Source organism: Xenopus laevis, chromosome 3S (assembly GCF_017654675.1).
Source record: "Xenopus laevis strain J_2021 chromosome 3S, Xenopus_laevis_v10.1, whole genome shotgun sequence".
Taxonomy (NCBI): domain Eukaryota; kingdom Metazoa; phylum Chordata; class Amphibia; order Anura; family Pipidae; genus Xenopus; species Xenopus laevis.
In genome coordinates, this window is record NC_054376.1 from 85298494 (window position 1) to 85370582 (window position 72089).

The 72089-nt window shown below is 37.6% G+C and overlaps 1 protein-coding gene across 2 annotated transcripts; it reads left to right on the forward strand.

Moving 5' to 3' along the window:
• Positions 1 to 4526: 4526 nt before the first annotated feature.
• Positions 4527 to 55667, forward strand: usp15.S (ubiquitin specific peptidase 15 S homeolog). 2 transcript variants are annotated; one of them, XM_018255920.2, is made up of 23 exons: positions 4527 to 4681; positions 13005 to 13132; positions 13999 to 14129; positions 15035 to 15161; positions 16814 to 16959; positions 18659 to 18717; positions 23131 to 23217; positions 29807 to 29951; positions 31340 to 31513; positions 31767 to 31925; positions 32656 to 32880; positions 36579 to 36662; positions 36761 to 36855; positions 37589 to 37780; positions 38934 to 39049; positions 40206 to 40481; positions 42793 to 42863; positions 45930 to 46045; positions 46655 to 46804; positions 49236 to 49339; positions 52438 to 52526; positions 53511 to 53679; positions 54285 to 55667. In XM_018255920.2, exons 1-23 carry the CDS (start codon positions 4593 to 4595, stop codon positions 54305 to 54307), a joined length of 2955 nt encoding a protein of 984 aa, XP_018111409.1. In that variant the 5' UTR covers positions 4527 to 4592; the 3' UTR covers positions 54308 to 55667. The 2 variants fall into 2 exon arrangements, with proteins under 2 accessions (XP_018111409.1, XP_018111411.1); XM_018255922.2 differs by lacking the exon at positions 23131 to 23217.
• Positions 55668 to 72089: the final 16422 nt, after the last annotated feature.

Here is a 72089-nt window from a genome sequence, read left to right on the forward strand (position 1 = left end):
CTCAGTAGGTTTTAGGTGGCGAAGTACGGGGTCGAAGTTCTTTTTAAAGAGACAGTACTTCGACTATCGAATGGTCGAATAGTCGAACGATTTTTAGTTCTAATCATTCGATTCGAAGTCGTAGTCGAAGGTCGAAGTAGCCAATTTGATGGTTGAAGTAGCCAAAAAAACATTCGAAATTCAAAGTTTTTTTATTCTATTCCTTCACTCGAACTAAGTAAATGGGCCCCCATGAGTAGGAAAATGTCCTTCATCAAATGGAGCTTCTAAAAGATCCAGGCTGGAAGTGTACTTCTCTGGCACCACGTTTTCTGTCAGTATAAGCCTTGCATTTGGCTTGGTGACGTTTCACAATGTCAGCAGTAGACGATTTTGTAGGCATAGTATTTTGTGGAAGTTTGATGTCTGCAACATGTAACTTAGTGTGCATCTGTCTGCCATGTAATTATTCAGCTGGAGATGATTGGGTTGTTGCGTGGTGCGTTGCTCTGTAGTTATTTAGGAACTCTGTTGTAAATACTTTCCAAGCTTTCCCAGTAAGATTTGCTGTCTGTAGTGCTTCTTTCAGACTTCTGTTGAATCGCTCAATTTCTCCATTTGCTTGTGGGCAATACACTGAAGATTTCCTATGCACAATATTCCTCTCTCTCAGTCTCTTTAAACTCATATGAGACAAACTGTGGTCCGTTGTCTGATATTAACTCCTTTGGATTACCTTCTCTGCTGAAGACTGTAGACAGAAATGGTATTACTGTAGCTGATGTTATATGAGGAACAAATGCAATTTCAGGCCATTTACTGTAATAGTCTATCAAGGTTATAGCAAATCTACAGTCTATAGGAGCATCTGTAAAAGGACCGACAATATCAATAGCAAGTTTTTTCCATGCTGAATCAGGGAATCGTACTGGTTTTACATCTGGTCTCAACTTAACTTTGTGTACAAAGTTCTTTGCTCAACCCAGTGAAGTGTTGCTTTGTGGCTGTGTGGCAGGCACTGGTGCTGTAGTAATGAGACTGTCAACTAATTGTAGGTTTAATGCAGCAAAGAGATCCCTTCCAAGTATAGCAGTACCCTCCTTCACAATGTAAAAGTCTGATTTTGCAGTATTTGATTCAAATTGTACAGTCACTGGCAAGCAATCCAGCACAGGGATTGGATCCTTTAAGTAACTGACTAGTTTCAGGGCAGGTGCAACAAGCGGATCTTTTACAAAGTATTTCAAGAAAATATCCTTTGGTAGTATAGAAACAGCTGAACCTGTATCAAGCATCAGGTTAATGGAGTGTCCCCTGTCAGCAGATGCAGTATTGACACTGACAGTGCATATAAACTTGTCTGGAGTAAATGTACCAGCTTTATCCACACTTAATACTGTAACATTTGTAGTAGTGACTTCATGAACCTTTTTTAGCAGAAATACGGCAGATCTTAGCAAAATGTCCTACTTTTGTGCATTTGCGGCACCGTTCAGCTTTTGCAGGACATGTAACATGATTTGCAGTGTGTTGTGTTGAACCACAGCGAAAGCAGTATTTCTATTTGTATTTGCTATATGGTTTTGCAGTGTAGGTGAATCCCTTTCCTTAGCACTGTATTTTGCCTGTGACTGTGCATTATTAGGCCACAGTGCTGAATTCACAGTCTGTACATTCCCAGCAGTTCCCTGACTGAGAGTTTTAGCCTCTGCCACTGCTGTTTCAATTTGGCTAGAAACTGTAATAGCCTTTGCAAGGGTTAAATCCTGCTCTAGAAGCAGTCTCTGTCTAATGCGAGGTGAGTTTGTTTTTTCATCTATTTGGTCTCTTAGCATTTCATCTGTTAGTTTCCCAAAGTCACAGTTAACAACCAGTTCTCTCAAAGCTGCTACAAACTGTTCTGTGGATTCAGCATTACGTTGTCCACGTTGTTGGAATTTATATCTTTCAGCAACCACAGTTACTCTTGGCACAAAAAAGTTCTTTATAGCAGCAAGAGCAGTTTCATAAGTATCATCAGGTAATGGTAATGTATAGAATATACGCTGTCCCTCTGCTCCCAGGCAGTGAATAAGTAAACCACGCTTTCTAGCAGCAGAAATCTCCCCTTGGTCAGCAGCAATAATGCAATTTTCAAGCATATGGATCCAAGCAGTAAAAGGTATGGTAGGCTCACCAGGGTTTGGAAGAAAAGGTGCAGGCTACTGCAGAGGTAGAACAGCCATCTCGTTGTCAATTGTTATGTTTTGGGTAGCCGAGGATGAGGAGAGTATAACAATGCTTTATTAGCAGGCTCTCATGCAGCCATTACACAACAGTATTAAAACATTTGGTTTGATATGCGCTTCCGTTTACAAAATAAAATACACCAACTTTTGTGTCCCCCAAATGTCTCAAAGATTCCCTGTATTCTACTGGGATCCGGAGCCAAAGGATTTGTCCCAATATTACGTTCACAGCCAGCGATCGTTTCTTATCTTTAAAACAAAAGAAAAGAAAAAAGCACACCAATGTGAAATATCGTAGAAGCCGGTATCAGGGCCCTGCTTAGTTAGTACTTACAGGATTTCCCGGACACGGCTACAAGTAGATATAGATCCGCAGTGTGGTAAGGCTCAACCCGTCCTTCTAAGCGGTGTCGCTGCTCTCTTCACGATTTCACAGTATGCTGCGCTCGCTATCTTTGCGATCTTGCTCCTGGACACATTAGTTGCCACGTGTCCCACAGTCTCGGCGTCTCCTCATCCACTTCCTAGTTCAACCAGGGTCAGGTCCTCACGGGGTCAGTTAGCGGATAAAAGATGCCTTGTACTGGGGAATTGTACAAGCAACAGAGGGAAACTCAAATATTTGAATGTTTTTTATTTTTAAAACATAGTAATCACTTACACTTCAGAATGCTCTGCCTAACGCGTTTCGTGAGTCAATCACTTCCTCAAAGATAGCGAGCGCAGCATACTGTGAAATCGTGAAGAGAGCAGTGACACCGCTTAGAAGGACGGGTTGAGCCTTACCACACTGCAGATCTATATCTACTTGTAGCCGTGTCCGGGAAATCCTGTAAGTACTAACTAAGCAGGGCCCTGATACCGGCTTCTACGATATTTCACATTGGTGTGCCTTTTTTCTTTTCTTTTGTTTTAAAGATAAGAAACAATCGCTGGCTGTGAACGTAATATTGGGACAAATCTTTTGGCTCCGGATCCCAGTAGAATACAGGGAATCTTTGAGACATTTGGGGGACACAAAAGTTGGTGTATTTTATTTTGTAAACGGAAGCGCATACCAAACCAAATGTTTTAATATTATTTTAGGGGCGGAATCCCTTTGTACTTTGCGCATCCAGTGTTTTATTTTTGCGCAAGATTTATACTGCTATATTACACAACAGTAACTTTCACTTTCACTTTTAAGATACCAGGAAGTATGCACAGTATAATCTGGACACAGTGACATCTACAGGCCATTTCTATAAACACCACACTGTCTGTTCAAAACGGTCCCATTCAAAACATTGCGAAAACTGAACAGAAATCCAGCCAGTTGCAAATAAGTGATGCAATAACCCTGACCTGGCATCATAACTCCATGACATCATCTTTGATGTCATCATGCCCACCTGAAGATCACTGCTCCACCCCCTAATGCTAACTGCCCCCCCCCTCTGTTCGAGTTTAGCCAAAGGTGGCAACCCTATCTCTGGGGGTAATACATTTCTGTAATTATATAGGTGAGTTGTTGTCGAAGCCATATATATATATATATAATACACAAAAGCCATGAATGTCTTGTAAATTATATCCTTCTGTCACATGACTCACTGAAACGTGTGTATTATAATAAATAAGTAGCCCCAGTTGCAAAATATGAGGATATTAGAAGTTACCTAGGAGTTCCATGACCTGTATAACAACACTCGGCCTTCAGCCTTGTGTTTTTATATGGTCATGAAACTCCTCGGTAACTTATAATATCCTTATATTTTACAAAAGGGGGTACTTTATTCACTATATAATGAATAAAGTATCCCCTCTTCTAAAATATAAGGATATTATAAGTTACCGAGAAGTTTCATTACCATATAAAAACACAAGGCTGACAACAACCCACCTATATAATTACAGAAATGTTTTATAATACAAAAATTTCAGTGAGTCATGTGACAGAAATGACATCAGAACTCACCATTTATATGGATATCATTTACAAGATATTCATAGCTTTTGTGTATCATATGAGTATTATTATGAGCTTAAGGAGGGGGATAGGGTAAGCTGACCACATTTTGGATGGAAAAGGCAGTTTTACCACAAAATATCTCTGCTATCTGTATATGATTTACTCGAAGAAATTTGGAAAATAATAGAAGGCAAGTGATTCATAGAGGATTATCATCCATATGTAAATCCATATGTAACGCTTTCTTGGCTACACATATATAAAAAAGATATTTGTAATGTATTGTACATTTTATAATATAACTTGGTTTTTACAGTCTCCAGCACGTCAGCACAGCAGCTGCACTTGCCACACAGCCGGCAACGCGCTTTTTCCCTACTTCGCCCACGTGACGTCACTCCCACAATGCAGCTGGTAGCTGTCAGTGGAGTAAGATGGCGGAGGGCGGAGTGGTGGATCTGGAGACTCAGCGATCCGAAGTGTCAGCCCTGCTGAAAACCCCTCTCCGAAGAGGAGACACCTGGTAAGCACGGGCGAGTGAAGTGGGGAGATGTGGAAGGGGGCGCGTTCTCACTTAATCGACGTTGTGAGGAGAATATGCAGGTTCCAGGCAGCGAGAGGGTGTTAAGAAGGAGCTTGACAGGGAAAACATCTGTATTATGCACAGCAGCAGCGCAGTGTGTGGGGACACAGTAGCGGGATCTGTCACCTGTTCATTGTCACTCAAGTGCTGAGAGGTCGCTGAGGGCAGTTCGCCTTATTCCTAAGCATCTGCGGCCACACGGGCTGGAAGTCTTGTACTTGTGTAGTTCAGGGGCCTTGGGAAGCCTGTCACTTATCCCACAAACCCTCTGCCTGGGAGACACAGCAGATCTCCACTTGCAAACCCAACCGACTTCAACATCGACTAGAGAAGCTGAGGGCCAAGAGCCAGTTGCTGATGTCTGTTTCATTTACATGTCAATGTTACTGCTAAATATTGCCCTTACCATGTAAACCCCAAAATAGATGTTTGCCTAATTAAAAAAAAAACTAACATTCTAAGCAAATTTAAACGAAACAAATGATAAGTTAGACTGCAACAAAACCAGTGTTTGTGTGTGTATCACATGCCAAGGGAAAGAATCTGCATTCTTTTTCTACACACCAATTGTTGCAGCATGAAAAATAAAATAAAAATCGAATCTAAATCAAAGACGAACTGTGGTCACAGGTGTAACTACAAAGGAAGCAGTCCCCAGGAGAATAGTGGGCCCAGTGAGGCCCTAATTAATAGGCAATTTTAATATGTCTGGGGAGAACAGGCCACCGTATCAATATTTTGGGGCCCTAAATTGAATTTGCTGTGGGGCCCAGTGACATATAGTTACGTCACTGACTGTGGTTACCATTCCATAAAATGTACTGCGAATAAATCTGCTAAAATTGTGACCTGAGAATATATTCCGTCATTATTTAGCAATTGAAACAATGTGAAATATTTTGTTAGCGATTTGTAAATTAGCCTCATAGGCTTTTTAAAGTCTAAATAAAATGAATGCAGTGCTTGTTTTTACTCTGACGACTTTGCATATTGGTTCTTTGGTAGAACTGCGGTATATATGCCGTAGAAAACGGTGAATCAATCCGAAAACGGTTGAAGAACACTTTCTGATAACAAATAACCAGCTGAGGAAAGCATGAAATGCTTTGATAAGTGAGCAGATCTATCAAGCATAAAAACATGTATGTAAACCCCAAAGTAGATTTTTTGCCTAATTAAAAAAACAAAAAACATTCTAAGCAAATTTAAACTAAACAAATGATAAGTTAGACTGCAACAAAACCAGTGTTTGTGTGTGCCTTTCTGTGTGTATCACATGCCAAGGGAAAGAATCTGCATTCTTTTTCTACACAGGAACAAATTGTTCCAGCATGAAAAATAAAATAGAAATCGAATCTAAATTAAGGACGAACTGTGGTGGTTACCGTTCCGTAAAATGTACTGCGCATAAATCTGCTACAATTGTGACTCGAGAATATATTCCATCATTATTTAGCAATTGAAACCATGTGAAAAAGATTTTAGCGATTTGTAAATAAGCCTCATAGACTTTTTCAAGTCTAATTAAAATGAATGCAGTGCTTGTTTTTACTCTGACGACTATGCATATTGGTTCCCTGATAGAACTGTAGTATATATGCCATAGAAAACGGTGTAATTAATCCGAAGAAAGCTGAAGAACACTTTTCCTCCAGTTGCTCCATGCTTTGATAAGTGAGCAAACCAATCAAGCAAAAAAACTGAATGTCAGGGAAAGGTTACTAAATGTGATAAAATTCAAACTGGGAAAATGCCAGGAATCCTATATAAACTATAATAACCCCCCCCCACCAGGTCCGGACTGAGAATTAAAATAGGCCCTGACATTTCAGGTACACAGAGGCCCAATCTGCCCACACAGCCCCCACCAGCCCACTAAATAGTGAATTTCTATGGCACCTTATAGCAGCCCCTCTGGCATTTGCCAGAACCCACAGATTACCAGTCCGGGCCTGCCCCCCACTCACACACACACTCAAATGTTATCCAGAACAATCTGATTATGATTTGGTTTGGTATAGTATGATTCTGGCTCAATGTCTTCAGTGTTAGTCTCTAGTAATGAACAAATCTGTCCTGCTTAGCAAAACTGTGAAAATTTGCATTAAAGTCAATGGGTGTTTTTTCCGTGATGACCACACAACTATTTTTCAGTGGCAACTTTTTTTTTTTGCACAATCAATAGGAATCTATGGGCAAAACTTGGTGAGAAACCAGTCACTGTTATGTTAACTGTGCAAATAACAAGTCATTTTTCCTCTGCACATTCTTATTTTTAGCTTCCTGGAATTTGGAATTTCTGATGCTAAAAGTGTAAAACAGGTGATGTCGTTTAGTAGTTTGACAAATCTCTGCCATATGGCTACAGATGGTGTGCCGGGTCATTGTGTTAGATATCATGTATCCTTATCAGTGTTTCTAAAAAAGTAATTACCCCATTTTATCTACACCTTCACATTTACGAATCAGCTAATCGTATTAGATCAAATTTTAGTATACTACAGTATTGGTCCACACTGGTTTACCAGTGCAAAAATCACATACCCAGTCCTATCAGTGTACTCACATGGAAATCTGATTAGTTCCTGCTGCTGGTCCAGTTTTATAGTGGAACAAATGTTTCCTTAAAAACTGGTGTTGCATTGCCTATCATTCCCTTTTTTTGTTAAATTGAGTCACATTGGCTTACTAGAGTTTCATACCCAGTCATATCAGTGTACTTACATGGAAATCTGATTAGTTCATGCTGCTGGTCCAGTTTTATATTGGAATATACATTTTTCAGTCCTTCTGTGGTTTAAATATTTAGTATTTCATAATCTTCATTTTGTACCTTATATTTTTTTTAATACATTGAAGGAGTACTTTATTTATAAATATTCTAGAGACGTAGAGTACTCTATTCCATCAATTTAAAGATAAGATAAGTCCTCCCATTGATTTATTTTTTGTATAGTTTTACTAACCCCATGGCTCCCTTTTGAAACACATCACTTACAGCTGCCAGCACTTAACTGTGCCCCCATATTCGAGAATTGAAGAAATGGAAAGTTGTGTTGGAGCTACCTTGAACCATATCAGTTCTATTCTTTGCTTGAATCTCTTTGTGTTGTGCAGTTGCATGCACACTGACTGGTCACCTGTCACAGAGATCCATACAGAAAATGAGTCAACCATAAGCACACAGTGCACAGCTCTGTACTTATCTCTGTGCTAGAGGGAGCATTATTAGTAATGTGCATGTATTAGTAATGTGGATTGGAACAGAGTTCTGAGGGTAAATGTAATGGTGCTACATTTTATATAAAGTGGGGGGGGACTACTTGGTTCCTTTTACGTAAATTGAATTGGGTAGTCTTGCTATTTGTGTTCTAGATTTCATATTCATTTTATATTTACCAACATGATATATCTGTCTTTAATGGAGAATAAAATGCATATTTAATTTGGGGTGCCAAAAGTTATACACAATATATATATAGTGAGTAATGTACCCCCTGTTGTAAAATATAAGGATATTGTAAGTCACCTCAGCGTTTCTTGACCATATAAAAGCACAATGCTGAAGGCTAATGGAAGGTCATGTATCTCTGATGTGAATCATAATACACACTTCATTTCTTTGAATCATTTGACAGAAATTACATCACTAAGCGCAGATTATAACTGATGATTCATAACTGATGAGGTGACTTAATGTCTTTATAGATTTTAGCAGGGGGTACATTATTCATTATAATCTACAGTTAAATGTATATAGGTAAGTTGAGAGCTTTTTCTCTTTCCTGCAGAAAAATGGCTTGTACAAATATGGCAAAGGACATGATTTTCCAGTGTTTTTAACAAAATAATTGCTTATGTTAGGCTTTTAGACAAGTGACAGGCATTGTGCAAGGGATAAACAGCCCAGAAGGCACATTGCAAATACTATCTCAATTAGTCAAGCAAGAGATTCAAGTTGGAAAACCGAAGAGAAGAGGTAGATGTATGGAGAATGTTCAGAATGTCATAACTTTATTGCCTTTGGACTGCTGCACATGCAAGTCAAGCCCATCTATGGAACATGTTAACAGTATGGAGCTAATTATTAGTGAGGTTAATATGTGGCTACTCTACCTTCAATACAAACCCTTCCATACTTTTTTAAAATTCTTTAATCATTTTGAATACTTACAAAAATTTCTAATTCTCATTAGGGTTGAAACCCTTTGCTTTAGAGGGCTTAAACCACAGGTTCACAAATTGTGTGGCAGTCTTTTCAATAAGGGGAAGCCTTGGCTGTGAAGGAAAAGGCCCTGGTGAAGGCACATTAAAGTGTGATTTAGATACAATGCTTATTTTCTGTCCTAGATCTTCTTATAGCTACTGTAATATGCCTCATACAACACTGTTGTACAAAAATCTGTAATGAGAAGATGATAGCAGTCTCTTGTGAGAAAAGATCTTTGCATTATGGACCTGCACTCCATCTCTGCTATTCTGCTGTTTTAGAAGCTGTATAAACACTAACTCAGGGGTCAGCAACCTTTACTATTAAAATAGCCATTTTGCCCCCTCTTCCACTAAAGAAAAATAGTCTGGAGCCGCAAAACATAAAACAGATTATAAACTTTTAAAAGTTTTAACCTTTTTTCAATTTTAACTGTTACAACAACAGAATACAACAAACAGAAGTTCAGTGCGCATGTGTAGGCCTACTTTGAAATAAATTAAACACTGAATAGCCCAATTAAATGCTAATGTTTAAATGCTAATCTGTTTAATGTAAATTCTGTTTGTGAAGTTCAAAGCTGATCTTCCCCCTATTGTCTTGAGTTTGTGACCGGGGTAAGGACCATGATGAATCATCTTGCTGCGGCTCGGTCTTGCCTGTCACTCCTGGGGCGTTTATACAGCCCTCGCACCTGCTGGCGGCTTCCTGAGTGTGCGACTGCGGTAAGCTAACCGTTAACTTACCCCGGTCAGACACTCAAGCAGCCGCCAGCAGGTGCGAGGGCTGTATAGCCGACCTGATAGGCAAAGCTGCAAGACCGAGCCGCAGCAAGCGGGATGAAGAGCCGCATGAGGCTCCGGAGCCTCAGGTTGCCTACCCCTGCACTAACTGTAGTGTCTCTGACCATATAGCAGATCTTACATGTAAATCAATATCTTAGGAATATACCGATTCGCAGAGCACTTCAGCAAAAAAAAAAGCACAGCTCTGCAAATTAGAGTGTCATACTGTACGCTGCCTCTAATGTTTTGCAATTACAATTTTAAATATTGGAACGTCAAAGTCTGTGCATGAATTTTTAGCTGCAAGTACGCTGCTTCTATTGACTCAGGCCACTGCGAGATCAGTTGCAGTAGCTCCATGGTTCTCCAGTGCCAGTAAGTGCACTGCAAGCAATTGGCACATCATGACAAAATGAAGAAACATTTTTAGGTGCAAGTACCTGTAATGATTTGTACATCTATTATATGCATCGTTCCACAACCACAATTGTGATTGTGCTTTGTAAGCGAGGTCTTCTGAGATCCAAGGTCAAGGGGCATTAGTGCTGGACATCAAACCCATCTCTGCTTAATCACAATTCATTGCATTGCACTTCAGTATATAACAGTGCCACAAATTGCCAATATATATTGGAAAGTTACTTAACAGTATGTTTTAATATTGCAAAGAGAAAAAAACAGTGAGTGAATAGGAACTTGGGCTGTATGCTTCACTAGTGCAGGGTGGGATGTAAATGAGGAATAATCTCTATGAAGGGCTGTGTAACTGTGTCAGTGCAATATAAATAAAGATAGGACTCTCTTGTACTTCACTGGTACTTCACCCATGTCGCACAATTAATTTAGAGGGGTCTTGAAGTCTGTTTCTTCTGTTTAATGTCCAAAATACCTTATAACATACGTTATAACATATATATTCTGCATACATGCAGAAAAAATGCTTCTGCATTGCATTCATATTTAAAGGAGTAGTTCACCTTTAAGTTAACTTTTAATACGATACAGACAGTGATATCGTAATACAGTCTGCAAATAGGTTTTATTAATTATTTTTGTGGTTTGTTACTTATTATTTGTTAGCTTTTTGCACAGCAGTTCTCCTGTTTGAGATTTAAGTGGCTAAATGGTTTCTAGGTCTTATTTATCCCCTCTAAATAAATGCCCCACCATTCATTGTAAAACATGGTAAATTCACTATCCATGGCACCAAATGCTAATGTTTGGGTATTATGCAGTAATAATTGCATTATGGTCCATCAATATGGTGAAACAAATGCTTCTCCAGTAGTGATGTGCAGGTCTAGAAAAATTCAATCTGCTTCTCCAGTAGTGATGTGCAGGTCTAGGAAAATTCGACCCGCGCCTTGCCATGACCCGCATGCCCCTGATCCACTCCCACCCGCACCCGACTTCCAGATTATTTTTATAGACACGCGCCAGTGAGTTCATAAAAGGGGCGGGGTGGGCAAGCCTATAAAACTGGAAGTCAGATTCCGGCAATATGAAGTTGCGAACGGGGAGAGCAGGCAGAACAACGACCCACAAATGGGGCCCGAATCTGACCGACCCACGGTCCCGTGGGTAATGGGCCAGCCCACACAACACTATTCTCTCGCTCATCAAAAGTCTTTTGGAATTATTTACAACCTGGAAGGCAGGGTGCAAAATGCACACTTTGCACCTTGCCTTCCCATCTAGATGAATTGCCACAAGTCTGTGCACTCCATTTCATGATGGAGACCTGAAGCCACCACAATTAAAGGAGAACTATACCCCCCAATAAGAAAAGCCCCATCTACTACCCTAGATCGTCCCCTTCCCTGCTTCCTACCTGCATAGTGCATTGTTTCCAAAAGGGACCCTGGACATCACGCTCACTTATTTCTATGCAGAGTAGTGCAGTGGAGCTCATGGGCTCCATCTTCCAGGTCTTCTGTCTTCTTCTGTAAGGGAAAAGCATATTTGGTGCATGTGCAGTTGGAGCAGTCCAGTATTCATACCAAATGTGCATGTGCCCAAAAGTTCAGTGAATTGCCGAAGGGAAGGAAGAGGATCTGAAGAAGACCACAGACCCAGAAGATGGCAGCCATGAGCTCCGCTGCTCTACTCTGCATAAATAAGTGAGCATGCTGTCCAGGGACACTGTCTGGGATAATCAAAGTAAACGTTATTGTCATCTCGGCAGTATACGAATACACAGTGAGATGAGATGCACTCTTTGGGTAGGAATCAGAGGGGGGCTAACTGGGGTAGCAAATTAGGCTTTTCATATCGGGGGGTAGTTTTCCTAAGTTTAATACAGTGCTGCTTGTTGGAGGAGATATGTAGGTGCCCCATCCCCTGACTTGTCTGTCATCACACAAGTTATGGAATTATGGCAGTGGTAAAGAAAAGGTTGACCTGCTCTTGTTGATGCTTCTCTCTGCACCTCACACCATGAGGTGCAGAGAGATGTTGCCACCTCTGCACAACAAGACCGTGGACAGAAGGGCTCTCTGCATTAGCATGAAATGGGTTGTTCATCTTCCAAACACTTTTCAGTTCTGTTGTTTTCAGACTGTTCGCCATAAACAGATCTTTTTCAATTACTTTGCATCTTTTATTTTTTACTGCTTTCATAAAATGTAAGTCTCAGTGTAGCAGCTCAGTGATCCAGGAGTTTTCTGAACTTTTGCAATTTGCTACATTAAGTTGATAAAATTGATACATTTCTCAGCAGTATATGTGGAATATTAGCAACTATTGTATCAATTCTAACAGCTACTTTTAAGGAAACTCATGGATTCTGCTCAGCAGGGACAAAGATAACAAATATATCAACTAAATGTATCAATTTAAAACAGTTAAAGAGTTGGCGACCCCCCTTCCCAGAGCTGGTTTAGAAGGTGAAAAATTAAACTACACTTCAGTATTAGAAAAATGGTCACAAATAAAAAATAGAAAGTAATTGGAAAAAAAATTCTGGGGAACAATTGAACTGAAAAAAGTGTGTGAACAACCCCTTTAAGGTATATGCCCTAACAATCCTTAGTACTTTTGCACCTTTTTCCAGCCCAGGTTCTTTGTAAATGATCCCTATTTCCTAGTCCATACGTGTGTGAGTCTCAACACTCTTATAAGGTGAGTTTAGGTGAGATGCATAGATACGATGAATTTTGGGAAAGTGGTATGTAGTAAGAAATTTAATATTCATCTTAAAATTTGTGTTTCAAGCTTTAAAGCCTAACTGTATCCATTCTGATTTTCACACTACTTTCTTCACTCTTAGGTACCTGATTGATAGTCGTTGGTTTAAGCAGTGGAAAAAGTATGCAGGGTTTGACAGCTGGGACAAATACCAGATGGGAGATCAGAATGTGTATCCAGGCCCCATTGATAACGCTGGACTCCTCAAAGGTAATATCCTAATATTTTAATTATTTGAATGCATGAGGTTTCTTTTGTTTGTTTTAAATCGAGAAAGTCCATATAAAATGTACAAACTTGGATTTACTCTTATGTCACATGGGCTGAAGCTTGGGTTATATATAAGTATAGGTACTACTGAGACATACATCCAGCGTTGGCATTTTAAGCTCTGACCTCTCTGCCACTATCTAACCTTTAAACGCTGTTATATAATACAGGAGTATATCAACCCTAGTGAATCCAGAAACTGCATTCTGCATGTGCTTGTACATAAACATGCACTTAATTACACATATACTTATGCTGGCAAAATCAACCAGGGGATCTATTGCAAAAATGTGAATTTAATGAGTTTCTTCTATTGTAAAGAAGAAACGTTTTAAATAGTAATAGTTAATAGTAAAAATAGTTACAACGTTTGTACCCTTCCTATAATAATTACGTTTCTCTTCACTGTTCCCATTTTAGTGGAAGGAGCATTTTTCTGGTGTGAAAGTGGTGTTAAAACTGGTTTTTATACAACCTCCATATTCATAAGCATAAATTCACCAAAATACAGTCTCTGTGCCACTTTTTACTTTTTTGGTAAAAGAAAGGACATTTTACAGACACTTTTGTGAATATGTCACTAAAACGACAAAAACTGAGAATGAAAACAACATTTTCAATGATATTTTCTACCAACGTTTTTAAAATTGAGTGTATCTCAGTGTAGCTTTTCCCCTTTTGTCAGCTCTGCATTGTTTCCTTCCGTGTCCATTCACCCCACTTTTAGGTGCATATATATGTTCATAGATTGTCCAGAAATTATATGCACAGTAATAAACTATATTTTGTCATTCTCTCTGTTGCAGATACTGAAACGCAGTCTCTTAAGGAGCATCTTATCGATGAGCTTGACTACATTTTGTTGCCCACTGAAGGGTGGAACAAGCTTGTTAGCTGGTATTCTGTGGTAGAAAGCCAGCAGCCTATATCACGCAAGGTATTTCAATAATTGTATCTAGTTTTGCAATTCTATTTACATTGTCTTTAATTTATATGTTTTATGTTGATTATGATGCAGGTGCCATTGGAACACTTCGTGGATCTTGGGAAAAAACTAAAATTAATATGAATGCATTCATAATTGAGCCAGAAGTTTGAGAATACACCTCCCATTGACTTGTACAGCAGCCCCCAAGGTTCCAGATGCTAATTTTTTAAATTTGAGTAGAAATTTTGTCCCTGCAAAAAAAACTTGGATTACTATAAGGCATTTTCAAATCTTAATAAATGAGCTCCTTAGTGCTAAATTATAAAATGACCTACTGCACCGGCCAATCTGCTAGATACAAATTTTATCACATCTTTTTGGATAATTGACTATCCGAATATTATGTAATGGACTATCCTTAGCAAATTCGCAGCTGGTCTTCATTTATTTATGCATCAGTACTTTCCTTAGTCTGTACTTAAAATAATTTGAGTTACGATTGTACTTGTCAGTAGCAGCCAATTAGCAATTACATTCGCTGAATGGATGTTATATACTGAAAGCAAATATATGTTAGTTGCTATGAGAAATACCACTGGTACCACTTCTATGTTTGTTTACATATGTGTTTTAATTTTATCGGTTAAGTATGAAAACACAGAGCCCGCAAAGTAATTTGAGATCATCTCCTGTTGGTGGAATTGTTGCCCATTTTGTTATCATAAAATGCTACAATATCACCTTTGTTGATTATATATACAGATTGTGCAAATTATTCTTTGGAAAATTCTTTTTGGAAAATGTCTTAGATAAATGTATATGATAATGTAAAGCTTTGCACTGGCCAACACAAATGTTAGATTTCTGATGCAATATACTATATCCTTAGCCTCATTCTGTGTCTTCTTTTACAGGTGGTTGAACAGGGTATGTTTGTTAAGCACTGCAAAGTAGAAGTTTATTTAACAGAATTAAAACTTTGTGAAAATGGAAATATGAACAACGTTGTCATAAGACGATTCAGCAAAGCAGATACAATCGGTAAGTCATTTTACATTTTGTCTGTATTAAAAGAACACTTCTGTTTGCACTTCTTTATTTTTGAATTTGCAAGTTCTGTATCCTAGTGGAGCAGGCAGTAAGGAAAGGGCTGGCTTGCACCTGTTGTCTCTGTACTTTGCACCTCGCAATGGATTTTTTTGTTCAGTGTAAGGTCCAAAGCACATTCAGAACCTGGGCAGAAGTGTTCTCTACATGAGCAGAAAGGTTCACTTTAGTGATTTTGCACTTCTGCCCTGGGTCTATGTAAATGGCCACCTTTTGTTAAATAAAGGAGAAAGAAAGGTTAAGACTAAGTAAGCCTTATCAAAAAGGTCCACCTAAATATACCAATAAACCCTCAAAGAAGTGCTGCTCTGAGTCCTCTGTCAAAAGAAACACTGCATTTCTTTCCTTCTATTATTTACACATGGGCTTCTGTATCAGACTTCCTGCATTCAGTTTAAACCTCCTTGCCCCGGGTATGAGCATGCTCACTTTGCTCCTTCCCCATTCCCCCTTCTTCTGTAATCTGAGCCCAGAGCTATAAGTGAGCAGGGAGAGAGTCAGGCAGGAAGTAATGTCACACCAAGCTAATACTGCCGCTGCTATCCTAAACAAACAGAGAGCTTCTAGAGCTTTTTACTCAGGTATGGTAAAACATTCTACAGAATAAATATAGCATTCTAGCTTGCACTATTGCAGCTGATCTATTTGCAATAAATGCCTCTGTAGCTTTCCTTCTGATTTAAAGGGGAAATGTAAGAGAAAAGACCATTTAGAGGAAAAAATGGGGAGATTTTCAGCTCAACTAAGATGCCCTGCAATCAAACACAGCCTGTTTTTTTCTGCAAGTGAACAGCAACCACCATTAATCAATCTGCGTAGGAATTTCAGACCACTGTACCAAAGTTGGGTGGTTTGATAGCTGGGTTCACTGGAGAGTGTTGTAAGCATTCCAGTATCCAACCTGGGGTGCCTTACTTTTAATTTTAAAATCTCTGGCTATTGGTTAGCTTGAATCATTAATTACCTTGGCATAATTAGGGGTGACACTAAATTGAACTCTTTATAAAAGGTTGTGTGACTTGTATTAAACTAGTTATTTAGATATATGACTCCTCAGTGTTCCGTTATGCAGGTAGGTTGAGAATCTCTTAAACATAAAGTTTACTCCCTACATATTATGTGTAGTGCCTGAACTAAAGGTAAAAAAGGTAGCTGGCCTGCTGGGCTGCCTAATGTGCCTGGACTGCTAATGTGCCCTAAAAGTTTTCATTGGTTATGAAGTAATGCCATCAATAACTTCCTCAATAGTTTCCGTCCAAAAAGGTCTCCTCACTGTACATACACTTTGTTTGTCTTTGTTTGCATAAGGACAGAAATGTAATTTTAATTTAAAATTCTTTTTTGAAATTGAGTATTAGCCTAATTAGAAATAATTTTCAGTAGTCTACCTTTGCTGCACTAATGAAAGCTAATTGATGATTACTTGCAGTGGGGTTATTGCACTGGGGAAAAAATGCTAGATTGTGTTGTTTCCAACAGTAATTTTGTTAGAGCACAAATTAGCATACAAACATGATGTCTATGGAAAACTGATGTAGTAGCTATTCCTGTGTATAGTATGTGTTTTTATACTTTTGCTCTTTTAGACATGATTGAAAAAGAAATGAGAACAATCTTCAGTATTCCAGATGAAAAAGAGACCAGACTGTGGAATAAATACATGAGCAATACATTTGAACCTTTGAATAAACCTGAAAGCACTATACAGGATGCTGGCCTATATCAAGGACAGGTATCTTACAGCATGTCTTATCGTTTCTGAGAAATTAGAGTTGTCAAGTTGCATTCCCTATTCCCTCTTTTCCTACAAGTTATAACGGAATGTTGTTATAGGTATTGCCTATGTGAATTTTTCCAACATAGTCCAGTATGTTTATGAATTCTTCCATTTAGATAGTATTTTAAAAACTATGTTGGTAACTTTTATATGGTATAAAAATGGATCTCCTGGGGAAGGCACATTTTCTATTTAAATAATTCTGGCACAAAATTAATGCAGCTAAAGTATTTCCCATTTTTAGCACAATATAGGCGTAAAGGTGCTGACAGATTGTCGGCAGTGTTTGGGGCCCTCCTACAGACTTCCTCGAAGGGGCAGGTTTATTAAGGGTCGAATTGAAAATTCAAATTTTTTTTATGGTCAAAACTCTCAAATTCGAATTGTGAATTATACAAATTCATTTCGAGTTCGAATTTCAAGATTTTTCATACTCTGGACTTTTAAGAACTTTAATTCAACTACAGTATTTGCTACCTAAAGTTCATGTATAAGTCAGTGGGAGAGGTCTAGGAACCAATTTGGACATGTTAGTAGACTTCCTAACATTCAAGTTTTTTTCTGAGAAAAAACTCAAATCGAGTTAAGTTGAATTTGAGTTGAATTCAATTCGAGTTTTCGAGTCTTTAAAATAAATTTTTCATTCATTTTAGATATTCAATTTTTTTTTAAAAAAACTCAAATGAATTTGAAATTCGGCCTTTAATAAAGAGTTGTAGAGTAAAGTGGTCGCTTGAGGTTAAAATGTAATAGGGACATTTAATGGGGAAATACACCAATGCATTGTTATTGCAATACCCCAATGTAATTTCCCTTCCCTCTCCCCAATTGCTTTATGCTGAATAGGTAGAGTTCCCCTTTACATTGTTTTTGTAAGACTTTTTATTTTAATTTAGAAAAGCATATCAATTGTAATATTGTGTGGGGTCACAGTAGTCCTTCTGTACTGGTACATGTTTTGCTAATAAAGATCAATAGTTTCCAAACAAGGTCCAGTTTACCTTTAAAGTCTTCCTCCTGCATTGTTTTTTATGTATCTGCTGTAGTTATGCCTATGGATTGTTGTCTGTTTTTCTTGACCCCAGCGACATCAGACCATGCTTTTCAGGCCATGCCCTGTTTTGGCTTTTTGTATGGGAGTTATATTTCTAATTGAGAGTTATTACTGATCAAAAGGGAGACTGAGGCAAGTAAGCATGAGAACAATCACAACTTATGAAAGACTGTAATTTCTACTTATAAAATAGTAAAAGAAAATGAAGGGTTAAACATTACACATGAAATACTAATTTGTATTTTCACAGAACTATACTGTACCTTTATCCATCTGTATGCTTAATCTGTTGCTCTCTTTTTCCAATTTCATTGTTGAGCTCAGAGCTGCTTTCCTCCTCATCACCCACAGTTCTTTACAAGGACTCTATCTGCAAATAACTTATAACCTACTAGACATGTCCCTATTTTCATAGCCAAGGAGTTCTTCACCAACCCTGTACCTATTTCTTCTAAGAAATTAGGAATATATTTTCCAGTTTTTTTTAAGTAATGTTTTACTGGTAAATTGGTGACAATTTTAATGTTGAACAAATTCAATGTTTTGTTGTTTTTGTAGTTTTGCCCTGTGTAATAGACATGTATTTCTCTTGTTGCCTAGATGCTAGTTATTGAACAGAAAAATCAGGAAGGACAGTGGCCGAGAGGATCTGTGCCGAAGTAAGTCAGTTTACATATTATTTATTTATATATGATAACAATATTGATTTGCTAATGAAAGTTTATCAAATCATTTTGGTTTTTTTCCTTAACTCACTGACCACTGAGCCTATCGCTATAATTTTCTTTGTTCATTGGACTTTCTGTATAAATATGTTATAGATACCAGCCCATTTAAGAGAAATACCAAAAACTGATCTGTCAATCTGGAACTATGTATATTTCAAACAGAATACGTACATGAAAGAAAAAATCCATGGAGCATGAATGTGATTTGAATGCTAATGATTTTCTGTCATAATGAGGAATTCAGTAGGAAATGTTGCATATACAGGGTTGGTCTGGGGTCGCAGGACACTGGGCGAATCTTGGTAGGCCAAATGTCCCAGGCCTGCTGCCTTCCTGTTATCTATGAGGTGCAGGGAGCAGATTGCTGGAGGCAGGAAGTTTACAGCACCCGGCAGAAGCAGCAAGAGGAGGTAACCGTTGCAAGCGGGAGGGGCCATAGCTCTTGAGATGAAGGCTTCTTTGGGTCTGATATACTCCAGTCTGACACTGTACATGTATAATCAGCAAATCTTACAGTGGAATATTTTTAGAATACACATAGTCAAGTAAAAGGTTGAATTTCTGAGGATGAGGAGAGGCTAAAGTTATTCTCATCACACAGATAAATTAAAATCCGTGAAAGGCTAACTTTACCAGTATTGTAGTGAGGTAGCATAACGCAAAAACAAAGTTATCATTAGTATATTTGAAGGGTAACTATTGCGCTATTGAAGGGTAACTATAAGCTTCAGCATACTGAAATAAGAAACTTTTTAAATACAATTAAATATTCTGCATCGTTTCTGAATTAATCAAGTTTATGTTTACTATCCCTCTCTCAGTTTCTGTTTCCCGTTATTCTGTCTTCATGCAGCAGTTGGGTGTCAGATAATCATTGACAGTTAGATCCAATATATCTTATAGGGGGTGGCTTCCTTTCCTAGCAGACGTATTAGAGCTCATTCAAATAACTGATGTCTGGTGATTTTAATAGAGTGAGCTCTAGTACATTTAGGGAAAAGGAGCCCCCTAAAAGATATATTAGATCCAACTGTCAATGATTATCTGACTCCCAACTCCTGCATAAAGAGAGAATGAAGAGAAACAGATGCTGAGAGAGGAATAGTGAAGATGAACTTGATTATTTCAGAAAGAGTAAAGAATATTTAATTGCTTGTGTTTAGAAAGTTTCTCATATCAGTATTCTGAAGCTTATATTAAATTTTCATTTTCACAATAGTACCCCTTTAATAATAATTAGAGACAATTGGAACTCCTTTCTTTCTTCCAGTGTCCTCCACCCTTCTAATGGTATTTAAACTTAAGAGAGTAAAGAGTAGGCACATACATTGAAGTGCATCCAAAGTAAAAGATAAACCCGACAAAGGGCACTCGGGTGGATGGTTCCATGTCGCCTGGACCTGCACCAAACTTAGCAGGTACTAGATTCAAAGCTTTGCATTCATTTTAAAAGTGATGGAACTCACATTATAGCCTGATCCGTCATGGCCCAGTTATTTCTACATAAAGCATTTTAGTACAGCTACTACTATACTATGCCAAGAAATAATTCTTGAATGGGACTGTCCCACCCCACCTACTCTAGAGGACTTTAAAGAATTCATCGGTAAGGCCCTGCCATGCTACAAAGACCTATCTTTCTAAAGGTTGTACGGACAAGTTTATAAATGTTTGGATACTTCAAGTTCTGAACCCAGATACTAATAGTCACAATGTGCTATACTGTGTGGCAGTGCTAGAGTTGAAGTAACCTTGCTCATGATTTAACCTTCCACTCTCTCTTTTCTTTCCTCTCTTTTCTTTCTTTTACTATCTAGAGACTGAGTCTTTCTCACTGTCATAAAGCAACAGAGAATCTGTGTAGTGTCTTAATAGAGAGAAACTTTGCCAGAAGCCATATTCCTTTTAGACAATTTAGTGAGTGCAAAAATTATACAGGAAACAACCACCTTACGATGCCACCAACTATGCTAGTGTTTACTTGCTTATATTAGACCTCATTCTATCATAGGGTCTAGTGCTGCTCACAAGAGCCCTGCCTGCCATTAGCTGGCCTCTAATTACCATCTCCACATGTGTATATATAAAGCACATCTAGGGGGTTATTTACTAAAGTCCAATTGTTTCTGGTCGGATTTTTAAAGGGGAAAAAACACCAACTGGATTTTTTTGTGATTTATTAAACTCCGATAGTGTTAAAAGTCTGAATTAAAAAGTACTCCATCTCAAACCTGCTGATATCTTGTAGAAATCAATGGCAGATGTCCCATTTGCAATTGGAAGATATCCTGATCTGCGCTGAGTTTCGTACAATAATCTGAATATTTTGTGTTTTTTGTGTGTTTTGCCTTTGACAAAGTTCACATTCTGTGAACGAAACTCGCGTCAGCCGCATACTCTTTCACGATTTTAATTTTGTTAGGCAGGGCGTCGCAAGATACCTGAAAGAAATGGTATAATTATCACCACTGGGAGGTTGTTACGCTGTGGGTGAAGGGGTTGGTGTGGATGTGGTGCTGGGACCGGCTTCTTTTATATCCTACAACACAATTAATGTTTTTACCATTGAGTACATTTTTTGCTCCTATTTAACGACCAGGAGGGTGTTCACTGCGGGAGAAGGGGTTGGCTTGGCAACAGTGGGTAAATGGAATCATAAGTTCTTCGCCGCAGCAAGCTTAGAGCTGCACTTACTTATTACCTCTTTTAGTACCTGGGAGGGTTTATATTGTGGGTGAAGGGTTGGGAAATGGAACCTACTTCTGCTACCACCGCAATAAATCTAAGAGTCGCACCAAGATAGTGCCTCTTTCGGTCTAAACGCAGCAGTCTGCTATGATATTAATATTTTAGAAGTTATATGCTGCGGTAATATCAAATTAAATGTATAAAATGCTATGCATGGTGGATTACCATTGTCTATGTATATAAGGCTGATACCAGTACACAACAACACGCCACCATATTATTTTGTGGGATTGTTCGGCATATATATTGCCGCAGAGATTTGTTTTAAACCCACTATCCTGTGGCATCTCGCCTCCCTGTACCTAACGTATTTTTAATGGTGTTAATCTGGACTTCTTTCTCTTTCTTACTAATATTTATTAAAAGTTATGTTTTAACACATGTTGTGGGGTAGACATATGACTGTGTTTTTGGACTAAGAGGGATGGGAAGGTGCAAAGCAATAGGTCAATTCTTTTTCTTTTCTATATTACTTTATTTATTATAATACACAAGTTTTAGTGAGTCATGTGACAGAAATTACATCAGAACTCACCATTTATAACTGATGACATAAGAACCATTTATACAAGATATTAATGTATTTTGTGTAATTATATATATTTATATATATATACACACACACACACACACACACACACACACACACACACACACACACACACACACACACACACACACACACACACACACACACACACACACACACACACACACACACACACACACACACATACACACATATATATATATATATATAGATAATGCAAGGATCAGCACACTCGTTTGTAGAAAAGCAAAGTGTATTTTATTTCAACACAGCATTGTGTCCAACGTTTCGGTTCCTCCTGGGAACCTTTATCAAGGAGGAACCGAAACGTTGGACACAATGCTGTGTTGAAATAAAATACACTTTGCTTTTCTACAAACGAGTGTGCTGATCCTTGCATTATCTGTATCATTAATTTGATCCTGCACCTCAAACTCATACAAGTATCGAGTGCTGATACCCACAGGACGCATATATATATATATATTTATTTATTTGTGCTAGTGTTTTCACTGGTACCAATTCCTATATTTATACATAAGGATATTGTTTATTGATTGATGTGACCACTACAATTTCACATGAAAAGTAAAAAAAAAAGCATAATTTTAGAGATAATGGTAGTGGTTAGAAATGAGCCAACAATATATCTTTGTGATATTGTGATATTGCAGAAGGCTACAGCCCCTCCAGCTGTTGCAAAACTGCATTACGCTTGTTTCTGCAGCAGAAACAGACACAAAAGTTAATATGGTGTTGATCTGCATTCTTTTTTAATGTGTAACTGAGCGAAGTACTTATTTTCTTTATAGAGCGCATACAAAAGGGACTAAAAATAATGCAGAATAAAAAAGTAATGTAGAAACAATGGTTGATCAAGCTGGGCAAGCACATACAGTATTGCACATATTGTTCATATGTTTTGTTCAGTAATACTGCAGAAACATGATATTTCTATTCTTTTGGCATTGTTGTTTTTTTAACATCATTTTTGCTTCCTTTCATTATCTATCACCCTCATATCATATCATTTTTATATTTTGAAGGTCCTCAGATATACCAAATTTTTCAACTTTACCAAAGATTTCTCCTTCATCTCTCTCAAATAATTATAACAACTTCAACAGCAGAATGTAAGCTCTGTGTTCTGGAATGTTTCTGTCAATTAATCCAAATTTGTTTCACAAGAGATTTTATGCTTTGCTTATAATTCTGATGCCAGCTTTCCATAGATTAACCATGGTTAATGTTGTCGAATGTATTTTCTTTCCTTTGCTACCTCTGAGACTTAATATGAGTTTCTTGGATGTGCTGTGTCTTGCTTAAGTGTGGGTGCTTCCAGTTGTTTTTGTCCTTATTAAATTAGGGTTGAAGCAGTTATTAACTGCAGGTACTATTACTAACCTATTCTTGTTTTTACTGACCTATCCTTGTAAGACCAAATAAAAGCAATGGATTCAACTTCATTTTTTTGTCTCCCTTTATAACTGAGCAGTGTTTATATATACATAACACAGAATTTTCCTGCTCACAACTCATTATATACATACCATGGCATAGCTTGTTGCTGTTCATTGGTACAGGACATACGCAGTGTGCAAAAACAAAAAAAAATGTAGTTGTGAGGCTCACTTACTGTTACTAATGGTTAAATTTCATCCTAATAACAAGTTGCATGCAGGTGATGCTGCTGTGATATTGCCTTAAATATGCGATTTTGGTTGAATTTATTTTTTAATACAGTGGTGTGAAAAACTATTTGCCCCCTTCCTGATTTCTTATTCTTTTGCATGTTTGTCACACAAAATGTTTCTGATCATCAAACACATTTAACTATTAGTCAAAGATAACACAAGTAAACACAAAATGCAGTTTTTAAATGAGGGTTTTTATTATTTAGGGAGAAAAGAAATACAAACCTGTGTGAAAAAGTAATTGCCCCCTGAACCTAATAACTGGTTGGGCCACCCTTAGCAGCAATAACTGCAATCAAGCTTTTGCGATAACTTGCAACGAGTCTTTTACAGCGCTCTGGAGGAATTTTGGCCCACTCATCTTTGCAGAATTGTTGTAATTCAGCTTTATTTGAGGGTTTTCTAGCATGAACCACCTTTTTAAGGTCATGCCACAACATCTCAATAGGATTCAGGTCAGGACTTTGACTAGGCCACTCCAAAGTCTTCATTTTGTTTTTCTTCAGCCATTCAGAGGTGGATTTGCTGGTGTGTTTTGGGTCATTGTCCTGCTGCAGCACCCAAGATCGCTTCAGCTTGAGTTGACGAACAGATGGCCGGACATTCTCCTTCAGGATTTTTTGGTAGACAGTAGAATTCATGGTTCCATCTATCACAGCAAGTCTTCCAGGTCCTGAAGCAGCAAAACAACCCCAGACCATCACACTACCACCACCATATTTTACTGTTGGTATGATGTTCTTTTTCTGAAATGCTGTGTTACTTTTACGCCAGATGTAACGGGACGCGCACCTTCCAAAAAGTTCAACTTTTGTCTGGTCGGTTCACAAGGTATTCATTGGGATGTTTTTTAGCAAAATTGAGACGAGCCTTAATGTTCTTTTTGCTTAAAAGTGGTTTGCGCCTTGGAAATGTGCCATGCAGGCCGTTTTTGCCCAGTCTCTTTCTTATGGTGGAGTTGTGAACACTGACCTTAATTGAGGCAAGTGAGTCCTGCAGTTCTTTAGATGTTGTCCTGGGGTCTTTTGTGGCCTCTCGGATGTGTTGTCTCTGCGCTCTTGGGGTAATTTTGGTCGGCCGGCCACTCCTGGGAAGGTTCACCACTGTTCCATGTTTTTTGCCATTTGTGGATAATGGCTCTCACTGTGGTTCGCTGGAGTCCCAAAGCTTTAGAAATGGCTTTATAACCTTTGAAATTGAACTCAGGTGTGATAAACCACAGTTAAGTTATTTTTTAACAAGGGGGACAATCACTTTTTCACACAGGCCCATGTAGATTTGGAGTTTTTTTTCTCCCTTAATAACGTAAACCTTCATTTAAAAACTGCATTTTGTGTTCAATTATGTTATCTTTGACTAATAGTTAACGGTTTTTGATGAGCAGAAACATTTAAGTGTGACAAACATGCAAAAGAATAAGAAATCAGGAAGGGGGCAAATAGTTTTTCACACCACTGTATATAATCTAACAGCACTAGATTTATATTGATATTGGATTCATATTGATAGTTGAATATGCAGAGATTTAAATGAGTCAGTGAATTAGAAAGTACAAATACAAAGCAAGACATGGGACATGGATTGACATATTATTGTTATACCAAAATACAGTTTTTATCAAATGGGAATGGAAGAATAGCTATTGCCAAATAAATGGGCACTCTTGTCAGCGGAAACAAAATGTTAAATGCCTTAATAGCCTTCAAGAAATTACTAGGAAAATGCTTACTACTTTCCATGTAGGACCGATTATGCACTATACTAGGGGGCAGATTTACTAAAGTGGCTGTCGCTAGCGACAATCCGGCAGAAATAGAATCCGTAGGGACATCGCCAATTTGCTAACAGGTGTAGAGGACAATTCGCTAGTGAAAGAGTACATCACTAACAAAGTCTCGCACCCTTTCACCAGGCAAATTTTCATGAATGATTGTTCATAAATTTTCCATATTGTTACCCCTTTCGCCTGACGTAACTTTGCATTTTATTGAATTAGCGTAGTGGTAGCGAATTTGTGCCTGCGAAGTGGCACAAAGTGTGGCAAAGCCTTCCCAGGCGCTACCACTATGCTAATTCACTAAAATGCGAAGTTGCGTCTTGGCAGCCAAAGTCTGGTGAAGTTTCACTAGCGTGTTTAGGGGGCAAACTGGAATAAAATGGTGAAATATAAAGAAACCACTGAAGCCCTTTTGCAGGCTGGGGGCTAGATAAATGTTTTGGAGGGCCATAGCTTGTGGCCTTCAGCTTGACAGCACTTGTTTAGGGAAAGAATTGATACGGATTATAAGTATGGGATCTGTTATTTATAATGTTTGGAACCAGGGATTTTCAATAAGGTCTTACTGTAATTTTAAGCCTAATTAAGACATTTCAACTTAAATCCAATAGAATGCTTGCTATCATCATGGATTTATTCTAGCTTATTTACAACCATGTATGAGGTACAGAGTGTCTTCATCACTTATTTAAGAATTTATTATGGGAAATAATTCAGCATTTTAGAGCTCTCTGCATAACCGATTTTCAGATAATACTGTAAGTGCCATACCTGCAATTAGGAGTGGATTGTAAAGGGCTGGCCTACATAACCAACTTGTGCAAGATGTATTTGTGCGCCCCACAAAATCTTGTTATGTTGCAAGTCAAGGCAGCACAGAATTTGTTGATTTGCTTTAAAATATCACCCTACATGCGCTAATATAAAATAATTGAGATACTTTCTTCGTACAGAGTAGAACTTCATCCCACTCGTAGGATGTTATTAGTCAACCCAATGAATTTGCTTATTTAGTTCATCAGAGTAAGGACACTGCATTTTAATGCATTATTATAATGTAGCTTAAAAGGTCCAGAAACGGCAAACCATAGAGTAACAGTTGCGTGACAACCACTCATAGCAGCCTGTGTTAGGCAATAGTACAATAAAGCTTCCATACTCAAACTACTGTATTGTGTTACTCATGGGCTGTTTTTCTTAACTTAGCGTATTGAACACCCCTTGTTTATTAATCATAGCATCTTCTATTCTACAGATTATTTACACTTTTTTGGCCTGTAAAATATTTCCCATCATTTTGACACTTAGAAAATGCTCTTTGCATGATATATTATTCATCTCTTTTTCAAAGAATAAATTCCTTTTTTCCCTTAAAGTGATTGTATAGCACCTATTTTTTTATGTTCATTCCTTGATTTTTTACAGGGGAGAATAACAATACTACTAATTTTAGAGTTCATAGAATAAAGAGACATTTTTTTGTTTTGCAGTCCTGGCTTGTACAGGCAATCCCAAGTTTACATTCAAGATAGGGTCTGTACGTTTGTATTTAAAGGGGGACTATCGCGAACATATAAGCTTCATCATACTGAAATAAACTTTCTAAATATAATCAATTAAATATTCTGCATCATTTCTGAAATAATAAAGTTTATGTTCACTATCCCTTTCTTAGCATCTGGTTCTCTTCATTCTGTCTTCTTCTTGCAGGGTGTTCTATCATCATTGACAGTTAGGTCAAATATATCTTATAGGGGGGGCTCCCTTTCCTAGCAGATGTATTAGAGCTCATTCAAGTAACTCATTCCAGAAAAAACAAATTCTGCATGTAGAGAGGATTTCTGGTGATTTTATTAGAGTGAACTGTAATACATCTTCTAGGCAAAAATAGCCCCCTATAAAATATATTGGATAAAACCATATACAAGCCAAGATAATGCAGAAAAACACATGCTGAGAGAGGGATAGTGAAGATGAACTTGTTGTTTTTTTTTCAGAAACTGTACCAAATTTTAATTGATTGTATTTAGAAAGTTTCTTATTTAAGTGTGCTGAAGCTTATATTAAATTTTCATTTTCGCTATAGTTTCCCTTTAAGTTGGAACAGTTACATTTACCTATTAAATGCATGTTTGTCTTAACATAGTATTTATTATTTAGTATTTTTTACCTTTCTGTGCCCCACAGTGGACAACACATGCCAGAGGGGTTTGAAGTGGGTGGTTTATTAAAGCTCAATGCTAATAAAGGCCAAGCAAACCAAAGTACATAACTGTATCAACCTCCATTTGTAAGTGTGAGTTGTATGTAAGTCGGATGTTTGTAACCCAGGGACTCCCTGTATTTATACAGTTATTGCAAGAAATCCCAGTTCAACAAGATATTATTGATGTTATACCTCATATGGGCTTGATACTTTGTTATACTGTGTTTTAAATTTAAAAAAAAAACACAGTTATATAAATTGTAAATGGAAGAAATAACTTAAACAAGTGTTCCATAACACAAACTACAGTAGGCCCTTACATTTGGTAATTATTTGAAATTGTATTTTAAAGGACACTCCCAATTTTTATTTTACAGTTCATGATTTACTCAAGTGTGAAATATATAACAGAGTTTCTGTAGTCAAGACAAACACAACTGCTCTGGAGGAAAATCATTTCCTAATCAGCTTGATCTGCTTATCACCAACTAGTAAATGTAAATGTTGCTATCCCACCTAGGAGTTAATATATAATATGATTTCAAATCCTGGTTATTTTTGGAAAGTATGGGCTTGCACAGGGGGATTGGCCAGCAGCTAATTTTAGCTACTGGCTGCTCAGATAATAATGGTCTGTGGGACGAATCATGGAAAATCTTTCTCCAGATGCAGATTTAAATACAGTTCCTGTTTAAATTGGAACCATCACCAGCCATTAATTTGGCTTCTGTAGAAAAGATGCATAAGCTGTCTTGTGAAAATATTATTTTTTTTTAAATCGACGTATATGTTTTCAAAGCTTTAAAGGAAGCTATTTTATGTATAAAAAACATTTGCCAACCCCCATTAGGCTCACAGAAGCCGCCCGTTCCATTTTAAAGTGATGGATTCTGTAACTGGCACAAATATGTGTAATCTTATTTTATGTCCTAGAAATGTTTTGTACAAAGGTGTGTGCATATTGGTGGTTCATTCAATAACGTAATGAATGAAGTGTTTGAAGGTAATAAAAATAGCTTATTACAACAGAAAGGATCAGGCTAATCTCTTTATTTGTAATTGCCAGAATCCACTGTATACTCTCTGTACAGAGAATTGTACTTACTAAAGCACTAATGCTGCAAAATGAATATACTGTATATCATGTATCTTAGTATGTTTTAAATTGCATTATTTCCTAAAATACTTGATATGCTATATCTGTAACATAATGTAATCAGTCAGTTCTCCCGTAACACTGTTATTTATAGAGCATTGTACATGGGATAATGTTCCATTTGCTGTAAACTATCAAGGCTTGATGCCACCGCATTATTATTTTTGACCCTGTAAAGATATAAGACAGCAAAATGAGTGCCTAGCTAAAAATGGCTGCTATTATCATCATAAATTGTAGTTATATTGTTCCATGCAGGTTTGCATCTTTCCATAGTTGTAATTACATTTGCACATTCCATATTTAAACAGTAAAAATTCTGGAAATAAATAATTATTTTCAAGGCAGAATTATTGTTGTGTGAGTTGTAGTTCCCTATAACTTGGCTTTGGCACCCCTGATGTTACATAGCTAAATGGAGCATGCTTATGCATCCTTCATCACGTTTGCTGCTTGAGAACATTAGCTTGTGCCCTTGCTGCCAAGCTATAAATAGGCTTTTTTTTTACTTTGTGCCTGTGGATCTTTTGTCCTTGTAAATCTTGCTATATCACCTGTAACTGGATAGCAAATCTGTTCAGCGTTTCTAAATTCTCCAATCCTGCAACTGTAGGATTACACATTTACTTAAATATTTTAATATAATATTGAAGATTTTAGCTCATGAAATGACTGATTGCTGCTGGGCATATTTCAAATCCAAATGTTTTAAGTTTCAAAGACCAAGAGAAAATCAAGTGTACTGTGAACCTATTCAACAAAATCCAGGGTATGAAGGTACTACTAATGTTCAGCAGCGATTTGTTGCAGTGATTCTTTGGGGATGTTCTCAACGGTGTTAAAGCTGATATGTTATTTATTAATTACATTGTTGCATGTTCTCTTTCAGTGGGAAAAATTCAAACTATTGCCTGCCTTCATATGCTGCCTACAAGAATTACGAGTACTCTGAGCCAGGAAGACACAATGAACAACCTGGACTCTGTGGTCTTAGCAACTTAGGGAACACTTGTTTCATGAATTCTGCAATTCAGGTAAGGGAGTATATAGCAGGGTGTTATTTTTGGAGAACACATAAAATGTAGGCATGATATATCAATATTCAATTCACTTTTAATATACTTTTATAAATGAAAAACTCATTTTCAATAGAGGCAGTGCCTCTGGTTTTTAAGAGCCACAGTGCTCGCAGACAAAACAGGGGTACACTTACATGCTAAAGTAGGTTACTTTAGCCAGTAAACACAAAAGGGGGGCATTTTTGCAAATATTTAGCTCTTCTCGCAATGTAAAATCATTCACTGGCTATATCGAGTATCAGCAGTTAGCGTTAACACCTGCCCTGGAGTTTCATTATATATTTTGGCGCAAAATACCCTTTGCGATTGCAACATTTTATTACATACACTGAGAATGTTTGCAAAAGCCATTTGGTCACAAGCTTTGCAATGAAGTTGTTGAGGTCTGTAAAAGATCAAAAAGGACGCAAAGGACGCAAACATGGTCCCTAACATTTGCATTACATTCCCCCTAAAGAGATTTGTCTTTTTCACCCCATGCTTCTTCCTATTAAAATTGAAGCAAGAAGCTTTTGATACATATTATATGTGAGAGTAAGGGCAGCCTTTTGTGGTCCTGGGAGTTTTAGTTCCACAACTGGTGGAGTGCCAGAGATTACCCATTATTTACCAGTCTACCTTTTGCTGTCTAACTGGTCAGGGGCAGCCCTTTTTAAAGGAGAAGGAAACCTAGTCGGCTCAAAAACCCTCCCCCCCTCCCGTGTGTTGCCCACCCTCCCTCCTCCCCCTGGCCTACCCGTCCCTCTGGGCAAATGCCCCTAACTTGTTACTTACCCTTCTGCGCAGGTCCAGTCTATCGAGTCCACCGACGCCATCTTCTTCCACGCAATCTTCTTCCTGCTTTGACCGGCGCATGTGCAGTAGGCGCATTTCGCTGGTACGATCTACTGCGCATGCGCCAAAAGTCACAAAGTGAAATGGGAAAACTTTGTGACTTTTGGCGCATGCGCAGTAGATCCGTACTGGTGAAATGCTCCTACTACGCATGCGCCAAAACGCCGGTCAAAGCAGGAAGAAAATCGCGTGGAAGAAGATGGTGCCTGTGAACTCCGTGGACTGGACCTGCGCAGAAGAGTAAGTAACAAGTTAGGGGCATTTGCCCAGCGGGACATGTAGGCCAGGGGGGAGGAGGGAGGGGGGGAGGGTTTTTGCGCTGACTGGGTTTCCTTCTCCTTTAAAGATTGCTTTAATATCATGGTAATACGTACTACGCGGCTGCTGGGTAATGAAAGGGCTGGTGCCTAGACACACAAAATATGTTATGTTCTTTTGATAAATGTTTCCCTTGTCTATGTAAATTATTAAAGTATAAATTATTTTTCCCCCACTATCTTTTTCCCCAGTGTTTGAGCAATACCCCTCCACTTACTGAATACTTCCTTAATGACAAGTATCAAGATGAATTAAACATGGATAACCCATTGGGAATGCGAGGTGAAATAGCCAAATCCTATGCAGAGCTCATCAAACAAATGTGGTCAGGAAAATACAGCTATGTAACACCAAGAGCATTTAAGGTATGACTTTTTTCCATCTCAATAATGTACTTTACATTTACAGTGTATAGGCATGGTTATATAATGGCAATAGTACTCTAGTTTGACAGGTCCCATTATGTGTGGCTTTGATTTTGCTGCCTTTGAAATAAAGTAAAACTCTGACACTTTTTAGTGTAAATAGACATTAAGGAAACTACTGCATGACGTTTTTACAAAAACCTATGACTAAGCAAGATCTTATAAAACTTTTTATTCTTTGTGTACTTCTTAGACTCAGGTGGGGCGTTTTGCTCCACAGTTTTCTGGTTATCAGCAACAAGATTGCCAGGAATTGCTTGCATTTTTATTAGATGGCTTACATGAAGACTTGAACCGAATTCGAAAGAAGCCTTACATACAATTAAAAGATGCAGATGGAAGGCCAGACAAGGTGAGGAAAGAAAATGTATGAGCACTAACCATTAAGATCCCTTCTTATTTTTATCTGGTACATCTAATAAAGAGCCAAGAGGGGTTTTTTTTGTTTGTTTTTTTAGCAGATTTGTTGTTTTTTTTTTTTGCTTGAAAGTTTGGACAGTGGGGGGCGCAAAGGAAGTTTTTTTCTTTTGCTGTCTTCTCCTTTTACAATAACTGCACAAAAGATCATTACCGATCTTCTTTGGTGATCAGTGGTGAAAAATTCTAATTGGTGTATGTTGATCCTAGTTTATGCCTTTACAGGACAAGGGTCATCTGATTAAATTATGACTTTTTTCTCCCTGGTCAATGCTACTGTTTGGAAAAAATGTACTGGCCCAGGAATCTTACTAAGTAAGCACTGCACCGCCATCTTATCAGTTTTTCCTAAGGCTCCATAGTGCCTAGCTAAACTTGCTCATGTGCAGGGTAAGTGTATTGGAAAAAATGTACTATATGGGACACATTTCTGGCAATCCATGGGATCTACTAGTAAGATGACAGCAATGCACTTAAGAATATCCCTGGACTATTGCATTTTTTACCAAAGAGGATTTAATTCAGTTTACCAAAGCTATTTAATTCAGTTAGATTGTTTTTCTTGTTTTTTGAAAGCTCAGTTAGTAGGGAAAAATCTGTTTATAGATTACGCTCTATAATTGTTAAAATAGTGCTTAAAATTATACATCTTTCTTACATTACAGGTAGTTGCTGAAGAAGCCTGGGAGAACCATATAAAAAGGAATGACTCAATAATTGTTGATATATTTCATGGGTTATTTAAGTCCACCTTAGTTTGTCCTGAATGTTCTAAAATTTCTGTAACATTTGATCCTTTTTGTTACCTTACACTTCCACTGCCTATGAAAAAAGAACGTGCATTAGAAGTTTATTTAGTCAGAATGGATCCACTCGCCAAACCTATGCAGGTAAGATGTGTTCTGTGGATGTCACATTCCATGACAAAAATGTATGTTGTTGAGGTCTTTACTGTGGGTTGGTATCTATTATCCAGAAACCCAATGTACAGGGAACTCTGAAGCAATTTTTAAAGATTTATTTTTTCTGTGTAATAATAAAATTAAATATTATTATAATTATAGTAGCATAAGGCCTGTGCATGTGTGTGTATATATATATATATATATGTATATATATATATATATATATATATATATATATATATATATATATATATATATATATATATATATATATATATATATATATATATATATATATATAGTGAATAAAGTACCCCCTCTTGTAAAAATATAAGGATATTATAAGTTACCGAGGAGTTTCATGACCATATAAAAACACGAGGCCGAAGGCCGAGTGTTTTTATACAGGTCATGCAACTCCGAGGTAACTTATAATATCCTCATATTTTACAATTGGGGGTACTTTATTTATTATAATACACAAATTTTAGTGAGTCATGTGACAGAAATTACATCACTACTCACCGTTTATAACTGATGACATCACTACTCACCGTTTATAAGGATATAATTTACAGGGATATTCATGGCTTTTGTGTATTATATATATATATATATATATATATATATATATATATATATATATATATAACTTTATTTTAGGGATGCACCAAATCCAGTATCTGGTTCGGGATTCGGCCAGGATTCAGCCTTTTTCAGCAGGATTCGGATTTGGAAGAATCTATCTGCCCAGCCGAATCTAAATCCTAATTTGCATATGCAAATTAGGGGCAGGGAGGGAAATTCCGTGACTTTTTGTCACAAAACAAGGAAGTAAAAAATGCAAATTAGGGTTCGGATCGGTATTCGGCCGAATATTTCGCGAAGGATTCGGGGTTTCGCCGAATCCAAAATAGTGGATTCGGTGCATCCCTACTTTATTTGTGAAGCACTGTTAAGGAGCCACAGCGCTGTACAATGCATAAAAGCACATATAAATTAAAGTAAAATATATAATAATACACATAGGGAGGACAAGTCATACAATATATACAATAAATATACACAGAGCTCATATAAGGACACAGAGCGTAAATGCTATGTGGTAAAAGTGGGAAGGAGGTCCCTTCCCCATAGAGCTTACATTCAAAGTGGGTGGGTGGCTAACATACAGGCAGAAATTGGAGGGGGAAAAGTGCGCAAGGTAAAGGCATTGTTGAATAGGATAGGATTAGACTAGTGTTCTAGTGCTCCAAAAGGTAGTTTTTTCTTGAATAGATTTATAGAGCACTCTTTGTGGAGGAATTCAGGGGATGGAATTCCAGAGGTAAGGAGCAGCAACATAAAAAGATTTGAAACGAGAGGTGGCAGTAGATGTTGATTGTGTGAAAAGAAGCTGGCTCTGAGAGGAGTGGAGAAACGGCCAGGAACATACAGTGAGACAAGTGAAGAAATGTAGTGAAGAGCAGAGGACTCAAGGGCTTTGAATATTAGCAGAAGAATTTTATATGCTTTGCTTAACAGACTTTAAACAGGATTTTAGTTGGGGGTTGAACAGGTAGTGGTAGCAGAGGTTAAGATTGATTGGAGGGGAGATAGATGGGAGTCAGGAAGACAATATAGTAGGAGATTGCAATAGTCTAAATGGGATAGGATCAGGGCATGGATAAGTGTTTTGCCTGTTGTTTTTGAAAAAAAGGGTGTATCTTGGCTATATTTAGGAGGAGGAAGCAACAAGTTTTGACAGTATTATTAAAATTATTAGAGAAGGAGAGGGACAGGCTAAAGATGACCCCAAGCAGAGTGCTGAGTTAACAGAGTTAATAGGCATGCCATCAGTTGTAATGGTGAATGCAAGAGATGGGCAAGTTGATCTTGAGGCGGCATTGGATCATTTAGGAGGAGATAGGTGGTCTGCGATCTGGGTCTGAACATCAGTGTTTAGTTAAGTGGGTCTGAACATCAGTGTTTAGTGAAGCGGTGTCTTATATCTGGATGCCATCGATATACAGAGGATATTTAAGGCCAAATGAAGATATAAGGTCCCCTAAAGAGATAGTGTACATGGAAAACAACAAAGGACCAAGTATGGAACCCTGAGCCCCCCCCCCCCCAACATTAAGATGGGGGAGAGGATTTGTTAGCAAAAGTACCAGAGAAGGTAGGAAGAGAACCAGGATGCAGCTCAATCCAGGATACCGATTGGTTAAAAAGGGAAAGAGGAGATTTGGGAAGGGTGCGACTATTGCTATCTGAAGGGTGGGGAAATTGTTTGTGAAAAGAATCAACTTTGCTTTTAAAGAAGTCAGAAAAGTCCAGGGGGTTCAGACGTTAATGCTTCATTTGTAGAGGGATGAAGTAGCAAGTTGAATATTGAAAACAAATGTTGTGGGTTGGATTTATTATTATATGCTATGCCTACGGCAGTTTGGCCTGTCATATAGTTCAGTGGAAGTGACAGTCAGATTTCACATGCAATTATGTGCTTTGTTCCAGTGTTTTTCACTTTTCACATTGCTCCTAGCCTAAATGAGAGGTATAATCGAAATAAAAAGAACCTTCTAACTCAAAATATTCTAGTCTTACACAGCTATTTGGATATGTCGGTGTAGGTTAATGCCTATGTACATGTATTTCTTTATATAGACCTAGGAACTGCATTCTTTAGAGCAATCGGTTATCTTATCAAGTAGACACCAACAGGAAAGTGTTCTCTTGTAGACGAATTGTAAGGAGGAATTCTAAAATACCTACATATTGATTTCTTTTGTTTAAACATTTAACTGTTTGCTGTTAAAATGCATAATACTTAATATATAATACTGTTATGTCCAAATACTATAGGGCACAATTACTTATACATTTTAGGAGCAATTCATTCTGATGGAGAGTAGTGCAGTGGGATTGTTGGGCTCAGTCTAGTTCTACTAGGTGTCTTATTCTCAGCGTTTGCCAAAAAGGAGGAATTCCACTCCCCCAACGCTAGTTAGCTTCTCTGATTTTTATGAGAAAATACGGCAAATAGGGGCAGTTTTGGGAGTACTTTTCTGCGGGGGAGAGGGAGGCATCTGTAGAGGGCCTAGGGCTTTTAAAAGGCTTTCGTTCTCCTTTAAGGCCTTTTATTATGTTATACATTATTTTATTCCCAGACACTTTGCAGTTGGTCTCCATTATTTAATTTTTTATATAGTTATTTAATTGTTTGCCTTTTCTGCCTCTTTCTGCTTTTCAGATGGGGGTGACTGACCCTGGCAGACAAAAAACTATTGCTCTCTGAGGACACAATTTTATTGTTATTGTTAATTTTTATTACTTATTTTACTATTCATTCATATGCCTAATCATATTACAGTCCTTCATTCAAATCACTACCTGGTTGCTAGGATAATAAGACCCTAGCAACCAGATAACTGTTGAAATAAACTGGAGAGCTGCTCAAGAAAAAGCTGAATAACTTAAAAACTGCAAAAAATAATATATGAGAACTAATTGCAAATTGCCATCTACAGCATACTATATGTCAATATAAATTAAATTGCTGCTTTAAGGCATATCCCTTAAATACATAGGAATAAGTAACAATGCACAGAAGACATTGACAAGTGTGAAAAGTGGTATAACTATTCAGTAATCTGACAAATGTTTGCGACAATTTTCTGATACATTTAAATTCTTTGTTTCAGTATAAAGTCATTGTTCCAAAAATTGGAAACATAATGGACCTTTGCACAGCTCTTTCCTCATTGTCTGGCGTTGCTCCAGAAAAGGTATGTTTTTTTTTTTACAGAGCAACCATTTCTTTTAAAATGTGTGTATAGAAACAAATAGAAACTTTCTGCTTTTAATTGCCACTTTTCATTTCCAGATGGTAGTCACTGACATCTACAATCACAGATTTCACAGGATATTTGCAGTGGATGAAAACTTAAGTAGTATTATGGAACGTGATGACATTTATGTGTAAGGCATTTTTGTTAAACATGCTTGTTTTGTATTGAAAACATAAGAATATGTTCCTGTTCAGTAATGGAGTTATATTAATAGTGTTCATTGTTTTATCCACATGTTCAACGGCAGTCACATATTTTTCTGTGAGTACACATGCTCACCTCAATTGTGTCTTTTTTAGGTTATGCGCTGAACTATCTCTTTAAAAAAGTGTTAGCCTCTTTTTTTTTTAAGTGTCCCTTAGCAGTACTTCCTTCTTTTCAGCTCTCTTGGTTTCCACTGATTGGTTACCACGCAGTATCCAATCAGAGACTTGAGAGGGGGGGCTCACATGGGTCATAACTGTTGCTTTTGAATCTGAGCTGAATGCTAATGATAAAATTGCACATTCACTAAACAGTTATGTTCCATGTGGGGGACTTACTCAGAGTTAGAGAGCTGATAAGCAAGAAGTTGTGTTCTGTTTTGTTATGTTAGACATCCAGTTATTCCAGGGGGTGGTGGGGGCTGCAACATGGGCAATACTAAGAAGCTATAGGTAAAGCTCTTCTGTCTGAAGTGCACCTTTGCCTCCACATTGACATGCCTTAAAGGTTTCTGTATGATTTATTGGTAAAAGTGCACTTCCCGTAAATGCATTTTGCTATGAACCCTCAAACCAATAATCAGTGTTTGCTCACTAACATTATAGTAAATTATAGTGCCTGGTTTTATTGTCTTTTTTTTTTACATCTTTTTTCTTTAGATTTGAAACATCCATCAATAGAACAGAAGATACAGAACAGGTTATAATTCCTGTTTATTTACGTGAAAAGTTTCGTCATACAAGTTACAGTCATCATCATGGTTCTACTTTATTTGGACAACCATTTCTAATTACTGTGCCTAGAAATATTGCTGAGGATAAATTGTATAACCTGCTTTTGTTAAGAATGTGGTAAGCATTTAATGATAAATTCTCTATTATGTAGTAAAACGAACAAATTCCATGAGTGATTTCAGACTTTCCATAAGAATATGAACCCATCTTTTTGACTCACATAGCCTGAGGGAATTCATGCTCAAGCAATGTTTAAACCTTTGTTCTTTGTTATGGAGAAATCAGAACTGTCTCCATACCTCTACAACAGTGAATGTCAACCATTTTCAGTTTAATCCCCACTTGAAGGGCCTTTGATCAGGAACCTTCTTGAATATCCAACCTTCAATCATGGCCCCTTTAGCTCGTTAAATGGTTACAGATATAGAAAAATGTTGGTATGGCATTCAGCCACAGTGCCCCCCCCCCATGCACAACCGTCGGGATTGTGAGTAGGACTCCAGGGCCCGAACTAAGGGTAGACAGAAGAGGTACGTACCTAGCACCCCCACAATTGCATCCTACACACTTACATTATCGGCCTACCCCTAGTATTGTCTCTGTTTAGCCATAGTTACAAGAATTTTTAGGACACATTTACCCCAAATATCATTTAAATTCACCTTCAAGCTATTCTTTTAGGTGTATTTAGGGAAGTAAATGGCAGTCCATTAAATTCTCACCAGTTGCCTTTAAGCTGAGCACCCTTGCCACTTTTCCAAGCTTTCATGGGAAGGGGGAAGGCTCCATAGTTTGGGGGCCGCTACTCTTGGGTATGGTTATTACCTTAAGAGTATTCACCTTTGCCCAGGTACTTGAGGAATCCGTAGTCTACACAAATAATACTGCAATGCCTATAGGTAAATACCTGCTAACTGTAGAAGCTCTCTATTGAATCATGTTCTCTTCACATACTCTTCATCTAAGGATACCCCCATTTGCCTGCAATGTAATAGCTTGGGTGATCAGATTGAAATGAATAGCTGCATTTCTCACTTTTCTCTTTTGGGACCTTTTATCTTTCTCTTTGTCATTAAACCAAATTGCTTATTAGAAACAAGTCAAGACCACAATGTGTTGCTTGTTCCCATTACAAGGTATGAAGTATGGCGGTATTATGCAGATGTATAAATCCACAGGTTCCAATAGCTTTATATGGATAATAGATATAAATTATATAGCCTGTTGTTATAGCCAACTGACAGATGTTCCCATATCATTTTTCTGACAGCCGATATGTAAAAGCCACAAATGACACTGAAGAAAATGAAGGCTCTTTGCACTGCAATAAAGAACATACAGTCAATGGAAATGGCCCAAATGGTATCCATGAAGAAGGTTCACCAAGTGAGTTTTTAGCCATTGCCTGTTTCAAATTTACCTTCACTTCCATTTTTTTTTTTTTTACACTACAGGAATAGAAAGGTGTCTGCTTTAAATTATACTTTAGGATTTTACAACCTGTCATTTAAAAACATAGCTGCTTAATTGCATGTGTGCAGTTCCCAGTAGTAACCAATCAGGTATTTGCTTTCATTGGCAAACTTGCAGATGTGTTCACGACTAATAGCTGAAATTGGTTGCTTCTCTTGTGCAATTTAGCACATATGCTTGTAACTTAACCACCCCCTTTTGTGGTCCTGAGATAGATCAAGCTTACATGTACAAAACAACTTGAGTTCAGTATATTAACAGCACCTACTGTATATACTCCTCCTTTTCAGTTGATGGGAGGGCACTTCTATTTCCTGAAGTCACTCATATATTAACACACACACAATTAGCCAGCCTATTTCTCGTTATGACCACAAACCCCTTATAATTTGTGCAGGCCCACACTGTGTTCAGAAGGCATTAGTTTTTTAATTGTTTTATTTTCTGAACCATGTATTGCTCTTAAAGGAATTATTCAGTGTAACAATAACAACTGCATAAATAGATAGGCTGTGCAAAATAAAACATGTTTCTAATATAGTTAGTTAGCCAAAAATGTAATGTATAAAGGCTTTGCAGCTTCCTTGGTTTCCACTGATTGGTTACCAGGCAGCAATCAATCAGTGACTTGAGGGAGGCCACATGGGTCATAACTGTTGCTTTTGCATCTGAGATGCACACTAAGGATCAATTATGTCCCATGTGGCCCATCTCCAAGTCGCTGACTAACTCAGAGTTAGAAAGCTGAAAAGCAGTTGGGTTCTGTTACACTTCCAGTCACTCCAGCCTTTATAGATTACATATTTGAAATTCCGCAACTCTCCAATTATTTCTATGTTTTTTTTTAAAAGAGTATTTATCAATGGGTGAAAGTGAAAGTTCATCCTTTGATAAATACGCCTTTCAAAATGACAGTAATGAATGGAGAGTGGCAGAATTTCACTCCAGAGGACTGTGGTGATCTCTAACTTGATGTATTGAGTTCATTCAATATGTAATTTTGTTTAGGATTTTTTTCCAATTTACTGTTTTCTGAATGGCTGGAGTAAAGTTATCAATGCTTTCTAAGGTGAAATGGAAACCGATGAACCAGATGATGAGTCTAGTCAGGATCAAGAGCTTCCTTCAGAAAATGAAAATAGCCAATCTGAAGACTCCGTTGGAGGAGATAATGACTCAGAAAATGGATTGTGCACTGAGGATACTTGCAAAGGACAATCAGTAACAGGGCAAAAAAAACGCTTGTTTACATTCCAGTTTTCTAGTTTGGGCAGTACTGACATTACCTATATAAAAGATGACACAAAATATATTCGATTTGATGAAAGGCAACTCAGGTTGGATGGTAAGCTTTAATAATTTTTTGTGTGTTAAATTGGAAATTAACATGAAAGTAAAATGTTTGTTTCGCTGAAAAGTTTTTGTAATTTTCTGTTTGCACATTTCTTAGTACTCATGGGCTGAGTGTTGTAGTGGCGTGTGTTTAGTAGCCCAAACATGCAGCTTGAAAGTTCCAAACCTTGCCCTCCAGTGCCCTTGGTGACAAGAAAGTGCTAGTTCAAGCAGCTTCAGGCTGTTCCTGCAGTTAGTCATGCATGTTTACAAGATTTCAACTAATTTTTTACACAGACTATTTGGGCTAAAGAAAAATATGATATAGAAAATACCAGTCATTGACAGTGTGCCATTGCTTTTGTATAAAACCCAGCATTTAAATGATTTGTTCACACAAGGAAAGCAGAAGAGAAAAGACGGTAAACGGTAGAGGAGGTTTTTTGCCTTTTTTTCAGTTCAAGCTCTCCTTTGAGATCACACACCACATCTCTCTCTCTCTCTCTCTCTCTCTCTCTCTCTCTCTCTCTCTCTCTCTCTCTCTCTCTCTCTCTCTCTCTCTCTCTCTCTCTCAGCTAGTTGAAATAATTTAGATGAGGACCACTGGCCATGGCAAATTTAGTGATAGAGACAGCTATAATCTTGCAGTTTTATTTACTTAAATCAAATAAATAAGTTGCTAACCTTATTAACTAAATATTATCATATATTATTTCAGGCATAGTTTTCTTTTTTTTGGGTGAGGGGCTAAAGTGTTTACTTAAGTAAAAAGAAAGACCATTAGGTGGAGTGACTCCTTTTTTTCCATTTACTTGGGGGTTTCATTCTTTTTTTTTTCATGTGAGGACACTTAAAGGAAAGGCATATTTAATTGGGGGTGCCAAAAAAGGCACCCACGAGTGATTATATAAACTTTCCTCACACCTCGGGCCGGTGCTCCTATCAGGAGAAAACTGCACCTTCCAGCAAAGGCCACGGAGCGATCGGCTTCCTTCTTTTCCTTTCTTCAGATTTCCAGAGGCAGAGGCATTCGCAGTAGAATAAAATAGCTGACTTCTTAGTTAAAGTTTGGCTTTTCGCTCTACTGCGCATGTTCACCCACGAAAAGAAAGATGAAGCTGATCGCTCCGTGGTGCTCTCTAGAAGAACCCTGGCCCGGTGCAGTTTTCTGCTGATAGGAGCACTGGCCCGGGTTGTGAGGTAAGTAAATACAGTCACTTGGGGGTGCCTAACTTTTGGCACCACCAATTAAGAGCGTGTTTCCTTCTCCTTTAAAGGGGACCCATCACCCAAAAAAATTATTCAAAATCCTATTTTATCATATTAGTCAAGCAAAAGAAACTTTAATTACACTATATAAATTATTTGAATCTCGTTTACTTCAGTCTGGGAATTCATAATTATAACAAGCAGGCAGGAGCCATTTTGTGGACACTGTTATTAAGGAAGCCTTGTATCATCTCAGAATCTTGTTTGTGCACCAGAATGGGGGACCTAATGTCCATCCCCATGCCCTAGCTACACAATTAAATGGTAAAGAGAATGGGAAATATGTGGAGTGCAGTGACATCTAGGGAGTGCTGAATGGAAAGTGAAAGTAACTGTCTGCCCGCCTCTATGCCTAAGGCATAGAGGAGGGGCAGACAATATTTTATTGACTGCTGAGATTTTTAAATGAGCTTTGATTGCTTTACAGCCCAAATCACATTCATTTTGGTACATTGTAGACTTGGGTCTTATTGATCTGCCAACATTTGAACTACTAGGGTAAACATATGTATCCAATAATTCCTGTCTTTCATTAATTCTTTCAAATACTCTTATAGCTAATTTTAATAGAAGGTACTATGTAATATGTACTATGCTATTTTTTTCAATCAGCCTTAATATTGCTTTATTAACTAATTTCTCTAAAAATCACTCTAGTGCCTATACATTTTAAAGGGAAAGTGCAACTTGGAAACATGCGTTGCCAAAAACCCTGAACTATTACGTTACCCACCTCCTTGGGTGCCTAAAATTAAACACCTGTCAATGTACAGTACTGCAGAATAAACAGTGTAGTATGATAATAGACAAAATATTCAGTTAACATTTTCATTCTGTATCAGGAGGAAAATTGTTTGCTCATTTTATCCCATATTGTTCTGATTTTTATCTTATTTTAGAGCGCAGTATCTAAAGTCTTCCCTTGCCAAACATTACTCTAGTGATAATGTATATAAAAACTTGATGTTTCCTATGAACGCTTTCCCTTTAATATAATATAATCTATGATTTGTTTTCTTAAAAACCTTATTGCAAACTAATGCTTTATGTCTTAGAAAGATCTTACCTTGCCTTAGACTGGGATCCCAAGCTAAAGAAAAAATTCTTTGATGAGAATGCAGCAGAGGTAAGCCCCAAAATAATTGATGTTCTAAATTTAGCAAAACAAGAGTACAAAGCCTTCAGCCTATTAGATGCTGTCTACCAGTAGTGATGTACACAAACTGATTTTCCACAGTGTAGCAATGACTTGCTACTAGCAGGTCCAGACACCTTTCATAACTAGTAACCTCTTATGTATCTGGAACTTTTCTTAGCATGGATCACAACACCCTCTCTGGTACTCTCCGTTACTGTAGGATTTGTGTCTGCTTCTTTTTGATTTATTGTCTTATCTACCCATTTCTTCTCCAGTTTATAATATAGAAATTTCCTCTTGAGAATATCTTAAGGTTCTGTGATAATATTCAGCTTTATCTTTTTTCCTTTCTCAACTAACTTTTAATATGACGATACATAGCCACATTCCCTAAAGATCTTTTTTTCCTCCCAAATGAGTGGTTCCTAGGCAATTTGGCTATGCCTTTTGTTTGCCACACTGCATCTGTCTCAGGGGAAGCAGTAGGGTGGTGAAGACCCCTCTTGGCATTTGATGACCTATACACGTCAGCTTTGGCATTGACAAGAGTTTCTATGCAGACAGGCAAAATATGGTCTAATGTCAAAGCTGTTAAACATGGGCCCTACTCATAAAGCAATATTCAGGCATTTTATTAATAAATGACCAATAAAAAATAAAAATTCAAATGTGTTCACTTAAGAGCAGTACTGTATGTAAGGTATTAACGATGCAGAATTTCTTTCATATGTTAATTATATTACACATTTTACAGTATTTATTATCAACCTAATTGAAATTGATGAATTTTTATTTGTAATGTTATATTAAATGGGGTTTCTGGCTAAACTGTTCTGTGTCAGTCTTACTTCCTTAAAGGGGAACTCCCTGAGTAAAATTTGATAATGAGGCCCACATAACACAGAAACCCCTATACCCATATAAATGAATAAATGCCATTTTCTATGCTGAAATGCCATTTTCCAGCTGTTCCAGCAGTTCTTCTCTTTCTGCATCATTTGAAATCCTGGCAGGGAAGGCGGGACTAAAAACTGATGTTAAAAATTGTTACAACTTCTCCAAAGCTTACAGACATTGTCAGAAACAACATTACCCACAATGCATTGCACTGTGATGTACTTATTGAAATCACGTGTGCAGGGAATTTTGGGGTTTGGAGGACAGCTAGTTGCTGATACAAAGTTACAGTAGTCAGAAAAGCAGGGGGCTAGGCTCAGGGAACTGTTCCAAACCATTAAAAATAATGAAAACTTTGCATATGTTTTAATTGATGTATATTGCAAAGTTGTTTGAAATTATGTTTACTTTTCAAAATGCTTGTTATGTTTGTGTAGCGTTCCCCTTTAAAGTGAATATATACCAACTTTCTGACATGAGTTCACTCAGATGGTATTAACTAAGTAATTTTTAACACAGACATACTGTATATGATTCTATTGATTGAAAGGCACACATTTTAGTAAGAACCATTTTCCAATCCCCTTAGGTTCACAGTGTAATTCAACCCCTCCCACACCTTGTTTGTGAAGTGATGGTTTCTGGAACTTATAGGAGAAGGAAATGGTTTCTGGAACTTAAAGGAGGAGGAAAGACATTTTCTACTTGGGGGTGCCAAAGTACACCCCCAAGTGATTCTATTTACTTTACTTTTGGCACCCCCAAATAAAAACATCTTTCCTTCTCCTTTAAAGTCCTCTGCTTTCTGTTGTGGTTTGGTGCACAGATTCAAGTCCCAGTATTAATCACTTTACAATGGAAAAAGGGAAGATGGAGTTGGATCACTCTGTGCACCTAAGGTGGGGGGTGCAAATTGCTCAAAAAAGGGGTTGATTGTTCTATTACTTTTTCACTTGAATGGCAATGCTTCCAGCCTAAAAACATTTGCCATTTGCCTTATACACAAGAACCCCTTCCACCTTTCTTGTTTTATCAGTCTGTAGTTGTATCTTTTGTTTTTATACCTTTTTTATTTTTGCTGCAGAATAATTTTGTATATAGACCATAAAATATAGATTAAATATAGATTAAAATATACATTCAAATGTAGATTAAAGGTAACTGACACTTTTAATGGTGCATAACGTGGTTGGTGCTAAATATATCTATATTATTAGGCCTCAAAAATTAATAAAACCAACTTTATTAAATAATTTGCATGTTGAACAGTGTGTTCTTGGGCAGTCTTGTTCAAGTTCCAAAGATTTTGTACAAGTAGAATTCTGTCTCAATGAAATCCTTTATTGGCTGCCCTGTGCAACCTGTTAGGTTGTTGAAGCACTTACTTTATATTTGAACAAAAGTAAAGTAAGGAACTTGTATGTGACTAACAAAAAATACTAAGCATCCATTATAGTTTCGGTGCATGTTTGATTCAAATCTGAAAAGCCAAGTCTGACAAGTTTCAGTGCACTATTCTGTATTTCTATGGCAGTCACATCCCAGTAATGCAGGTAAAATACCAATACCTTGGTCTGAAATAACTTGGGAATTGTATGGATTTCATATGAAAATTAATTATCTGTGTGAACAATGAAATTTGAGTCTAGGTTGGAAAGTATGTTTAGTAATAATTATTAATTATAATAATGTAATAGCGCAGGTATGGGATCTGTTATCCAGAATGCTCCGAATTACGGAAAGGCTGTCTCCCATAGACTCCATTTTATCCAAATAATCCACATTTTTAGAAATGGTTTCCTTTTTCTCTGTAATAATAAAACATCAGCTTGTACTTGATCCAAATTATTTTGTAAGTATAATTAATTATTATTTAAGTATAATTAATCCTTGTTGGAAGCAGAACCAGCCTAATGGGTTTATTTAATGTTTACATCATTTTCTAGTAGACTTAAGGTATGAAGATCCAAATTACAAAAAGCCCCATGCCTGAACATTCTGGTTAACAAGTCCCAAACCTGTATAATGAGTCTGTGAGTGAGTGAGTTCTGATTCACAGTTTGAACTTCTTGACCTTGCTTTTCGTGCATTTTTTGCTAAATTATTTAGTACCTCTTCTTTCCTTTCTAATTGTTCTTTGCATTGCAATTTTTATAGGATTTTGAAAAACATGAAAGTGTGGATTTTATTCCACAGAAAAAAGCATTTATGAAATTAAAAGATTGCATTGAACTGTTCACGACTAAGGAAAAATTGGGGGCTGAGGATCCATGGTAAGCTCACCAATACTGGAGGAATACTACCATCCCATTCATTTTTTTTTAGAGGCCAATTTAAAATGTTTGCATAGGCTTAATTGGCACTTGTAGTTTGTTTTTCCTTAAAATTCAATTTTTTTAAATAAATGAAGTAGCATGGCCACCCCTAAATGTAAGACCATCTTCATTAAACAAAAACGAATTTAATATTAAATACGTATACCTTTTTGAGGCTTGACAACAAAAGGTAATTTTTATTTATACAGTGTTTTTCCAATTTTAATTATAAGAAAATATTCTGAGGTTAACAAAAACCTTGTTCCGCTCTTTTTGGCCAACTACACAAAAATTATCTTTTTTTGGTGGTGGTTTAAAACAAATCTCTGTGTAATAGAGGCTGGATGTTGAATAATACTAAATTATGTGTTTTCACATACTGGTCTCAAATTTGCTTATGTTTTGGAGGGAACATTGTAGATTTTTATATGAAATTAAACATATATAATATATATATTTGTGCCCAAATGGTTTTATTTTATTAGAACTGTTCATTTAAACAGATTCTTACAATAAATTAGTGGTTGAATTATCTTAAAATTAATTAAGGTATATTGTTTTATTAAGGTACTGTCCTAACTGCAAAGAACATCAGCAAGCAACCAAAAAATTAGATCTCTGGTCCTTGCCCCCAGTCCTTGTGGTACATTTGAAACGTTTCTCTTACAGTAGATACATGAGAGATAAACTGGACACTCTGGTTGATTTTCCTATAAGGTAAGTACAAAATGTAATAGTTATTTGAGTTCCTCTCTATGAAGGACTGAAAAGTACCATTTTTTTGTGCTGTATGCACAAGGTTCTCATGTGGAATTATGTTGTTGTGAAACACAACTTGATTTTCTTTTTCTGTCCCAGATGTCCCTGTTTCAAGTGTTCATTCAGTGACATATATACACTTACCTGATACCACCAACTGTTGTTCCTGGAAAACTGCACTGTCCTGGGGTTCTTCTCCGCAAGCACTTTGGATCGATCCTCTTCCTGCTTCTTCTTTCTTTCTGTGGCGTGTGTATGCACAGTAGAGTGAAAAGCCAAATTTTTAACAAAAAAGAAGATGCAGAAGAAGAGGATTGCTCAGTGGTGCTCGCTGAGAAGAATCCCAGCCTAGTGCAGTTTTCTGATAACAGGAGCACCAGCCTGCAGTATTAGGTAAGTGAATACAATCACTGGGGGGTGCCTAACTTTAAATCCAAAAATGACAACATCTGTCATGATGCTTAAAAACACAGTCACAGTTTCCTTGTCATATATTATTTGTAAATAGAGTGGTCCTTAGAGGTTTCCTTAGAGGTTTCCGACATTATTTACTTCCAGTACCAAGGATGCCCAACCTGTGGCTCTCCAACTGTTCTTTAAAGCAAAACCAACCCCCTTCCCCCCCCCCCCACTGCCCCCAGTCTAGGTGTAAACTCTGGTAATTGCCCCTAAGTCTTTACTTACCTCTCTTTGCAGATTCAGAGCAGTGCTCACAGCGCCATCTTCCGGCACTTCGGTAATCTTCGGGTCTTCTTCCCTTCGGCTATTTCCATGACTTTCAGCGCATTAGCAGTTGTTCGGGACTGGAATATTGCTACAACTGTGCATGCGCCGATTCGGCTTACCGAAATGCTGAAGATGGCCCCTGTGAGCTCCACTGTGCTGAATCTGCAAAGAGAAGTAAGTAAAGACTTAGGAGCAATTACTGGAGTTTACACCTAGGATGGGGGGGAGCAGGGAGGGGACTATGTAGGGTAGGGGGAAAGGGTTTTTATGAATAAGGGATTTGGTTCTCCTTTCATCGCAACACTTTTGGGGGAATGTAATAAAAGTCGCAAAAAGCAAAACAGTTAGCACAAATAAGCATAAAAAGTCTCATTTCGCAATGTAATACTCTTCCTTAAACTTATATTACATTGCAAATTTTAATTGTGTATTTCCCACTTTTAAGAAGTGCTTAAAGGTGTCTTAATCTTTTGGAGCAAACATAACAACTTTTTCATAAAGAAGTTTTATTACATTCACTGCGCACTGGCTCAAACCTGCTTTCACTGTCGGAAGTGGTCTCTGAACATTTTCCGTTTCCGTAAAATCTATATTAAAGTCACACAGAGGCAAATTTTTTCGCACAGAGGCATAACTTTTTTTGTATTGCAGATATTTTTTCCATTACCGACTTTTATTACATTCCCCCATTTATTGTTTAAAGGAGAAGGAAATTTCCTGGGCGCAAAAACCCTCCCCCCTCCCCTGTGTTGCCCCCCTCCCTCCTCCCCCCTGGCCTACCTGTCCCGCCAGGCAAATGCCCCTAACTTGTTACTCACCCCTCTGCGCAGGTCCAGTCCACGGAGTTCACAGGCGCCATCTTCTCCCAAGCGTTCTTCTTCCTGCTTTGACCGGCGTTTTTGGCGCATGCACAGTAGGAGCATTTTACCGGTACGGATCTACTGCGCATGCGCCAAAAGTCACTTTTGGCGCATGCGCAGTAGATCCGTACCGGTGAAATGCTCCTACTGCGCATGCGCCAAAAGTCACGCAGGAAGAAGATCGCAGGGGCAACACAGGGGAGGGGGGAGGGTTTTTGTAACAATTTAGGGGCATTTGCCCGGCGGGACAGGTAGGCCAGGGGGGAGGAGGGGGGGCAACACAGGGGAGAGTTTTTCCGCCCAGGGGGTTTCCTTCTCCTTTAAATATACCTGATGTATTGAGTAAACTTTGGCAGAGGTAGATGAGAAGAAAATTCCCATTTTACTAAATATGCCACTCTGACATACAGTATACATAGTACATTGTTACAGTACGAACAAACAGGTAAAATGGACAAACCCACAAAACACACTGCTGCTTAATTACAATGTACAAATACAACACATTTTCGGACTTATCTGTTTGGGTGGAACTATGCCAAATATGGTGTCCATGCTTTGAAGAAATTATAAAGGCTACAGTGTGACCTTGTCTTGCTTAGTCTGTCACTCATGGTGGCTGGAAATGAAATAGATTTTGCGGTATTTAAGAAAAAAATACAATTGCAAACATGCTACATTTATACAACTAGGGGCTAACACGATTTCAAAGTATTTTGAAATAACTGGTCCCAAAAGACATCACACTTACCTTACTTTAACTATGAATCTGTTGTCATTTACATTTTTTTTCTTTTCAACAGTGACCTTGATATGTCCAAATTTCTTATTAATCCAAATGCGGGTCCTTGCTGTTATAATTTAATTGCTGTGTCAAACCACTACGGAGGAATGGGTGGCGGACATTGTAAGTTCCTCATCTAAATTTGCCTTAAAATGAATGCAAGGTACATATACAGTATGTGCATCAGCGACTCATCTTATTTCACTAAAAATACTAGAAGTGAAAACCACGGGAAGCCAGCTTATTCAATTATCACTGTCATGAAAACCATACGCCCCTTTAATCTGAAATGTGTTTTTATTTCACTGCTGTGAATAGTGGGAAGAAGGTCACAGAAGTTCTAGTGCAGTTGCTATTAAATAACATCCCAAATTAATTTTTATATTATAGTTGTACAATTTTCCAATACCAGAAGGCCTATATATATTGAATTAGATACTCCCTTTTAATCACCTGCATAGGCTTCCACATACACGCACGCTTTGGGGCGTATCCATTAACAGTGGAGACAAACATCACCAGTGATGTTACCTATAGCATCCGTCAGATTTGGTTTTTTTCATTAATTTTAGGTGACTGTTGAAAACTGATTGGTTGCTACGGGCAACATCTCATGCCCCTAAATGTTGCTTTTCTGAAAATTAGTCCTGTTCATTGAGTAAGACACTGAGATTTCTTATTAGTGTAATGATTAGATTCAGGGGGATTTTTAGAGAAACTGTACTTTAACAAAAGAAAGAGAGTCAAAAGGAAAATGTTTGAGGTCTAAAGGTGCTATTTAAGTTGTGAAGTCTTCTATAAGATTATACGTCACCTTTCCCAGTGAGTCCCTCTTTGCCATTTCTTGTGGTTACAAAGATGGACCCATCCTTGTACAATTATAAATTATACTGTGTATTTGTACACTCTTGCTTGTAGTGATTGTCCAATCACACGCCACAGTTCTTCTTCTATTGGCATCAATGAAAAAGGTCACCACTGACCTGTAATTATCACCTAAAAAGTCACCCAGGGCAAGTAGAAGTTTTAGACCTGGGTGGCATTGCATTATTTTAATGTTTAACCTTTTCTGCATCCACCTTAACCAGAAGCAATTATTTTATGGTGCTAGCAATCAGGTCTGCACCTCAGAATGTATAACCTTAGCAGGTTAGAGCCATTAACATAATTATAATAATAATAGTGTTAATATTGATTTAACATAAATTATTCGTTGTGTAGCTGTGTTTAAACATAAGACAAATTACATCATTGTGACATCATCAGATGTCCTTTAATTATGATATATTAACAGATCAGTAATGGAAGCATTCCAATGTCAATTCAGCATTTATTAGATTTATGTTAGGGTCTGCCTAATAAATTCAGGGAATAGAAGATTGTGGCGAATTAATTTTTTTGCTATACATGACTTCAAGTAAAGCTGTAATCCTACCTGTATTGCTAGCAGCAGCTAGCTATCTCTCTTCTCTATGTCTATTATATTGTGGCTCAAAAAAGACCCTGAGGCCCAGTCTTGATGAGAAACTCTTTTGCGTGACAGCATATTAACAGCTTTTACTTTTTGCTTTACTTGATTCTTCTGGCAACACAAAATGACAATTTGAAGGCAGCACCAGTTAACTGTTTGATGGGGTATGACGCATATTAAGATTCTCAGTTGACATGTATTTTGTAAAACTGTATTCCTAAATTATATTTTGTATTACACACTAAGGCTATGGACACACATGTTTTTCCACCGTGGTTCGTGCCACGGTTTTTGGACATAACCACATAACACTACCTACATGTTTTGTAGTTATTTGCTGTGCATCTTAAAGCTACTAACTTTTGTAATATATTTACCTATCCCTACAGTCTGTCTTGTTTCTTTTCCATCTGTCTTTGTGGTTCTCATCTAGGACTTGGTTCCTCAAATTCTCTGAGACCTTCTTCAGCAGTGTGTGTGCACTTAATTCTGTATGAGAGGCAGCAGTGAAATCTTCTTTTGAGTTAGACCTACTAGAAGAGTACAATGTAAAGTATAAACTGGACTTACATAGTTACATAGTTAAATTGGGTTGAAAAAAGACAAAGTCCATCAAGTTCAACCCCTCCAAATGAAAACTCAGCATCATTTGGAGGGGTTGAACTTGATGGACTTTGTCTTTTTTCAACCCAAGTTAACTATGTAACTTGAATGACTGAAGCTAAGTTATTGCCTCTGCAGTCACCAATACACTCTTAAGAAATGAGATTTGTTATATCTCTTATATTTTTTACAAGAAAACCAGCTAATACTAACTGAAGATATAATTAAGTAATGTTACTAGTTAAATTATGGAATGTTGGCCTGGAACATAGTATTTGTACCTGGGTAGAGAACTGGCTAAATTATAGATTACAAAGAGTGGTGGTAAATGGAACATTTTCTAATTGGACCAGTGTTGTTAGTGGAGTACCGCAGGGCTCTGTACTTGGTCCTTTGCTTTTCAAATTGTTTATTAATGACCTGGAGGTTGGCATTGAAAGTACTGTTTCTATTTTTGCAGATGATACTAAATTGTGCAGAACTATAGGTTCCATGCAGGATGCTGCCACTTTGCAGAGTGATTTGACTAAATTGGAAAACTGGGCAGCAAACTGGAAAATGAGGTTCAATGTTGATAAATGCAAGATTATGTACTTTGGCAAAAATAATATAAATGCAAGGGATGGAAGACTTAAATTATAAGGGTAGACTGTCAAGGTTGGGGTTGTTTTCTCTGGAAAATACACTTGACAGGGGACATGATTCCACTTTACAAGTGCATTAGAGGACATTATAGACAAATAGCAGGGGACCTTTTATCCACCATAGATGGTTTGTCACAGTGAGGTTGTGGAATGCACTGCCGGGTGATGTTGTGAAGGCCAATAAACGCCTTTAATAGTGGCTTGGATGATTTCTTGGACAAGCATAATATCCAAGGCTATTGTGATACTAAAATGTATAGTTAGTGTATGAGTATGTATAGTTTATGTGAGGGTATGGAGGGGTTAGTGTGTGTATGTTTGGATGCTGGGTTTCATTTGGAGGGGTTTAACTAAATGGACTTTTTTCAACCAGATTTAACTATGTAACTATATATTGAGTCTGTTGTAGCTAAATCATCAATCCAGCCTTACCCAACAGTTATAACTTGTACTCCACACAATATTATTTCTTTATACAGCTTTCTTCTTTTTGTTTTGTTTAGATACAGCTTTTGCTAAAAATAAAGATGATGGAAAATGGTATTATTTTGATGACAGTAGTGTTTCAACTGCATCCGAAGAACAGATAGTGGCAAGTATTATATATCGGTAGTCTGCAAGTCTTAAAGATACCTGGCCTATAATGAAGCTAGAGTTTTCTTCAAAGAAATAAAAAAGGCTCTCAACTGCTCCCTACATGAACAAATTAAAATTTATGAGAAGCCTTATATTTTTTTTAAATCCAAAATATAAGGCTTCTCTGCCAAATGTCTCCAAGAGTGCAGTAACTTGGCTCTCTGTAAATTAACAAAAAATATCTCACAGCAATAACTTAATTACCATTCTACTTGAAGGACTGCCCTTGTATGCCAAGACCTATAATTTAATTTTGGGATCTAAAACCAAATAAATAAATGATATAAACTTACTCTCATCCTCATGTTTGCAGTTTGCATAAATGTTCTATTGTTAGTGGTTTTCTGGGATATTAGCTGTTCTTGACTGCTGATACCAAGCTTTTGGTTCAATTGCTCTCTCACTGTCAGTCGAAAACTCTCTGGTTAATGAACTATACAGGAAGTGGACAGTCAGTAAAGGTCTCTGACTTTAAAAGAGCGCGATTGAACCAAAAGCCCGGTTTAAAATTGTTTAAATTTCAGAAAGCACTAAAAATAGAAAGTGTACTATAAAATGAAAAGGTGTTCAGCAGATCACTCTGCATCAATCCAATTTTTGCGTTTAGATACCCTTTCTATTTAATGGGCCTTGTATAGATTTCTACATAATGATCATTCTTCTGCAGTATACATAATCCAAATGTATAATGGCTTAGCATCCAAAATTAAACTTACTTTCCATTTCTTATTTTATTATATCATTGCCCATGTCTGTACCCTCTTCAGCTCCATGATTTCCATTTTATCATCAGTTGGATGCCAATGACAATTCTTTGTATAATTCACTTGCTAAAAATGATGAAAGGACTCTCTCCACTTTTCCTTCCCTTCTTTTCCTTTATGCTGTGTATTTCTGTTATTTTTGCAGCTGTTCATGTTGTCTCTCTTCTTCTTGACAGTCAAAAGCAGCATATGTGCTCTTCTATCAAAGGCAAGATACTATCACTGGAACATGTTTATTCCCCCTGGACAAAGAAGTTAAGCAAGGTGCTTCTGCTGCCACGGGAGCCCCGCAAGAGAGTGACGAAGAATCGAATGAAGATGAAAACGACATAGAGAATGAAAATTGTATGCACACTAACTAGCAAGGACCTGTGATGCCATAAGTACAACTGAGAAATGACACTTTGGTGAAATGCCTGCCAAAAATGGGGAGGGTGGGAGAGGGGTTGGCCTCAAAAGTGGTATTTCAAATGATAGAATGTATAATTATTTGGGGTTTGTATTCTTTTTTTTTTTTTTTAATGTTTTATTTATTTATTTTGCACTTTTTTTTTGCACAATTCTCGACAAGGGTGGTGCTATGGAAACTTTTAAGAATATTTCTAGTTAGTTCATCTTGGTAACCCCATGCTAAATATACATATATATAAATATACGTAGCCACAGACTAACTCATTTTTCTGATTTTAATTCATTTGCTTTTACTGACTTAGTTGTCTCATGCTCTTAAATGGCCTATAGTGTAACCTTTATTGCTCAGAGGTTTGCTTTTTATAGGAGGGAATGCATTTTAGGTTCATTATATAGGAATGGGATCACTTGTAGGAAAATGTAGGACTATTGCTTTATAACTTGCCAGGGCAGGCTGGCAGTTAGAAAATCTGCTTTGGCAAATGACATTTAAGACATTTTTGACGAGTATTGTTTTGTTTTGTTTTTTCTTTTCGCAGACCTAGAAAAGCTGGATCAGTGAGCCAAGGTTAATGTTAAAACATCTCTGGAATCAGTGCAAACTACTAAACAGCTGTATAAATGATATTGAGGAAAATAGCAAAGGTGTTTTAGCCTTTTGGTGATATTGGTTTGATTGTCTTGGTGATTCTACTTAACGATGCATATTTCATTTGGCCTTCATGATGCTGTGTCAGAGCAAGTTGCAAATGAATGTAAATGTCCCTTGTTGACTTCCTGTTATATTTATTAAAATTGGTGCATACATATGAACTTCTGTAAGTCAATTTTGTGTTGTAAATTTTATGAATATTGAATAACTGAGTTGGTCGGCGCATCGCTCTCTCCCGACACCACTGTAAATGTAATGTTTATAAAATGACACTCTGTGTCAGTGACAATTACTGCGGATTAATCTCAAATGATGTTATTTTATTTCACTTTGATTTTTCTTCCCCCCTCTTTAAATGTTTGACTTTTCTGCAAGTTAGGTCTGTGGAATTCCTTTCAGTGTGTGCTCCTCTTTATAAGTCACCATGGCCTTACAACTCATCTCAAAGAATATATTGCTATGAAATAGGACAACCAGCATTTGCATGTTCAAGCATCAGAACTTGTAATGTGTATATCGCATACAAGCCTTTCATTTTATGTTGGCTAACTGCATTCAAGGGTCCAGGATGCCAAAAAAAAAAATATCAGAACCATCAAACATTTTGCAAAACCAACTTGTTCATTTTGCTGCTTTAACCCTGTGATTATGTTTGAAGAATGTACTGTTGTTTTGTATACTGCCTTTAACAGGAACATTTTGGGACATGCTTTACATATCGACTACCTGAAGAGTTTCTTTCCTGTCCCTTTGTTTAAAGAAAGACATATGATGATCTTCACTTGAACTAGTGTAATAAAATACAATAGGTTTTAAATTGTGTATTGTAAATAAGAAGTCCACTCTGTGAGTGCACATTTTGGTAAATTATTTTATTTATACATTGGCATTAAGAATATAAATAAATGCATTTGACCAGGAGAAATGAGATATGGTGTTGCTTTCTAGCAGTGTATTAAAGCTGATGTGTTGAGATGTCTGTCCTGCCCCCTCCGGCATCTTTAGAACTACAACTCCTAGTATCCCATGATAGCCAAAGCCTGTTACAGTATGGTGAGAGCTATAGTTCAGTGTCTGGAGGTAGGCAAGCCGGACATCTCTGTCTTATATCCTGGTATTTTAAGCTGCTTTGATTTTTGTTTTATGTATAAGGTTATCCTTCTGCATGATGGAGGTAACAGGTTTGTCTGCACTTTAAGTTCACTTCCGTTTACATTTAAATTGTGCATGATTATTTATATAAATTTCAATAAAGTTGTTGAAGGCTTAATGGTTTTGTTCAGTTTTTGTGCAATATAGCAGATATAGATGACAGATAAAGCAATAACAGTATTGATCGGCAACATAACACCTACCATTTCTTTTTATTTCTTTCAAGACAACAGAATCATGGCAGTTATATAGGGGGAACAAAGTCTCAAAGTATTTTAGCCACATAAGGTGAGTCATTTATTGGCTGCTCCCTGCACAAGGATCACTGTGCTGAAAATCACTGCTGAAATACTACGGTTTCCATAAGACATGTTATATATTAAAAGGAAGTTGCTACTTTGAAAGCTCAGCCAATGATAAACAAAACTCCAAAGAAGAAAAGATGGGTTCCCAAACTTTTTCATATGACTGTATATAAATGTATAGATTATGTATCTCAACTGTTACTAAAATATGTCTTGGCATTAGAAACACATTCATCTTATGTTAATACAGAACCATAAATAACTTTACGTGTCACTAATTAAAGGGACATATACTTTAAAACAAAAACTGCACAGATATGAAAGCAGTGGTTACAGAAGAAACAGTGCTTGGTGAAGTATCAGAAAGGCTAATCAAAATAGTACATACTGTAACAGACACGGCATCTAGTTAAAAAGGAACTAGGATTTGCCTCTTCTTGAGTGATTTGTTGACCAACAGCTGCAGGGTCTGCCATAGTCGATTGAAATGGAAGGGAAGCAGCAGCTGTTTGGATTGCTAACATTCCTGTGTCGATTTCAAATACTTGCGTGCCATTACAATTAATTTAGAAATTCAGTAATTAGGCAGACATTGCCCCTTCTGTTGTCAGGTAAAATATGTTAATTAGGCTTATTCCACTCCACAGGATTTACTCAAAATCAGATTAGTTATTCATGTTGTTTGATTCCGTCCAAGATGTGTGGTCTCCAAATAAAGATGTGATACATTGCCTAGAATACAACGTACATGTGATTTCTGTGTCACTTATAGAAATAATTAAGGATGTATTGGTCCAACTGCAGAGGTGTGAACTATCCCCATGTAGTTTTGGTGATATTTATCCACTTCAGGTACGTTTGAGACCCTATTTCATGGTACCAACTAGAGTGAAGGAGAATTTGGTTAAAAAAAAAACTCTGACACCTCTGGGAATGTTTGGGTCCACTCAAAGTTCCAAAGTGCTTTTTAGCTGCTATAATTAACTAGACCTGTGGCACCTTTTATTATATAACCCCCTTAGAATTCCCAGCCAAAGTTTGTGTTCATCAGTACAGGGAGATTCCAAATAGAAAATGTAGGATGTCTGGAGCCTGTTGTTGAACAACTACAGGCAATAGAAACTAAAATACATTTTTTTACTACAAGCAAATGGTAAAGTCGCCAGTGAATAGATAACTTTATTTTGGAAAGTGTACACTAACCGATATTTTGGAAGCATGTTGTGGGAAAATTGTTTGCTTTTGTGACACTGGTTGTCCCTTACTTGGCCATGGGCTTGGGAACTGCACGGGTTTATTAGTGTTTATTTATTATGTATCTGTGTAAACAGTACACTGGGGAGCAGTAAATAGAATGCAAAACATTTAGTAGGAAATGGGTAGGATGGGTTGCTTAACCCTTGAAGGGACACTGTCTGCATAAACATTGGCAGTTCCAAACAAGTTTCTGTAAGATGTGATGACTAAATGCTCCTGGGTGGGCAGTGTCTTAAAGGAAAATTATACCCCCAAAATGAATCTTACCAAACTGGAATATATATTTAAGTAAATATTGCACGTTTACATATCTTGCCTTGAACCACCATTTCATGATGGTCTGTGTGCTGCTTCAGAGATCACCTGACCAGAAATACTACAACTCTAACTGTAACAGGAAGAAGCATTGAAGCAAAAGACACAACTCTGTCTGTTAATTGGCTCATGTGACCTAACAAGTATAGTTTGGTATGTTTGTGTGCACAGTAAATCGTACAATCCCAGGGGGCGGCCCTTATTTTTTAAAATGGCAATTTTATATTTATGATTACCCAATGGCACCTACTACTAGAAAAGTATATTATTATGAAAATGGTTTGTTTACATGAAGCATGGTTTTACATATGAGCTGTTTTATGTAATATCTTTTTATAGAGCCCTACATTGGTTGGGGGGGGGTATAGTTTTCCTTTAGAGGACCATAAACATCAGAAATAAACAATATTTTACAGTCATGTGAAAAAGTTTAGGAACCCCTCTCAGCCTGCATAATAATTTACTCCACTATCAACAAAAAACATAACAGTGGTATGTCTTTCATTTTCCAGAAACATCTGAGTACTGGGGTGTTTTCTGAACAATGATTTTTAGTGAAACAGTATTCAGTTGTATGTAATTAAATCAAATGTGAAAAGATGGCTATGCAAAAAAATTGGGTACCCCTGTAATTTTGCTAATTTGAATGCATGTAACTGCTAAATACTTATTACTGGCAGCACCAAATTGGTTGGATTAGCCCGTTAAGCCTTGAACTTCATAGGCAGATGTGTCCAATCATGAGAAAAGGTATTTAAGGTGGCCAATTGCAAGTTGTGCTTCTGTTTGACTCTCCTCAGAGCAACTCTCAAAAGATCTGAAAACAAAGCTTAAAGCTTGTTCAGTATCATGGTTCAGGGGAAGGCTACTGAAGGGTATCTCAGAAGTTTAAACTGTCAGTTTCAACTGTAAGGAATGTAATCAGGAAATGGAAGGCCACAGGCACAGTTGCTGTAAAACCCTTGGCAGGCCAAGAAAAATACAGGAGCGGCATATGTGAAGGATTGTGAAAATGTTTACAGACAACCCAAAAGATAACCTTCAAAGACCTGCAAGAACATCTTGCTGCAGATTGTGTATCTGTACATCGTTCTACAATTCAGCACAATTTGCACAAAGAACATCTGTATGGCAGGGTGATGAGAAAAGAAGCCCTTTCTGCACTCACACCACAAACAAAGCTGCTTGTTGTATGCAAAAGCTCATTTAGACAAGCCACAGTCATTTTGGAACAAACTGCTTTAGACAGATGAGACAAAAATTGAGTTATTTGGTCATAACAAAAATCGTTTTGCATGGCGGAAGAAGAACACTGCATTCCAAGAAAAACACCTGCTACCTACTGTCAAATTTGACAATGTTGTGATACCAATGGATAACTTTTTATTAAGCTTTTTAAGTTCTGTTTTATTTTAGTTTTTGTTTGTAAAGAATAGTTTGTATATTTACTTTTGTGTGTGGAAGATGAGAGTGAATATGTTGTATGTTTTATACAATTCACAGTTCACATTCATGGATGTTCCATTTTAAGTTGGAAACAATGCTCAGATGTAGCACCCACATTAAATCATGTTGCATCATTTGGATACACAAATTTGTACATATATTTTGAAACATAATCTATCCAGGTACTATATAATAAATAGTTAAAAATATGGTCCTTCTGGGCTGCTAAACAACCTTTTAAGACCAGATGTCCTAGAGAGATGGAAAGCTAGTTGAGTCTAAAAAATATCAGCCTTCTGACTAGTAATGTAAAGTAGCGTATTTTATAAGATGAGATGACAAAGCTATAGAGATAGTCACAATTCTGTTAGGTCTTCGGCTGAAGTTACCATTCCCTTGGTATGCTGTTGTTTATATTTGTTCACTTGCAGATCTTATTGTTGCAAGCAGTATGTTTTCCTACATGGAACAAATGAAGTCTCACAATAATATCTCTTGCTGAACTGGGTAGAGAGATTTTGGGCGTTTTTTGTCCAAAGTAGTCGCTCTACATGTGCAGATGTTATTACACCTTGACCTTTTTTCCTGGGTCGGATAATTTTGCTAATAATCTTTATGTGCATTTAACATTGCAAAGCTCTGTGGACCCCCGCATTATGGTTTCAGTATATGTGAGGTGTTTTCCCTTATTCTGCAGTTATGGTTTCAGCTTTTTTCTGCTATTTGCTTCAAGTATTCATGCAAGTTCTTCAAGCTCTGGTAGAGTAATCCAGCACCACCTTTAGTGTCTCCAACCACCGTTCATCAAGAAAAAAGTGCACTGCTTTTCTTTTTCCCTTCTCTACCCCATAACATGGGGATATTGTATGGACAGCATCATAAGTGTAGGTCCCAAAAAGTCCAAACATCCATGAGAACTGTCAATGTAGGCATTTCCCCATTCTCCTGTTACCTCATATGTCAGTTCTCTAAAGATACCAAGTGCCTAGCTGTAGAAAACTTCTATGACAGGCAAATACATGATTGATTATGCCTTGCAAAGTATAGAATCAACAGTAATAGAACAATGGGCACACATTCTGGTACGGCACTGCATTTGTACTTACACTTTGCCTATAAAAATATAAATGGATCATTGTTCTTGAAATGGACAAGAGTTGTTTGTTTTGTGCTTATTTTTTCATGTTTAATTTGAAAAGGGCTTTTATTATAAAGTTTTTTTTGGTGCAGATCCCCATCCAGACTGAGATGATGTTATGCCTGCATTCTCAAACCTTTCACACTACCTCTGCGGTGGGCAAGTTATTTGAAGGCTTGTTATGGCTTTATGAAGGATATGTCATGTCAGACAAATCTGATTGCTTTTTATGATGAGATAAGTAAGATGCTGAACAGAGAGAGGGCAGTAGATGTGATCTATTTGAAATTTTGCCAAAATGTTTGATACCATGCCTCACAAACAACTGCTTTCTAAACTAAGGTCTGTTGGGCTTAATGAAGTCGTTCGCACATGGATAGGAAACTGGCTACAGGATTAGGTACAGAGGGTGGTTGTTCATTCTCTACTTGGAGTAAGGTTCTTAGTGGGGTCCCCCAGGGCTCAGTATTGGGTCCACTTTTATTTAACTTGTTCATTAATGACTTAGGGGAGGGTGTTGTAAGTAATGTATCAGTGTTTGCAGATGACACAAAACTATCCAGCCCAATTAATTCCATTCAGGATGTGGCATCCTTGCAACATGATTTTGACAAACTGGCAATCTGGGCAGCTAAGTGGCAAATGAGATTCAATGTTGATAAATGTAAAGTCATGCACTTGGGATGTAAAAATATCCAAGCCACTTATACCCTTAATGGGACTGCGCTAGGCAAATCCATTATGGAAAATGACCCCATCAAGGGCAAATAAGTTATTGAACTGTATTAAAAGGGCCATAGATTTGTGGGAGGAGGGGGTTATTTTTCCACTGTGTTGTGATGACCGAGTGCTCTTTCTCTTAAGGAAATTTCATACTAGAAGTTTTTCTGGACAACCTTAGTTTTTAAGAATATTTTAACATTTTACTATTCAGTTTTTCCAGAAGGTGGCAGCATCCTAATACTTGTGTGCTTCAATGTGTGACAACTGCATTGAATTTAAAGTTATGAACAGTAAATTGTAATTGTGCTACAGAAACTATATATTTGTATTAATATAAAATGCAAATACAACGTTGTAAGTAAGCAACCCACTAAGAAAGACAGGTGTCACCATGTGGTGTTATCTAGACTGTAAGTTACTGTGAGCAAGACCCTTTAATTTTTTTTTTTAAATTCTATAACCTTGTTTTTTAAATAATGCAAGACCCCTGTTATAAATCATTATAACTTGCAGCAAATGTTAATAATGAAATGTCTTCTGCATCACAGGAGTATACAGAAATGTTTCTGCAGTGGGAAATATGCATTGGAATTGCACCTTATATATACTTCCTTAAAATTCAGATTTTTCTGTTTTGATCATTGGGGGGCAATGTTCTATCCTATACCGTCTAAGCTATAAACTCCTATTCAACTAATCATTCTCTAAGCTACAGTAAGGAAAGAAGAGTTTTCTCTGCACAAAATGAAATAGATGATATTTATGGAACCAAATACATAGGACATACTTTCATGCACTATGCTGCTTTCTCTCAACGTTGAAAACATTTGTGGAAAGAGCTGTTTATAACATGTTACCAGCCAATGACAAATTCCCTTTTTATTGTTGCCATAGAAATAAATGACACCTTTTACATTAATTAATTTTGTGGTGTTATATCTTCAGGTGGACCCTAGGAGACCCAGCCCAACATCGATTTCATATAGCATTGTTTTGATATTAAAAAAATATCAAATGTGCAGAAACTCCTGAAGAGATGTTCAAATGTCTCCAAATAGTTTTACATGCCTGACTTTTATTATGGCCCATAGAACATCATCTACTGAGGAAGTTCGGAAACCCAGAACCTTCTGTGCTTGCTGATCTGCCACATGAGCTAGAATCTGTCTGACTGCCCTTGTCAACTTGTATCTTCGGCTGAGATCTTCTGACTAGATTTCAATAAGAGAAGGTAGTGTGTGTGAAAGACTATTTATTTGCTATATGTGTGAAACAGAGGAAGCTTTCAGCAGTCAGGCATATAGATATGGCACTCTATAAATGTCCTTTTTCATTAAGGCAGCCATCGCATTAACAATACATTTTGTAAATAGTCCTACGGCAGATACAATACAGAAGAAGTTTGTTGAAGTGTGATTGATTCAAACAGCTGTAGTGAGAATCGTACTGAAAGAATGGATAGGAATGTGAACGTAAGCTTTTGAAAGGCCTTTTGTAAACATGAGTGTTGGCTGATGCTGAAGTTGTGTATTTATGTATCAAATATTAACTTTATGAATACTGAAGTATCTTAGATCTATAATAATTCTGAATCGTCCTCCTCATTTTAGAACTTGGAATATTTGGAAGTAAACAATATGGCTCCATTCTAAAGGTGGAACACATACACAATGGGTATGTATAATATATTCTTGAACAGCTTTTCAATGTAAGACAAAATCTGTTGGCAGATAACCTCTGAAATTCTTTGTAATAGTCTTCCTTTATTATTGACAATAAAAATATGTTGCAGCAAATTGTCACCTAGCAATAGAGTGTGAATGACAGCTAGCGTCTATCTCTTAAACTAGCGAAGTAACTCCTGCGCCCGTTAGTAAATTGGCGATGTTCCTGTGGGCGGAAACCCTAGCAAACTGACGCTAGCGTTAGCCACTTCGTCCTCGAGTAAATCTGCCCCTTAGACTGAGATGCAGAGGATTTGAAATCAAAGATAGCCAGTCTTTAAGTAAAATTAATAATAATAATCAGGGCCGCCATCAGGGGGGGACAGCGGGGACAAGCGTACCGGGCCCGGGCATGAAGGGGGGCCCGGCAGCGTTGCATTTCTTGAAGATCCGGGCCCCCCTTACGAGCGCCCGAGTCGTACGTCTTGCCTCTTGCGTGCAGAATGCGGAAGTGCCGAAAAGTCGAAGCCGATGCGCCGAAAAGACCCGAAGTCACGGAAAAAGCCGAAGTCACGAAGCGCCGAAAAGAACCGAAGTCACGAAAACAGCCGAAGTCCTGAAGCAGCGCAAAGACCCGAAGTCACGAAAACAGCCGAAATTGAAGTCCTGAAGCGGTGAAAAGACCCGAAGTCACGAAAGGAGGCGAAGTTGAAGTACTGAAGCCATGAGTTCAATTCTACTGAACACCAGTTTGTGTTTTTTTTTTTTTAATCCCCTGGCCACCAATGTATTATTTTAATATTCTATAGGCCCCTGCCACCAATCTTTTTTTTAAAACTTTTTTTTTGGGGCCCCAATTTTTTTTTTAACTCGTAAGGGGCCCCTTGCCACCATTGTATTTTTTTGTTTTGTTTTTTTTAAAAAAAAATTAATTTTCTTTTTGGTGGCCCCAAATTTTTTTAACTTGTAAGGGGGCCCCTGCCACCAGTTTTTTTTGGTTTTTTTCAAAAAAAAATTATTTTTTTTTCAAATTTTTTTTTGGGGCCCCAATTTGTTTTTAACTTATAAGGGGGCCCCTGCCGCCAATGTTTTTTTTTTTTTTCAAAAAATTTTTTTTTCAAATTTTTTTTGGGGCCCCAATTTGTTTTTAACTTGTAAGGGGGCCCCTGCCACCAATGTTTTTTTTTTTTCAAAAAAAAATAATTTTTTTTCAAATTTTTTTTTGGGGCCCCAATTTGTTTTTAACTTATAAGGGGGCCCCTGCCACCAATGTTTGTTTATTTTTTAGTTTTTTTAAAAAAAATTTTTTTTGGGGCCCCAATTTGTTTTTAACTTATAAGGGGGCCCCTGCCACCAATGTTTGTTTATTTTTTAGTTTTTTTTAATTTTTTTTTTTTTGGGGCCCCAATTTTTTATAAGGGGGCCCTGACCATCAATAGCTTTTTACAACTTGTGTGGGGGGGGGTTACTTTTTTAGCGCTGATGTCTGTGTGGTCTTTTAACTGCGATGTGGAGTGGGCGGAATATGGGGTGGAGCTTGGTCGTCAGTGTGGGCGGGGCCCAGGGGGCCCCAAAAATTTTGTTGTACGGGGCCCCGTGATTTCTAATGGCGGCCCTGATAATAATATAGTATTTGTATTGATAAATCTTTGACAAATGTTTAAGTCATAGTGAAAAACACCTTGAGGAGTAAAGCACCAAAGTAGAGTCACATAAAGACTGAGCAGGAGTTAAGCACAGGGGCAATCCAAGGGTCCTTTCTGCCATGAGGGTCCCACTTCACACCCAGTGCTTAACTTTCTGAGCTTCAGAGCAGGTCTAGGGGGCCGCATCACTAGTGTAGAGAACGCAACTGAGCTCTCTGCACTAGAAGAGCTGAATTTTCAATTAAAAAATTGGAATTTCAGCTCCTAAAGTTAGCAGGGCTGTCCTTTTGCCATCCATGATAACTTGTGTGCTACTGGCGTCTGAGGCAAATTTTTCAGGTGGCCCCCTGGGTAAGCAAATGACTTTAAATGCATCTTATTCTTGTGTGAGGCATGGATGAACAAGAAAATAAACAAAAGCAACAAAATAATATCATTTTAATGAACACGGTTGTATGCACAGTTGCATGAAATAGAAAAACAACATGGATCTATCAACCAAAGCTGAATAAGGTAAAGCAGAGAGAAATTATTATTCAGCCCTTTACTGACAATGTTCACATACAGTTTATACCCATTGAGGACTGATCTTCTGTTCACCCACTGATAATAGCACTTTGGAAAGGAATATTTTGATGAACTGAAATTGCAGTTGCTTTATACTAAGATGACTAATTGTTTTGAATAATGCAATATATCGGCATTTAATATAAAGCTTGCGTTAAACAATCAGTGACATTTTTCTGTGAGGTATTGTCTTTAAAAACAGTATTACATAAGTTTTTCAGCACTGAGTTGAATAATAACTATGGTATGCTTGAATCCTATGTATCAATTACAGCCCAGTAGCGTTATGACACAGTATGTACCATGTGAGCTAAAACTCACAAACTCAAATTAGATTTACCGAAACTAAAAGCTGCTAAGGTTGTCAAAGTCAATTGGAGTTGTCCCAGGTAAAATTTTAATTATTTTTTAAATTTGAGTCTTTTGATTTCTTTTTGAAAGTAGACTCATTTATAAATTGTCTTCGACTCAATATAAAATATATTATATACAGTAAAATAGACCTCTGACTAATAGCAACTGAAAGACTGCCGTTGTATCTCTCGCAGCCATTAAACGCCTATCACCACCCGTGCTGCCGCCATTGTTTTAAATGGCAACTGCTCCTCACTAGCACCAGGGTAGAAAATGTGTGCCATAAGAAAGTAGTAAGCAACGTTTTTTTCCACCCACCACCCTCTCCATTCTACAAAAAGAGTAATGCTAGGGCCAAGATGAGGCTGAAAGGAACCTATTAAAATCCGCAGGCTAATTTCAGCCCTCCAACCGATAGATCATGTTCTCTGTTCGTATCTGGAAGCCTTGTGTTGGTTCCGGATATGAGCAGAGAGCAGGATTTAGCTTTCGGGGGCTGAATCGGCCTGCATATTTCAGCAAGCTGATTTTGGCCTCAAATAATGGCTAGTTGTTTTGTCCTTCTTATGTTGTTGCTCAATGCTCACAGATTATTTGTGTTCTTTCTCATAGGATAAATACACAGGCAAATTAAAGAGGCAATGTTTGTTTCTGTGTCCTCACTACCTGCCCCACTACAGGACAGAGAATGGCAACACCTTGTGGTTCCATAAATAAACGTTAATTCTTTATTTATTGCAAGTGGAATGAAACATAAGTGGCACTCAGAAGCACATAATGCCACATACAGCTCTATAAATATCTTTGCTGGCAGCTTATCTTAGAATGACAGTGCATATAAATAGCTCATATGCTCACACCTCTTTGGCTGAACAGCGTCAACCCTCCTTTGGATAGCTAAATAGAGTGCTCTGTTCAGATCTCTCATCTGCAAATGAAAAAGGGCAGTTTCACTTATTTTATAAACAGCAAGTGTTTTACATTTGCAACTCTTGTTCTAAACATGAAAGCTTCATACTGGATATGGGAGTCAGTTGTCTCTTCTATTAAACCCAAAGAATACTTAATACATTTGTCTATGATCAATATTACATTTAGAATTGCAAGTTATTGTAATTGCTTTGGAGTTGGCTCTATGTGATACATTAAAGTACATTACAGTGTGACAGACAGATAAATAAAACTTTGTATTCCCTTTGCGGTCTAATCTGTATGACAAACAGAGCTAAAACACTAGCTGGATCGTTGAAATTCCCATCTGTAAGGTGTCTAGGAAAGAGGATTGAAGAACCCCTAGGTTACATGAGCTCAGAGGAAATAGTATCACATACCTTGTTTTTTTTTTTAAAAAGTTTTTATTTAGCAATTTTAAATTTAACAAGACAAACATTTGCAATTTCTCACAGCAGTACAATCACATTGAATCAGTAAATGCATAATAATACACAAGTAAGGAACTACAAATATCACATAGCTGCATAAAGGGAGCATCAGGTATCACCCACATTCATCAGGGAACTGCTGTATCCGGCAAGTCAATCCATTCGCCCCATATTGCCCGAAACTTACCAGGGCAACCTCTAGCTAGATATACTGCTTTTTGCAGTGGCAAGACATCATTAATCAAAGATTTCCACCTGGCCAAAGTGGGGGGATTGGTGTCTTTCCACGTGAGTAGAATAGCCTTTTTAGCAAAATATAACATCTGCAGATAAAACTGCCTACGGAACGGGGGAAGAGTGAGAGGCTCAGTAAGTCCCATGAGACAAAGTTCCGGTGAGAGAATATTAGGAAGCGCAAAATAGTTCTGAATAAAACCCAAGACCTTCCCCCAATACCTCTGCATGTGAGTGCACTCCCAAAAGACATGATACAAAGTTCCTGCTTCGGTCCCACATTTATAGCAGGTGTCAGGGGTACCCGGATATATCCTAGCTAGTCTATGAGGTGTCAGATACGTCCTATGAAAGAATTTAATCTGAATGAGCCTGTCCCTATTTGAGATATTGAGTATCGGAATTTGCTCCAAGACCTCATTCCACGCCTCCTCATGTAATCCTGGAATGTCAGCCTGCCATTTTAGGCGCATCCTCTCTAAGTGGGTGTCCAGGGGTTTTAATAGAATAGTGTATATCCAGGAAACCACTTTCTGCAGATCAGGTCTCCTCAGATATCGTTCCAGGGAGCACTGTGTTATATTGAGGGGTCTAACCCGAAACTGCGTTTGAAACGCATGACTCAATTGTATATATCGGAAAATCATTCTAGCTGGCAGTTGGTGCTCCTCTTTGAGGACCGGGAAAGATTTAAGCTGCCCACCCTCAACAATTTGTGCCAGATACTTAATACCCAAGGAGGCCCAAAGTCCTGCATCAGTGAGCTGTTTAAAGTGTGGCAGGTTTGGATTCTCCCAGAGGGGGGTGCCCGGAGACCATGTTTCTGGGCATGGGTATAACTTCTTCATATACATAGCATATATCTTCATGACTGGAGTCATGGAAGCGGTGAACGGGAAGACAGAGTGCGGACCCCTATATAAGTGATTGGCCAGTGCCTCCAACGAGGAGGCACTTGCCGCCTCAACCATCAGGGCTGGGTTATTCAGGTCCGGCACTAGCCACCAGCGGGCATATGCCAGTTGAGAGGCATGATAATACAGCAAAAAATTAGGCAGTGCCAAACCTCCCTTCGACGTTGGGGATTGAAGAGCTGCTAAGCTAATGCGGGGAGCCTTATCCGCCCAAATAAAAGAGCTGGTAACTTTATCTATTTGTTTGAACCACCTTTGGGGTAAATAAATCGGAGCATTATGTAATTTATAGAGGAATTTCGGCAAGAAAATCATTTTGACAATGTTAACTCTCCCCACTAAAGAGAGAGGCAAATTGACCCAGGAGGTAGTTTTCTTGCGATATTCCTGGAGAACCGGTTCGAGGTTATCCCGTATATAGTTAGCAGGGTCTCTGGAGATGATTACACCCAAGTATTTAAAGGAGGTGGTCCATTTCAATTGAGATGGAACTTGGTCCTGAGCGGCAATTTCATCAATAGGGAATATAGTGGATTTACTCCAATTTACTCTGAGCCCCGAGTAAGTCCCATATTTGTTTACCACTTGAAGCAGGGTGGACAAGGAAGCCCCAGGATCAGCCAAATACACCATCACATACCTTGTTTAGTGAAATCCTTAACAAGGGAACCTAAATTAGCGGTGTATAAATGATTACTTTATGTATTCATATTTTTAGTAGATATTATTTTGTGTCTAAATATCTATAATGAGTCCTTAGTAATCAGTCCACAATAGTCATTTAGTGAATGTATCCTGTGAAACATAAAGACAGGTTAGTGCAAAGCTGCCGTTGCTTAGGAAAATATGTGATGATGTAAAGCTTCCATTAAACATTTATTTTTGCATGAGGTTCCATACTTCTAGGTTAGCTCTAATTTGGCCAGATCAATCACAATTCCATTGTATTTCTGTATTTTTACTTAGCATTTGAGTGCTTCCACATTACATATTCACATATTATTCTGAAAGTTTGGCAGTGATGCTGCAGGCCAAGCTTCCATGTGGTTGCAGCACCCCCACACCTGTTCCTTTAAATGGTGGTCTTATGCCTTTGATACTATAAAGCCTGAGGAACCAATGCTGTGGTCTTGGCAATCTCTCTCTCTTTAAAAGCTAATGGTGGGGGAGAACTAAGTACTCTGATTGAAAACAATGACCAGATCAGGAGACACTTATCCCAAGAAACTCTACCATGCAGGGAGGTGCCAGCCTTTGAAAAAAATTGAACGGAGATAAATATTTAGGACCACCAAATGGGAATTACCTTGACACGGTATAGTGGCTTACCAATTTTATAATAATAACTTTGTAACTAAAAACCGTTTTTGAAAATGCACTTGCATAGATTCGAAATAACTTATGAAACAGGGGCCAGGGAATGTGCATTGATCAAACCCGTATCTTTTGGATACTTCTAGGTTAGCAGGATCCCCTCCCCCCAGGGGTCCCAGTTATTAGCACACCAGTCACCTAGGTCCCCTAGAAATTGGGCCTGCCAAATACAATGTGGCCCCATTTAAAAAGAAATATCCTGTGCACTGACCCAAATGTAATGTAACAATTCCCCTCAAACACTTACAACTGCTTGTGACCTTGCCGTGTTGCTGTGTACTATCAGGCACAATACAAAGTACACATTATCCATCACATTCCTTCTAGGACTGATAGAAGAGAAATTCCCTTAAAGCTCCATGCTGGGCCATGTAACGGGGCCCTAGCTCCGTGAGGAGATTTTTAAACCAATCTGATCGATCGGGCAGATATCATTTAAGTAGGCCTGTTGAGTGCAGTATACATAGGTAGATAAACTGTTGATCTAGACTAAAGGAGCCAAATCAGTAACTAAAATCCGCCAGTATACGGCCACCTTAAGGGGCCCATTTACTTAGCTCGAGTGAAGGAATTGAAGAAAAGATACTTCAAATTTCGAATGGTCGAATATGGCTACTTCGACCATTGAATAGGCTCCTTCGACTACGACTTCGACTTTGAATTGAACGATTCAAACTAAAAATCGTTCGACTATTCGACCATTCGATAGTCGAAGTACTGTCTCTTTTAAAAATACTTCGACCCCCTAGTTTGCCACCTAAAACCTACCGAGGCCAATGTAAGCCTATAGGGAAGGTCCCCATAGGATTTAATTGTTCGATTGAACGATTATTCCTTCTATCGTTCAATCATAGGAATATCGCTAAATCCTTCAACTTCGATATTCGAAGTCGAAGGATTTACATTCGGCAGTCGAATATCGAGGGTTAATTAACCCTCGATATTTGACCCTATGTAAATCTGCCCCTAAGTGTGTAAAACCAAGTACCTGTTTGTAAGGGGCCAGAAAGCTTTTGTTTTTTTCTCCAATAGGTGTTCATAGTATTTGTAATGCATTGGCAATATCTCCTTTTAAATTTCTACTTAATATAATTTGCCAGTCATGGTAAGATTCAGATTTAGGCCAATGTGATGGCCGTTTAGCTGCAAAGAGAGGGCTAACTTCATCATTTGGAAATGAGATGGACATTGAGAAGGAGTCGAATAGTCAAGTATCAGGATACTTTGGGCCAAATAGTGTAACTTCTGAAACAGATAGATAATAAGTACGGGGCACTCTTTTCCTTCCATAGCCACTTCCACTCCCTAGCCTGATAGTTTCTTTAAATTGTTCCATGGGACCGCACATGTGTATATAAGGAGCAATGGTGTCTATGGTAATAAGTCAAATCAACTGGACTTGCTGTATTTCCTTTTTCCTTGAAGATGTTTCACTAGTCGTTCAACTGGCTTTCTCAATTCAGAATGACCTGTACAAAAATATTATTATTATATACCCTGGATTCTTATGCCAATCAGCATAATCTGTTTAGTATAACTAGAATGGAGTCAGAGACCTCATGGAGGTAGGGAGTTGGTTTTATTAGCATGATTGGAGCTATGAGGTGTTAGTAAACCATCCAGGGAGAGTTTTTTGGTCTTTTAGATGAACTTGTTGCTGCCTCAGTGTGTTGCTGGGTTAAAGCAGATTCTGATGTTGTTATTAAAGATCATTTTACATTTTTTGGACATCCCAGAGATATATGGGAGGACCAAGTTCCTTTGTCTGTCCTGCTTTCCACCTTCACTTGTACTTTTGGTGTTCTTTCTCTCTCTTCCAGTTTTAACAAAGGCCCAGTCTGGATACCCTGCACCTTTTAATGGCCCCTCTGAGATGTTTCAACTCTGTCTGGTAGGGATTGGGTCTGCTCTGTGTTGTAGTGTTGTGATAGCCCTCACTTTGTTATCTAAAGAGTAAGTATATAACCACAACATTTTTGTACAGGTCATTCTGAATTATGAAAGCCAGTCGGATGACTAGAGAAACGTCTTCAAGGAAATGAAGAATCCAGCAAGTCCAGTTGATTTGACTTATTACTATAGATAATGACCTGGATGAATGAGAACCTTCACAGACAGTCAATTCTATATATCCACAGTCTGGCTAAAATGCCTGACATTTTTTATAGTTTTTATACTTTCTCTTCTGACGCTTTCCAACTTTCACTGACCCCAGCATCCAAAAAACTATTGCTTTGTGAGGCTACAATTTTTATTATTATTCTTACTTTGCATTACTTACCTTTCTATTTAGACCTTCCTCTATTCATATAGATGTCTCTCTTTCAAACCACTGCTAGGTTGCTAGGTTAAATTGAACCCTAGCGACCAGATAGCTGCAGAAATTCAAAACTGGTCAGCTGCTGAACAAAAAGCTAAATAGTTTGCAACTAATAAAAAATGTAGACCAATTACAATATATATATATATTTATATATATTGAATACAGTTAGGTCCATAAATATTTTGCAGTTGAACTGCAGACTTTCAGATTTAATTCAGTGGATTGAACAAAATGATTGCATAAAAATGTGAGGAACTGAAGCCTCACAAGTAATTGGACAAATTAAAAAACTGAAAATAAATTTTTAATTTCTAATACTTGGTTGAAACCCCTTTGCTGGTAATGACAGTCTGAAGTCTTGAACTCATGGACATCACCAGATTCTGGGTTTCCTCCTTTTTAATGCTCTGCCAGGTCTTTACCGCAGCGGCATTCAGTTGCTGTTTGTTTGTTGGCCTTTCTAACCGAAGTTTAGTCTTCAACAAGTTGTTTCATTTAAAATTCATTGTGGTAATGTATAGAACCAAAATTAGAAAAAAATGGTCTCTGTCCAAATATTAACGGGCCTAACTGTATCTTTAATTTATATCAGCAATGATCACAGAAGAATTGTACTGAAATTGTCACTGGTAGCAGGAAAAAATACCCTAGTGTAGGGTAGTGGAGAACTCTAATGTAATTTATGCTGGTGTAACAATTTGTATTATTATTGGGAGTGTCATTCTTTTGAACTTAGTTGAGTATAGATGAATAATGCTCTGATGGCTTTTTGGTTACTATGGAGGTTGCACGTTGAGAGTCATGGAAAAGGCAGAGTAGACCTAACAGCTGAATATTAGTAATGCTTTATATATAGCCAATTTAATTAATCTTGTGAGGTCGGAATAGACTAGACATA

What these genes read in the sequence shown, in the direction of transcription:
- usp15.S (XM_018255920.2), top strand. Translation starts at nt 4,593, where the DNA reads ATGGCGGAGGGCGGAGTGGTGGATCTGGAGACTCAGCGATCCGAAGTG. An exon ending in GAACGTGATGACATTTATGT is followed by an intron (nt 36,856 to 37,588) that starts GTAAGGCATTTT and finishes TTTTTTCTTTAG; the next exon opens with ATTTGAAACATCCATCAATA. An exon ending in CATCCGAAGAACAGATAGTG is followed by an intron (nt 52,527 to 53,510) that starts GCAAGTATTATA and finishes TCTTCTTGACAG; the next exon opens with TCAAAAGCAGCATATGTGCT.